General features: G+C 39.9%; 3 protein-coding genes and 1 non-coding gene across 4 annotated transcripts in view; 3 read left to right on the top strand and 1 right to left on the bottom strand.

The window, feature by feature from the left end:
* Positions 1–9,265, bottom strand: part of LOC121872770 (ionotropic receptor 93a-like) — a 12,528-nt gene extending 3,263 nt beyond the window's left edge. Inside the window, exons 1-8 of the mRNA XM_042375825.1 lie at positions 9,220–9,265; positions 5,930–6,035; positions 5,507–5,631; positions 5,122–5,241; positions 4,022–4,254; positions 1,444–1,572; positions 322–496; positions 1–25 (exon numbers count right to left, since the gene is read on the bottom strand). The exon at positions 1–25 is cut by the window's left edge and continues 212 nt beyond it. Coding sequence (XP_042231759.1) covers positions 1–25; positions 322–496; positions 1,444–1,572; positions 4,022–4,254; positions 5,122–5,241; positions 5,507–5,631; positions 5,930–6,032 — 910 coding nt within the window. The 5' untranslated portion in view covers positions 6,033–6,035; positions 9,220–9,265. The remainder of the gene's footprint in view (positions 26–321; positions 497–1,443; positions 1,573–4,021; positions 4,255–5,121; positions 5,242–5,506; positions 5,632–5,929; positions 6,036–9,219) is intronic.
* A 6,249-nt stretch (positions 9,266–15,514) lies between these two features.
* Trnai-uau lies at positions 15,515–15,604 on the top strand. Its single transcript is given in 2 exon segments — positions 15,515–15,552; positions 15,569–15,604. It is a non-coding gene; the product is annotated as a tRNA-Ile (tRNA).
* A 28,904-nt stretch (positions 15,605–44,508) lies between these two features.
* LOC121872521 (ionotropic receptor 21a-like) lies at positions 44,509–59,772 on the top strand. Its single transcript, XM_042375304.1, has 11 exons — positions 44,509–44,605; positions 46,057–46,181; positions 47,527–47,646; positions 48,805–49,037; positions 49,435–49,563; positions 49,882–50,068; positions 50,821–51,057; positions 52,216–52,481; positions 54,169–54,306; positions 56,015–56,201; positions 59,009–59,772. Exons 1-11 carry the CDS (start codon positions 44,536–44,538, stop codon positions 59,249–59,251), a joined length of 1,935 nt encoding a protein of 644 aa, XP_042231238.1. The 5' UTR covers positions 44,509–44,535; the 3' UTR covers positions 59,252–59,772.
* A 10,819-nt stretch (positions 59,773–70,591) lies between these two features.
* LOC121872769 overlaps positions 70,592–72,089 on the top strand; it is a 7,956-nt gene continuing 6,458 nt past the window's right edge. Inside the window, exon 1 of the mRNA XM_042375824.1 lies at positions 70,592–70,646. Within this exon, the coding sequence (XP_042231758.1) occupies positions 70,592–70,646 (55 nt within the window). The remainder of the gene's footprint in view (positions 70,647–72,089) is intronic.

The raw sequence follows: 72,089 nt of genomic DNA, 5'->3' as shown, positions 1-72,089 counted from the left end.
CCCGCTCCTCTACACGCTTCGCAACCTTCAATCACAGTCCGTATTACTGACATTGTAAAGGAGTTATTGATAATGAGATCATCTCATCTTCTAATGCTCATTATATAATCTATGGATGAAAAGTAACTAGGGGTGTGCTGTGAGTGTGGGTGTGTATCTTAGGTTCGATGTATGATTTCGTTTTGAGTGTTGTGTGTTAATTGTATTTGGTGTCGAGTGTACATTGATGTGGTGTGGTGTGGTGCTTTTGAAGCGTGGTATATTTAGGGGTTTAGATATAGTATGATGGTGTGCTGGAATAGTGACCCTTAACTAACTCACTTCTACCCAGGAATTAGTTGGTACGACGTGAATGGTAAAATTGAGAGCCGCCGCAATTGCCTCCAGCATGTAGTAGTCAGTGCCAGAGTATCGTGTTGTGTTGTCAGGTCCCTTCAGAACATCCCAGTAAGGCGGGAATGGCAGAGCGGTTATGTTCACCGTGGCACCGTGGAAGCTGAAGGTAACAAGGTAATCATTTATATGTATAGAACTAGGGAATATATATCACTACTATAACAACATATTAATTTTACTGTAGCGAATAAATCATAAGTTATTAGTTAAGGAAAATGTTAGTCATAAGTCCTGGCTGCATCAGTATACATAATATTCAACAGCGGTTCTTGGGCTCTTTACCATCTGTCTGATGTTTGGGATGGAGTCAGCAATCCGTTCGTGATAAAATAAACTTAAAGGAGTAAGTAGGATTCATTTGGACATAATTTTGATTAGGAGGTGGCAAAAGAAACAGACTCAGAGAGACAACACGCTGAGAGTTAAATGCTCGTGAGACTGAAACTTTCTTATCTATGTGTCTCTTGTGCTGTAAATGATAAGACAGGAACATAAGACATCAGGTTGGTCCAATAGTCCTAGAATGCTTTGACAATGTTCAAACGCAAGAACATTAAATATTTTCTTGAAATTGCAATACACATTTTTCGTATAAAAAAGTTGTGATTACGTAAGATAAAAATTATCATTACCAAGTTTTTGTCTTCGGAGTTTAGTGAATTTTCGACATTAGTAAAATAATTTACTTGTACACAAAAAAAATAATTGTCAATGCTACTAATGTCATACTGCCATAATTTTTAAATAATAGGAAGAGAATTATAACTTACAATTCTATTTCGTTGTGATTAAGTAGTATGGTTGAGACAAGGAATGCTTTATGGTGGTGGCATGCGTGTGTATAAAAAAAAAAAATAAATAAATAAAAAAAAAAAAAAAAAAATATATATATATAAATATATATATATATATAAATATATATATATATATATATATATATATATATATATATATATATATATATATATATATATATATATATATATATATATATATATATATATATATATATATGTGCAGATAATAGATATTATTTAAAAAAATTACTTTGAGAACTTTGGTGGGAAGAGTAAACGACCTGCCGTTAGTGCGAAGCCTCGGTTTGGTGTCCAGGAAGCAGCTCTCACCACCTGAGCTCCCTCTGGGGTGTATGGCAGGTGGGTGTACACGCTGACCCTGTCCATGGTGGAGGTAAACATGTCATTAATAATCAGTATATGTATGTATTTTACAATTTGTTATAAAATTCCCAAATACAAAAGAAGGAAATTATTGACTGATTTAGTAATTTTTTATACTATTTACACCATTTATACTTCAGAATTGCATTTAACTTTATAGAAATACAGTTTCGACAACAGTCTATTTTGTGGAATAATTTCATATGTACTGTGATACTGTTCATTTATTGTATACTCCTACTTATGATAATTACTGTCCTTTGCTTGCCTTGAAATGAACCAGAAATAGTCTAAGTGACATCCATTTAGAATTATTTTATTTATTTTCACCCATGGATATAAGGTGTGCAGTTAGCAACTAATGCAATTTAGTGCCTAACTATTGTAGTTTAGTACCTAACTACAGGAAAACTCCCACTGTATTCCTAAAACAAATGAAATCAGTTAACAAACACAAAAAACCTTCCTAACTACTGTAAATTAGGACATAACTACTGTAATTTAGCACTTATCACAAATCACATTAAGAAATGAATGAAGTATAAAGTTAGTTCATTACCTTTAGGTACCATGATTTTGTATAGTGAGAAAGTGGCATAGGAATAGAATACCTGTATATTTATTTGTGAATATTGGCAGAGTGAACGCTGGTGTAACGTCAGATACCTGTATGTACAATATTAAGAATTAACATAAAATTGGCAGTACAGAACAATACTGTTGAATTAATATGCCTGCCCCTTGCTTTATGAAATTATCAGGAATATTGCCAGTTAATTATATTACAGTATGTTATTTTAGTTTGCAAAATAATCAAAATTATTTTGAATTAAGACAAATTTTCCAATACTGTACAGTTTAATAATTTATTTATTGTTCAGTGTTTTACTATATGATCTGCTATCAATTTAGTTTTATCCTAGTAAGGCCGGGCTTAGAACTACTAATTCTTCCTATCAAAATTGTGATTCTTGGACTGGGCCTTCATATACAGTATATTGGTAATTTTTCATGGTTTCTCATTTGTATTTAAATTTTGTGTGGTTTTATAAATTAATGATATTTGTGGCATGATTTAATATACAGTACAGGTAGTAGCTTATCATTATTCAATTATTACACATTTTTCCAACCCTGATTATAGGTTAGGTTTGAACATTTCCTCTAAAATATATTTTATGTAACCTAACCTAACCTAACATAACCTAACCTAACCTAACCTAACCTAACAAAACCTAACAAACACTGCTAGTACGTACTGTAAGCACCACCAGAACAACAACCCAAACAGTGAAATATTGCATGGAAAAAATTTCTAAGGTAATTATTAGCGTCAGTCTCACAGGTGACACTTGTATACTATTACCTGAACAATCTACCAAACTCATTTTGTGTCATCTTGGATCGTTCCTATATAATATTTTGGCGAACTGGAAATGAATTTACATCTATTTATCACCAAAAAGTGTGTTCATTATTGTACTTGAGGCTACGAGAGGATGTTTGCCGGAATGCAATGGATGATCATTTGTGAGAAGCGCGATGGGGAGACGAAAAATCTTAGGAGTTGAAGGTAAACATCACGGTGGTACACAACGGTGACTTAAAAGTATGTACATTTCCATCGGAATTGGTTAAGATATTTAAATATTGGATTTCTTTAGTTTCTCATTTTAATTTACATATATTGTATTTCAGAGACTTTATCTATTCATAAATAACAAGTTGGAACTTTCAGGATAAGTCTTCAGGTGTCTACCCACGCACAGAGACTTATCCTGAAATGCTCCAATAACAATTCAGATTACTAAATAGTAACCCGAACCAAATCACGTATATATTTGGTTTAAAAAAAATGAATTATGGCTCGAAGGGCACTTTCGGGATAATAATAAGTAACCCGAATGTTAAAAAAAAATGCCGACTGTCTAAGTGAGTAATGAAAACTTAGTATTTAGTGTACTGCATCCACAGTGTCTATAAGACCCACTGACACTTAAACAAGGCTGATGGCCATAAATGAAAATCAACAATAAGGTGGGTGGTGTGTCCTCCAGGTTGAACAAGATGGTGTTCATTGTGTATATTACCTGAGGTTGGGTGGTGTGTCCTCCAGGTTGAACAAGATGGTGTTCATTGTGTATATTACCTGAGGTTGGGTGGTGTGTCCTCCAGGTTGAACAAGATGGTGTTCATTGTGTATATTACCTGAGGTTGGGTGGTGTGTCCTCCAGGTTGAACAAGACGGTGTTCATTGTGTATATTACCTGAGGTTGGGTGTCGTGTCCTCCAGGTTGAACAAGATGGTGTTCATTGTGTATATTACCTGAGGTTGGGTGGTGTGTCCTCCAGGTTGAACAAGACGGTGTTCATTGTGTATATTACCTGAGGTTGGGTGGTGTGTCCTCCAGGTTGAACAAGATGGTGTTCATTGTGTATATTACCTGAGGTTGGGTTGTGTGTCCTCCAGGTTGAGCAAGATGGTGTTCATCATGGAGAATGTCCAGTGGGAGGACAGGAGGGCGTGGAGCTGTGGGAGTGGGAGGCTGGTGACCACCAGCAGCTTGGTGGCCCACACCAGGAGGCGGCCCTTGAGGGACCACTCGGCGAAGGTGGCGAGGAAGACCAGGTCGTGACTCGTCACCACCACCCGCACACACCGAGACTCCATCCTCACCTGTGATAAAAACAGGTCATTGCCCACCATCTTCATCTGTGATAAGACCGTGTCATGATTCAACCGGAACTGACAGTCACACAAATAAAGAGTGTCGAAAACAGCTAAGACTGTGAGGTGTGAAACATAGTCTGGTCTTCCAGTGAACAGAGCTATTACTGACATATATAAGTCTTCAAATTAGGGAGCGCATCCTGTCAGTGGTAACCTTCCTGACCTCCAGGAGGCAGTCAATGGCATCAACTATAGACCTCGATGTAAGCAACTGGCCTGCCCTCTGACCTGTAAAAGGAAATCAATGGTACCGTAATACATCCCCCAGAGGACAGGTAACATGCTAGATTACGAGTCTGTATGTGTGAATCTTATACATTTAAACTGAAATAATAGAAATCTGAAATATATATGGGATGAACATGTTTTTATAGTGCTTGTGGTTAGATGAGAGTGAGTGAATTGTGGATGCATGTATTTAAGTATTTCAAACTTTTTGATCATGAATACTTACTTGCAGTAAATAACTGATATGATAGTAATTAGAGGCGCAACATTACCTGCTCGTCAGTTTGAACCTTAGTGGCCAGAGACTTTCATGCTGTCAGGAATCAGCTAAATAAATCTGGCTCATTCCACAGACTGATCTACCCGATTCCTGGCAGAACGAGCGCCAGTTAAAGATCAAGTTGGAGGTCAGATCGTGTTGAGGGGAGAACCAGTTGGTAACCGTATCAACAAATACAGGAAAGATGGAACTTGTGGAGCCTGGTGAAGCAGGTGGGAGAGTGACCTACCTCTCGAGCCTGGTGGAGCAGGTGGGAGAGTGACCTACATCTCGAGCCTGGTGGAGCAGGTGGGAGAGTGACCTACCTGTCGAGCCTGGTGGAGCAGGTGGGAGAGCAGCACCAGGGTCTCGTTAGCGTCCTGGCCGTCCACCACCACCTCGAACACCCCCACACCCCAGGGGCTCCCTCGTACGACACTCTCCTCCTGAGACATGAAATAAAAAAAATTCTTATGTCAGATCTCATAATCGTAATTGGAGACCTTGAACAGTTTTTTATATTTATATCTGCGACGTGCATTAATTCTTCCACTGAGCCAACTCAACCAAGGCTGCCAAGTCATAGCATCGTCTGACTGCAGTTCCCTTTGCAAGAACATACAGCAGGTGGAGGCGACATAAGATCACACAGCAGGTGGAGACTATATAAGAACATACAGCAGGTGGAGGCTACATAATAACAAACATCACCTTGAGGATGGTGGAGGGTGAGGTGGTGCCATCTGTGAGGAGGATGAGGGAGCAGGTGGGCTGAGACACCGCCTCCAGCACGGCGCCCACACCACCACCAGCGACTGACAACAACTCTCCCACACCTGATCCAATCGTGTAGAGAAGAATAATGGAAATTGTTAGAGAAATCTTTTTAAATGGATCTATAATCTATCGTTATGTGTACTGAATTTGCTATCTTCGTTGGACTGGGACCCCAACCCTCTAAGGCCTGCAGTGGGGTACAGTGAACTACAATTTAGTAGTTAAGGTACACATTGTGGTCCAGTGGATAAGCTACTGGACTTAATTACCTTGGAGTAAAAATTGTTTCCAATGGTGACCTGACATGGATATTTTGACTTATCAAGAGAGTGATGACCTAGCTTGAGAGGGTCATACCTGATGTCTGGGGCAGGCAGAGGACAACAGAAGCATCGAGGGTCATCATCATCACCAATAACATCTTCCGTTTTCTGTTGTTGCCATAGATATCTCTGTACATTATCTGCAAATGATAAACGATACACCGATGTGGTAAATTCGATTGTATAGTTGGGGTGTCGTCGATGAAGACAGAAACTCATGAAAAGTCTAGCTTTGGCAGATAGTAACTCAGTTTTGAAGAGATAGAGAGAGCATTTCAGAAGACATGAGCAAACTTTAGGTACAAATAACGCACAGTGTGAATATTAATCACTTGATGATTAAACACCCTACCGTAACCTAACCTAACCTAACCTAACCTAACCCCATTAGCGTTTTTTATTGTAGGGTGAAGTATAAGCTGGGATGCCTAATCTTCACGTGATCTGATGAAACTAGAGATTAGGAGAGAACGGATGAGATATATTTGTGAAGGGAAGTGGAAAATGTAATAGATGTTTGGAAAAGTGTGCGGGTATGGGGGGGGGGGACTGGGGAGACCTTTTCAGTGTTCGTTTGTATAAAAGTAAAACAGATAGAAGTTGTAGTAGGACTTCAAACACATCCAACGAAGCCCGTGTTGACGTCAGTGCACCAGGATTCTGGACGCGGGGACAGCGAGCCTTCTTCGACATCAGGATTTTTTATCCCATGGCCGCATGTCACCGTAACTTAGCTCTCGATTCTGCACACAGGAGGAACGAGAACGACAAGATAAGGGCATACGGGGAGACAATTCAAAACGTTGATCAAGGCAGCTTCACTCCTCTGGTGGGATGGGACCAAGTGCAAGATGCTTCTATGCCAGACTCGCGGAGGTGATATCCGAACAGAAGCAGCAGCCCAGAAGTTATGTTACAGCCTGGATGAGATGTCGACTGTCCTTCTCTCTCCTTAGGTCGGCTTTGCTCTGCCTCAGGGGAATGAGAGCATCGGCCCCAAAACCGACAACAGTTGCAGATATTGACTTTTAGGCAACAGTCACTGAATGTCACATAGATCTGCGGCTCAACTAACTCAACACAGCTAGGATAGCTACTTATGTATTAGGATATTTAATATTAAGGTAATAAAATGGTGGTGAACGTATGGCTATTGGGGGAGGCTGGAGGCCATTAAAAAAAGTAGTAGTAGGAGTAGTAGTAGTAGCTGTGGCTATTGGCGTAGGCTGGATGTAACGTAAAAAGTAGTAGAGGTAGTAGTAGTAGTAGTAGCAGAGGTAAGAGTAGTAATGGTAATAGTAGTGGATGTATTATTATAATTATTATTATTGTTATTATTATTATTAGTAGTAGTAGTAGTGTTCACCAGTGGTACCGAGAGTGTGGAGAAGTCGAGGTTAGTATTTGGATTATTTTTTCTTTTTGCTGAATTTCTTTGTTACTTCTAAATTTGTGTCCTGGGGATATATACTGTATGTATGTCCAACGAGCTACAATAACATTACTGTAGCTTTGTTTTTTATTTTTATACAGTTAATGGTGAGGTAAATCCATTTTCAGGCTATTATGTTTATTCATTAGTTATTTACACGTTTTAACTGGTTTGTTCTTTCCTAACTTAATTCTTAGTTTCCTTCTCACTAATGGATATTATTTTGTTACTTTATATAAGTGATCTTTGCCCTCATTGTATGATATTTGTGCAGCTACAGTACGAACGATAAATCACCTTAATCACAGACGTTATGTGGCTCCTCTTGGCCTATTACATAAGTTATCTCTCGCGTTACACAATTCACCTTCAGCGACGTAGAGTAATCTTACCTCCAATACATGACGCATCGGGATCTATGTAATGTAGGTCATTTGCTCTGATAGGACTCACCTTTATGGTTACAAGATCAGCCAATGAAATGCGTGACCTGATTCAATCGAAATCAAAGTGCCACTTGTATGTCTGGGGGTTGGCGACCACCGTCCTACACTCCAAACGTTTTTGGTTTAAACGAAAGATCAGGAAATAACGTCGAAAGATAACACCTGACTTAACTTAGTTCCAGTTGAGAGAAAAAATAAAGACGAAAAGATTCCCAATCTTAATTTTGTCGCCAAACCGATGCTCAGTGAGTGTATCTAGTTAATGTAAATGCTCAGTGTTGTATTAAAGTTATTTTGGATGTTTAATTTGGACTTTAGTTTACATCAACCAATTAGGTGCAGTCTTTAATTATCAATTAAGAGGAATATTCAACGCGTGAACCTTTGAGACTCCTTCAGCCAGAACAGTCTGATGGATAATCAGTAATTCTGCTAATGTATACACTTTACAAACTTGACTCGGGATTTTTTTTTCTAATGAAGAATATACAAACGAGAATATCAAAGACAAATTAAGGTTCGGTGATATAAAGTACAGGTCTTCAAGCGCTGTTTGTGCATATTATAGAGGCATGAGAATTATCACTCTGAGTTAGTTGCAGGATATGCAACAGGAGTGTAGGTCTGGGGTGTGGAACCATTATTAGTTCGTGAATCCTCAAGCCAAATTTATCCTAACCCGTGTATCCCCATGGGTATATACTGTATATATACCAATCAATGGCTTACGTGCTCTGCGAATATGCAGTCCGGAATTTATTGATAAACAATTTGATTATACCTTTAATATTGGATTGAACTTAAAGTACCCTAAATCTTTTATTGATAAATGTTTTAATATAGCTAAGGAATCCTTTTGTAGAACTGATCCTACACCTCCTCTCAAATTCCTCTGCAACTGAAAACCTGGAACGTAAATGTAACGTTTACTAATTCTAGCACTGTAAAGCAAATGCTAATTAAGAATTCTCCAAGCAATGCAGGTGGCTGCATTTACAAGGTTTCATGCAAAGAATGTAATATGTTCTATTAGGGCAAACGGGCAAGAATCTTGAAACTAGACTCAAACAACATAAATATAGTGTTAGGACAGGCCAGGGATCCAATCTTCGTTAGTTCATATGAGATAATAATCATTGTATTGAATGGGTTAATGCCTCCTGAGTCTTACCTTGTAATTCAATTATCAGCAGGAACATTGAGAATCTAGCTCATTAAACATACTGAATTAACCACGGTGCTACGGTGCAAGCAATCAGTCAGGTGTGCAGCAATCAGGACAGGTGTCCCACTAAGGGCTGACCCACGGGATACACACCACCTCCAACAACCACTTTTACTCTCACTCAACACTAACACTAAACCAACACTCACAACCACTGTAAACACCACTGAAAAACACTCGTCGCTAAATACACAACCTCTACGGCGAGGAGGAGCACTTACACTTGTGGAGTTGTTGAGTGAGTTGTGTGTTGTGTCACCACCACGACCCGCTCCTTACTGTCTCACACACGCAACCAACACTTATATTTAAGTGACTTTGTCAAACACACACACGGTTGCCGTGCTCATTGATTGGACGTCGCTGTAAAGCCTTTTAGAAGACGGAGATGTCATTGGTCGATGTCTTCTGAAAGTTTTGTCATAGATGCGTCAGTCGTTGCTCACCCCATGTTGTCTCTCCAGGCGCTTCGGGGAGTTACTGGCATAAGTGTATTTTACGGTTTTGCTAAGGTAAAATACTCAGTAAAAATGTTTGTTTTTAAATTTGATAGGAATTTCACTCTAAGAAAGAATAGTAGTTTAATAATTTATAATTCTTTGGGAAATTCGTAAACGAAATCATTCTTCTCGGGAGGTACTGAATGTGATGTCGGTACAAAGTTTCAGAGGGTTGACATCACCTGTACAGTGAGGTAACGGATGTCAGATTTTCGACGTTTACAAATTCGGATATATGTGGTTGTGTGGATGTGGGAGATGGCACTGGCCCCATGGTTATGTGTGGGTGTGGGAGGATGGTACTGGACCCGTGGTTATACGTTGCTTTGATAAGTTATGGTAGTTGTTAAGTAGTTGATGTGTGGATTTTAAATAGTGGGTGTAGAACTGAAGTAGTTGTTGTGGGTAGTAACTTCGATGTGGATATTAAGTATGGTGTAGATAATAAGAATGGTTTGGGTGTTCAATAGCGGGTGGTGGGTTGGTACTGTAGGGTTTAACTCAGAAGAAGAAGAAGAAGAAGAAGAAGAAGAAGAAGAAGAAGAAATGTTTGAGATAATGATGTTGAAAATATTATCTAAAAGTACACTGACATATTTTGTTAAGATTATATTATGGTATATTAAATTAGTCTCCCATATACTTAACTAAATCAAATACCTGTTCATGATTGGTGTCACGTAAGCCTGAAGTCGATTCCATTTTTACTGCATCTCTGGCATATTTGTGGGAGAATTTGCCTTTTTTTTAATTACTGTAATAACCTCTACATTCTGTGTTCTCTCGAAAAATTTAATCTAGTTTTGTTTAGACTTTATTCAAGTTTACATAAATCGTAGATAAGTAACTGGTCTATATTTTCTTAAGTCTTCATTGTATTTTTGAACAATAATATGAATATAGTATTGATATAATGTTTGCCATGTTTCCATGTTTGATTCAGTCGTAGATACTTGTGTAAAATCCTTCTTCCTCCCCGTCTTGTGTGATATCAGTCATTATGCCATCTGGAGGTGCCGTCTCGTGCGCTTGAAGGGATGAGCTGCCTCACCTTGAAGGGCCTCAGTCACCTCCTAAGAGACAGCCTTAGGTGCAGAAAATGTCTCTCCTGAGTGGGATTTTTGTTTCGTGAACTGTTTCCATGTTTCTGCGTTACAATAATTACATTTCTGATATATTCTCACAAGGTAAAAAATAAACAAGCTTGAGCTAGTGTTTACACCTTCAGACATCTTCCCTTGTAACACTAGATGCCGAGACGATCACTTCGTCTTTGTCACACGTCATTACTTTGAGTCTGTTACTTTTCTATATTCTCATTACATGTCACCACAACACACTCGACAAATTAACGAGGGAGAGTAAGAACTGACCATAATCTGTGTCAGGACGAAGCAGCAGCCGCGGACTAAACAAAATACAGGTATGTCTCAGACAGTAAATAAGTGAGTGAGTGAGTGAGTGACTATTGACGGTCTTAGGAAAGGCTGGCGCACCTGATGCATGACATAAAAATGTTAATATCTCGTGCTGTCATTTACCTGAATTATGGGAACAATTACTACACATTATCGCTAATCTTAGTTACCTAAAACCTTCACTCTTTCTTCCCAAAACGCTATTATAGTGCATGTAGATCCATGCTTGAATAAAGACGAAAGCTAAGGTTTCCATTGTTTCCCTTTTTCCTGTGTGATTTTATCAAGTATTATATAGATAATGCTGTTTGTTCTAAAGTTATTAGTCTCACAGGAAGATATCTAGTAAGCTATATATTTGAGAAATAATTACCCAGTAAATATTGTATCTATTTACCGCTAGAATCTCGAGCGTTATTGCGAATGTCAACATCGTTCACCCCGGCCTCCTCCTTGTGGTGTAGTGTTGATTGAGATGACGGGATTGGAATTAGCTGTTATATACTACTACTACTACTACTTTTTTTTTTATAAACATGGCCTCCAGCTTCCCCAATAGCCACACCTACGCCTCCATTTTATTGCCTTAAAATTAAATATCCTCATACAAAAAGTAGCTATGCTAATTGTGTTGAGTTAGTTAAGCCGCAGATCTATGCGGCATTCGGCATTCAGTGACTGTTGCTTCGTAGCCAATATCTGAGACCGTTGTTGGCTTTGGGGCCGACGATCTCGTTCCCTTGAGGCAAAGCAATGCAGACCTAAAGAGAGTGAAGGACAGTCGACATCCCAACCAGGCTGCAACGTAGCTTCTGGGCTGCTGCTTCTGCTCACACAACACCTCCACCAGTTTGCGTAGAAGCGTCTTGCACTTGGTCCCATCCCTACAGAGATTGTGAACACCGGAGTGAAACTGCCCTGATCCACGTTCTGAATTCTCTGGGCATACGCCCTAATCTTGTCGTTCTCGTTCCTCTTGTGTGCAGCCTCAAGAGACAAGTTACGGTGACATGCGGCCATGGGGTCGAATATCCTAACATCAAAGAAGGCTCGCTGTCCCCGCGTCCAGAATCCTCGAGCGCTGACGTCCACACGGGCTTCGTTAGATATGTTGGAAGTCCTATGATGGAGATTCTCACCGTCCAATGAAAGGAGGGTCGGTTCCACCGTGACGTCGTGGCAGATTTCCTTCAGTAGATTTGCTGTGAGATCCCTTACTTCGTCATGCCTCATGCATACGAAGCCCCCTTCCTTACACACCATGGCGTGGTCAATGTCATAAGATGAGCCACACACGCATTAGAAGGGCAAAAACCGCCTACTGGCCGACCGTACCTTAGAGCAATGACATCTGTGAATTCTTGTTTATTAAGGGTGAAACCTTTTGCCCTTATCGGTAACGTTGTTAGCCAGTTCTAGGCGCCGACCTCCTGTGCTATAGCTACTTTCTTTTCAAGTTCTCTGGCTCTTGTTACATCAGTTGTTGCAGTTTATCATTTTGGGTGTGCTGCCGTTCTGTCGTAATGGACCGTCGAATCTTATTTAATTCGTTGGTATCCACCTGACTTGCTGCATTCTGAGCTATTATGTGCTGAGTGAGGACTGCCGTGAGCTTAACAGAGTTCTGATGTTTTGTAACAGGAAGCTCCACCGGATTAGTCAATTCCATTCCTCCCAGTCTCGGCGGTAGTGCAAGGAGTGATCTTTCTGCTGGGGTAAAATAAGGATTTTTCACTACTACTACTACTACTACTGATAATAATAATAATAATAATAATAGTATTTTTGTATTTCAAGCTGCTGCTGAAATCCTCCCACCCCGACACTTAACAATATAGGGTAAATGTTGATATTCATTATAAGTTATACTGTATGTCAGATTTACAACAACAACAAAAGACAGTATAATACAAATAAAAATCTGAGTAAACAGATGTTATAATGTCTTCCCTACAGGACCCTCACGTTGATATCAGGTAATGTCAAAAGTTTCAAGGGACTTTAGTCCATAACATTTTAAAGGACTGATGACTCGATGGTTGGGTGGAAGGAGGAGCGTTGGAAGCGTTTTGTGTGAAGTGGAGGTTGTTGACATGACTGAAATGAAGGGGAAGCCTTAGTTCACTAGTGGATTGATAAAGCCTGGTAGTGATGATGGTGCTACTACTGCTGCTGCTGCTGATGATGATGATGATGATGATGATGATGATGTTGGTGATGATGTTGGTGGTGATGACGATCATGATAACGGCGGTAATGATGATGATGCTATTGGTAATGTTGATGATAATTTGTGGTGATAACTCGACAAATATTTTGAAACTAAAAAAAATGGTTTTATTTTCTGAGTGTATTTTGTGAAGGAGTTAATTAGTTGAGAAGAAGGAGGAAGTGTGGATAAAGACAATGAGTGATAATACAGAACAGCTCAAACGTATAGGCCATTACTTGCATAATTGATATGTCCATCAGCAAAGAAGAGTGGCATCATGTTTTATACTACATTGCTGTTTTAATTCACGCTAATTTCAACACTAGGTCTGGGACATGAGGCTGTATGGATCTTCATTTGTATCAAAATATACATTTATACACATAGTCTATTAGTGCCCAAGGGTGAGACCTCCACACCCACCTGGAACTGTTCACTGAGACCCTATAGAAGAATAATCAAACGAGAACAAAATTATATCAGACACTTTGAGGTTGGCCCCTCCCACTGCCGGACTAGTAATTATTATGTAAGCCAATGCGGAACTGTATGGTGTCATCCGGGAGAAATGACGAGGAATACTGACTAGAGTTGTGCTCTTGGTTTATGACACCCACTCGGCCACAAATCCCATGTTACTGAAATGTCTCTTCACGACCCTCCCTACAGCCCAACCCTGACCCAAGGTTACTCTTATCCTGATCTGCAACCTGAATTCTCACCTCCATCAGCACCTTCAGGATGATGAGCTGAAAGAGGCTACTGAGGTGTGGTTTGAGGAGGAGGTGGGAGATTTCTATAATAATGGCATAGTGAGTTTGAAGGACAAATGGAATAAGTGTACTGATGTCAGGGGAGACTATATTGAAAAATAAAATAGAAGTTGTGGTTCGTCATTTTAATTATACATTGATTTTATAAAACTTGTTGACTTCCATCCTATAACTAACTGATTTACTTATTACATTATTTATGAATTTTAAAACGTTCATCTAAATATAGACCCTTTACAAGACACTTAGAAATATTGTAGAATAACATATGATACTTCTAGTTATAAGTAGGTATTTATAACACGTTTAGACATGATATATTAAGATAAGATATAGCCATTTGTACTAAGTTTAGTTACAAGATATGATAACTATTTTCTGAAGACATTTATAAAGCTCAGATACATAGGGTGATTCATAGCACGTTCAGGTATAATACAGAGCCATTTATAATACTTAGGGATAATTTAATAATTTAGAACACACTTAAGGATAATAGAGAAACATCAATAAAACGTCCATAAACACCATAAAGTGCATAAAGTGCTAACACCAACAATAGTAATGAAGTCTGTAACACCATCCACCGAGGTACTGACACCGTGACAACATTTTGACATCATCCACCGAGGTATTGACACCGTGGCAACATCTTTGACATCATCCACCGAGGTATTGACACCGTGGCAACATCTTTGACATCATCCACCGAGGTATTGACACCGTGACAACATCTTTGACATCATCCACCGAGGTATTGACACCGTGGCAACATTTTGACATCATCCACCGAGGTACTGACACCGTGACAACATTTTGACATCATCCACCGAGGTATTGACACCGTGACAACATCTTTGACATCCTCCACCGAGGTATTGACACCGTGACAACATCTTTGACATCATCCACCGAGGTCTTACCACAGGATGTTTTACCACCTAGTCATTCGTGTCAGCAGCTGTGATGTGAACGTCAGCAATGGTATCAGATGGGGCTGTGATGTCATATGCAGAAAGGACGTCACGTGTAACAGTGTGTTGATACTTAATAAGGGTGTTAGATGTAATAATGACGTCGTTTGTAGGTGTAAGGTATAAGTGATAAGTGTTGGATATGTACAGGAATGACTTTATCCATGTCCAATACAAGGATAGGAGATGACATCATTTGCAACAGTGACATCAGACGAAGCAGTACCTCAGCAGTTAGGGTTTGACAATGATAAAAGGTGGAACTGCGAACTTCACTGACGTATAACTGTAACCAGATTATTACGATGATTTAAGCTCGTTGTTAAGGTTATGAAGACTTCAATTAATGCCATGCAAATGAACATGTTTTTATTCCCATCAAAGATTTCAGCAGTTTATAATGGTTGAGGATGGACATTCCTTGCATCGCCTAGCGCCTAATGTGTTCCAAGTGATTTCCTTTTCAGTGTACAGATTATTCTTTAAATGCTTCTTAGTAATTCGTCCATCAACATAGATTTTTATTAACAAGTCAGATGTTAGGTGACGTTAGAGTTATGTTAGTTATTTTCACTCTTGCTCTTCAGATCCTGGTCTTGGTGTTCCATCAAAACATCCTCCCTGTCCTTTTATCTTATCGCTCCAGTGGCGCAATCGGTTAGCGCACGGTACTTATACGACAGTGTCTGAGCCATGCCGGGGTTGTGAGTTCGAGCCTCACCTGGAGCAGTGGTTTTCTTGTTTGTTTGTTTGTCTGTCTGTCGTCTGTTCAGGCGTGTTCAAGAATAATTGGAAGGCCTTATTGAAGCCATTGCTGTCTGTGATGGCTGTCAGGTAAACAATGTAAAGATAAACTTGCTTGTTTCGGGTATCCCGCAGGAACATATCCAAGAACCAGATGTTATGGATGTCTATTGAGAACTGATGTCCCCCTTCTATACCGAAATCTTGTCATGCTTTACACCCACTAAAAAATTATTCGGTCCCCTTACGGCGTCATACAATATGACACGGGTGCCGAATAATTTTTTAGTAGGTGTACAGTACATGCGTACTGCACGCGCAAGCGTCCAAATCATACCGTGACAGCCTCATTTTTACACCACGTGGTGGCAATACTTCTGTTATGTCAACACAGTCTCGGGAACTACTGACGAAATGAAACGTCCTGAAAATCAACCATTGACTACCCGCACCCATTTTCATGCTACCTCCTCGACCAATTATAATTGTCTTTGAAAAATCGGAGTATATTAACCCCCTTTAGATGTTTGAATGTGTAGTTGATGCCATGCTGGTGGCCATTACAGTATACGCCTGTGTTTTCTGTGGGTGTAATATGCTTTAAGTAGTCATGGCGTCATTAAACACGTCTGATAGTGAAGATCAATTTTTTTAAATTACTCAGAAAGTGATAATAATCTTTCAAATGACTCTTTAGAGGAATATGGCAGTGATTATGATCCTGAAAAAGAGATACATATTAATGAAGACAGTAGTAGTGGCTAAGCTATTGACCGGCAGTGGTTCATCATCATCACCTCCGTCCCTGGTCCCTACACCTCCACTCATCATTTCTCGCTCATATGAGACCCATATGAGCGAACTCGACAGAACTCTCAAGGTAAATAAACAGAACATTAATTTGTGCCTGCTATAATTTGCACATATATATGTTTGTCCAATTCCCAAGTACAGTATAGCATAGATGAAAGCATACAACAAATTACAATATTTATATTTTTATCGTTGGAACTACATTTTGCTGGGTTTATGTGATCATATATCTATAAACAATAAACAGTGTGGTGAAGGTATAATTATAACACCCCTCTTGTACTGTTCAGTTTGGTTACATTGGGAGGAGTGCGTGGCAACGAAGAAGTTAACGCTAGACGCATACAACTTTAAAGTCTTTTCATTATAAATAATTATATTCGAACTCTTTTGGTGCATGATCCTTCATCAACATGAGGATGTAACCCTGAACAACAGGTCAACATCCCTTTTGGCTTTGTGCCCATAACATGGTGAGAAGCTTGGGAGGTGTAAATATTCGCAAGAACTCTGCGCTTCTCAATCAGGAGCTCTTCTCTTAACTATTGTTGGCAAAGACTGAAACAGCTCCCGTTTTATGTTTCTTTGTAGTCTTTATTGGCAGTACTCGATCCTCAACCAACGGCGTGGCGCTGAATAGCGACAGTTGACTTGCAACATGTCATTCAACTCCTTGTATGATTTTTCAAGTACTGGGTATAAGTAATTTGCATAATAACTGAATAAGCTCTGTTAGAAAATGTACAGCTACAATTTATGTTCACCAAGTTACGAACTGGTTTTACAGTTCATACTTAACTGCTATATCGCCCCCCCCCCCCTCTTCGACTCGTGTCAGACACATTCCTCTTCCATTCATAAATGTTTCAATAACTAATTATTTTCCTTCAGAACTTGAGACTCTGTTACCTCTAACTGGACACTTTCTGTCTTCACTGCAGTAAGAGTTACATGTCTATGTTTAACTTGAGTAATTTTCTCGTTATTTTCAATTTTCAGATTTGTCAACAACTCTTAAGATTCACCTGCTAGCTCTTATCTTTTAAACTCAGGATAACACCTTTAGTTACAAAAGAGTCGTTGCATGGGATTGTTTTTGACGCCATAACCAATTTCGGCTCTTTGTTAAAAACTGTGGTCGTGCACAGGGGGGTCCAAGTCTAGGTGGGAGTCAGCTCCTGAAGGGCCGGCACCTCCAATTTAGGCATTCGAAGGCTTTCTCGGGGGCTACTTACATAAGCATACCAAATTTCAGCTTTCTGATAAACCGTGGCCGTTCATTGCAATGAAACAAAACATATACATTTGAAATGTTTATTGAGGGGGTTTCACCTTTGGGAGTGAGTGGTCGGCCGCTGGGGCCATTCCTTCAAAATTTTACATTTGTAACACTTCTGAGGTGAATAGACTGCCTACTCTTCCTCGTGCCAAATATCAATTCTCTATCTTCAATATTCCACGCAAGCACACAAACACTGCTTTATATATATATATATATATATATATATATATATATATTTATATATATATATATATATATATATATATATATATATATATATATATATATATATATATATATATATATATATATATATATATATATATGTGTGTGTGCAAGTAAATCACTATAGGTGCGCGTGATCTAGGTATATGCTGATAACCACAAGGAAAGAAGAAAACACGAAGTTCCCAACCGTACTTCTAAACAGAAAACCCTCTTTAAATTGAATACAGCTTCATGGTGACTTACGAGTAAACTGTTATGACGCCAGATGTACAGTACGTCTGTATATACAAATCTACCAGTCAAGACCCTGCTGGCATATGGCATTACGAAAATTGTGACCAATTCCAGGTTGCTGATCTGACTTCCTGCCAATTTTACACATAATTGCAGGGTCTCAATTGATTCTATTACTTTGACAACACAACATACATATATTGTTTCTAACTTAATTGTTTTTTTATTTATTTATTATTATTATATTACATTACAGTATAGTATATATTTATTTAATATTTATTATAATTTTTATTAATTTTTATTAATTTTTATTAATTATTATTATTATTATTATTATTAATATTATTATTATTATTATTATTATTATTATTATTATTATTATTATTATTATTATTATTATTATTATTATTATTATTATTATTATTATTATTATTATTATTATTATTATTATTATTATTATATTTTCGCCCCCATTCCCTGATGTGGGTCATTGACCTGTGTTCTGGTGGGCTAATCTAGTAAAAAAAATAAAAAATAAAATCCTTTTGAATATAGAACGTGTAACCTTCTATATAAACAGCTGTGTTATACGGATTAACACGGGGACTGTTGAAGCCATTCATCCTGCTGAGATATTCACAGAACTACAGGCGAATGTTCGTTTTATTGAGTGAACTAAGATGCTAAGACTATCTCACTTAAATGAGGATTTAAGATTATTCATCTTAAATGTTTACACTTTCTTTATAACACAATAAATGAGAAATATTCCTTGTATAATTAATCGGGCTCGGAGTAATTTATTGATCGTTAAGAAAATATATCTGGTTATTCTTCCACATAATTATTTAATTATTTAATCAATGCAAGAGTCAACACCACCAGACTGAGTTTTGGCACGAACGGTCGATCAGTGACTGGTCAAACAGTCCCTAGGTCTAAGAAGTACCAACCTAATCTAGCTATTAAGGTTGTATTAGTCATAAGAAAACATAAGAAACATAAGAAAATAAGGAGTCTGCATTAGGCCGGTTGGCCTGTGCATGGCAGCTCCTGTCGAAAGTTACTACCACTCTCTATCATCCATGAATCTATCCAGTCTCCTTTTGAAGCTTTCCAGCGTTCCAGCACTTAATACAAAGTTGCTAAGCTTGTTCCACTCGTCCACCACCCTATTTGTGAACCAGTTCCTTCCTGTCTCCCTCCTAAACCCAAACTTATCCAACTTAAATCCGTTGCTTCGAGTCCTATCCTGCTCGGATATTATAAGAACTTTATCTATATCGCCTTTATTGATTCCTTTCACCCATTTAAATACTTCTATCATATCTCCCCGCACTCTTCGTCTTTCTAGGGAATGCAAGTATAGTTTCTTTAACCTATCCTGATATGGAAGGTTTCTAAGTCCCGGAATCATTTTCGTCATTCTTCGCTGCACCGACTCTAGTGAATTGATATCCATTCTATAATAAGGGCACCAGAACTGAACCGCATAATCGAGGTGCGGCCTGACTAGCGCAAGATATAGTTGCAATAAGACCTCTGCACTCTTATTACTTACACTTCTAGATATAGAACCCAATACTCTGTTTGCCTTATTTCGAACATTAAAGCACTGTTTTCTAGGCGGTAGGTCCGGGCTTACAAGTACCCCTAGGTCTCTTTCACAAGTCGACTTCTCTAGGTTGATGTTGTTAAGGCTGTATACATTGTCAGTATTTGTTCTTCCAATATTAAGTACGCTGCACTTGCTGGTGTTGAATTTCATTTGCCATTTTTCAGACCACCCCTGCAGTTTATTTAGGTCCTCCTGTAATGCATTGGCATCCTGCCCTGAATTAATCTGCCGCCCTATTTTGGTGTCATACGCAAACTTGCTTATGTCACTGCTGATCCCAGTCCTCATGAGCTGCAATGAGCATTAGTCATAATGGGAAAAAATCGTAATATAACGCAATATTAATGAGGTTCAGTCTTAATGGTTAGGCAATACCATAGGTGAGAGCTTTGTAGCTTTGACTCTTTCCAAGACTAATGTTTAGAGTAGATTAGCAGGGATGTGTTGGGTCTTGGGAAAAATAAATAGCTGGGGAAGTCGGGGAAACACCTACCCGGGAAGTTTTTACCACATTTAACTGAATTTCTCACATTGTTAATCATTTCGTGAGCGCCTAATAATTGAAATACACAGTACCCAGAATCAAGCATGAATGTTTATTGCAACAATACTTTTCATGCGCAAAGTCTTAATAATTCCTTTACAAATTTTAGTTGTTAGTAACTTGAATTTGTTTAATATTTTTAATTGTCTCCATTATTATGGGAAGATAAACTAAAAGGTAGGCTTTTTTTTGCACTGTATTGTGTGAGAATTCAAAACTTAATACTTACTAAAGGGATTTATCTCTAATGCACCAGCAACTGGGATTTCAATAGCATGTATAGTACTCAAATAAGAAAAATAAGCTGTTCCATGATATATACAAACAAAATATTTAGTTTTCTTTCCCGTGTAATATTCACTCATTTGGGTGTTTTTTTTTATTCTTAGTTTTAATTGCTGGAAGGCCTCTCTGCTCTCCGTTGATTTTTGAGCTATTTCCTTACACTCTGTTTTCCTTGATTCTAACTGTTTCTTTAACAAAAAAATTCCTCCTATTTTCTTCCTGCTACAATCTCTTCTGCTCTAACATGCTTCTGTATCTACTGCTGGAGAGTTTTATGTTCGTACACATCATAGGGGTCCCCTCCTGGGGGAAGGGGACACACATGCCCTACAGCCCTGACCTCCTGGAGGATACACACAAACATGCCTTACAGCCCTGACCTTCTGGGGGCACACACACACACACATGCCCTACAGCCCTGACCTCCTGGGGACACACACATGCCCTGCCCTGACCTCCTTGGGGACACATGCCCTACAGCCCTGAACCTCCTGGGGGACACACACACATGCCCTACAGCCCTGACCTCCTGGGGGCACACACAGGACACACACATGCCCGACAGCCCTGACTCCTGGGGACACACACACCCATGCCCGACAGCCCTGACTTCCTGGGGGACACACACACCCATGCCCGACAGCCCTGACTTCCTGGGGCACACACACACCCATGCCCTATAGCCCTAACTTCCTGGGGGACACACACACACACCCACGCCCGACAGCCCTGACCTCCTGGGGACACAAACACGCCCTACTGAGTTCCCGATACAACTTTGAAATATGGCATGGGTTATACAGGGAGAGTCAAAAGTCTCCATACATAGGAAAAATTATCACTTTATTGTACATTCACTTGTAAGTCACAAAATATGCTCTGTGTGGGCACCATTACACTGAATGCACATACGGATGCGTTCCTCCCACTCAAGGCGAACGCGCGTTATCAAGTCTGGTGTTATAAGCGCACACGCATCACGAATGCGTTCATCTAGGTGGCCCGTGTTTTGTATCTTCACCTGGTACACCATGGCCTTCAGGTGCCCCCTCAAGTAAAAATAAAGGGGGGTAAGGTCTGGGGACCTTGGAGGCCACTCTACGGGACCACGGTGGCCAATCCAGTGAGCCGGAAACTGCTATCCAGCCACTGGCGCACGCGGATACCGTAATTGTGTGGCGCCCCATCTTGCTGAAGTGTAATGATGCCCACATAGAGCATATTTTGTGACTTACAAGTGATTGTACAATAAAGTGATAACTTTTCCTATGTATGGAGACTTTTGACTCACCCTGTAGATTAAATTTTGAACAGCAGAAAGTGTAAAATGATTACAGAAACTTAGTTATATTGGAAAATGCTTAGTCCCTCCCCCGCCAGTGGCGGCGGGGTAGGGTGGATCAAGGGGACAGGGTGAACGGGCATATTATAATGCTTCTAATAATGATGTTGTATGACGTAATTGATCTTTGGTCAATGAAATACTAAAGAATCGAAGAATCGAATGCAAAACAAACAATACTCAGCCAATGGGATATAGAGTATATGATGTAATAAATGAACATGTAGAGTAAGGCCACTATACTCAGTATACTGGCTCATTGTCCTCGCGCGGCAGACCCACCGACTCTAGAGGGTCAATTATTGTTATTTATTGTTAAATATTTTTTTCGCCATGGTTATACCCCCCCAACCGCTCCCCCCAAGTTTTTTCTCAACGGATCTACGCGAATCACCAGGATCTCGCTTAGAACGATGAGAAAAAAAAATAACGGAAAACCGGACAACCGAAAAAACCCGGAGAAATCACATCCCTGGTTTTTAATTTAGATTAGATTAGATTGGGACTATAAGGTCTGAGCCTCAACTGACTTGTAACTGCTCCAACAGGGGTTTAGAGAAGTGTGTGTCACCCTCCACACAGTACACACAACGCTATTTACTCCTTATGACGTTCCACCCTCTTAAACAATTCCTTCCTCAATGTCAGATTTCTTTCCTTACCCTGAGGGGTATCCTCCCCTTTGAGGGTGTCCTCCCCCCATTATGTGATTCCTCTCCTCCCCCTAAAGAGGTTCCTCCTCCTTTGAGAGCCTTCTACATCTGTTGAGAAATTCTTCCCCCTTTTTAATGTTTCCTCCTCCTTTGAAAGATTCTTATCACCTTAAGTGATTCATCTTTTCCCCCTTTAGAGGTTCCTCCCCCTTGAGAGATTCCTCCTACCTCTCAAAGTTTTTTTCACCCTTCGTAAAAAATGCTCCCCTAAGTGTTCTCCTCAAATTAGGGATGGAAGGCGCCCGACGCCACAAAATACAACGCTACGTCATTTACGTGTCAGGACTTCTTGGCTTCTCTACGATAATTTGTAGTTTGGTTCGTTCCCGAAATATCACGGGTGGGGGCACCGTGGCTGACTGACGGTAATTAACGACATCTTCTCAAACTCCGAAACGTTTACCAAAAATTCGAGTACCATGTGTGTGTGTGTGTGTGTGTGTGTGTGTGTGTGTGTGTGTGTGTGTGTGTGTGTGTGTGTGTGTGTGTGTTTCTCTTTCTCTGCCTGTGTTTCTTTTATGTACAATATATTTTACTTGCGTGTCTCGATGACTTTTAGGTATAAATTAAAGCGATAAGACAGAAGTTTCCGGACCAACCAAATATGAAGAAAGATATGACAGACTCTACCGCCGGCCCCAGAGGGAGTAACTAGGGGAGGGAGTCTAGGACAGGGTGGACACATAAGCATCAGACACTCCCCAAGCACTCTCAGGAGCAGCTAGGAGTACGTATTACCTTATTGCTGAAACTTATTTGATCTTTTGATTCTAACTAATGTATTTAATTACCACATTTAATAGTAATAATAATAATAATAATAATAATAATAATAATAATAATAATAATAATGATAATAAAGACTGTGATTCAAGATGGCTAAAATAAGTAACAGGTTCTATATTAAAAAAAAGGGGAATATTATATAGATAATTATTATTGTTTTTATTATGTAACATATTTCATCAACATTATAGGTTCCTATACTATGTTTGTTTTTTCAAGTAACAATGATAAAAACTCACATAGTGATATACATGTATAGTTGTACCAGCACTTAATTGTAAAACTGTTATTGTTTCACTTCGTTTGCTTTTGATTAATTATTTATGTGGCTGTATGTGATGAAATTGTAATATATTCCGACCTAGGTACAGTTGCATTTCTGAAGTGATATTTGTGATCTTATGTTACGTACTAAAATTTTTAAATATTTTCTTATTACTACAAAAATATATTTGTATTTATTTTTTCGTCAGATATGACTATAGGATCGCCTTCGTTTTTAGCTGCGTTAATAACCTCTACAGATATTGCTCCTTCACTCACTAAGAGAACATTTTACCTGGTCTACACTGATCACTGCCCTAACACAGTTCATGACCAGTTTTCACCAGCCCGCTTATTACTTCTAACAGGATACAGTATATTACTAGACCGCAGCTACTGAGTCAGGTCGTTGATTCATCATCGTGTTTTTTGTTGTAATCACTCCAGGTTCCTGATATCATGTCACCACATGAGACGATACTCAGAACCGTGTATCGAATCCATATATCAGTCGAAGTCCAAAAATCCTACCTGATCGTAGCTAACCTAAAAGGGCACAAGGAGTTAAAGAAACTTGTGCTGTTGACAGTCTGACCTGCGTTAGGATAGCGCCCGGTTAGTTACTTGAAATTACCCAGCTTCGATTCCTTACATGGCCTGAAGGACAAAATCCCACGTAACCTAATCCAAAATGACATTTATAATTAGAGACAAACCAGACGAATTTTGACCATAAAGAAATAATCTGATGGGATTAGAGGATATGCCTATAGGGGAACCAGGATATTTATCACCCCTGCTGGTGAATACTGAACTATATAGTGTACGCTGTTACATATGTCTGCGTATTTACATGTATGGTGTATATTAATGTTGTTTCAGTACACGATCATAACGTTACTCTTCTCGTTATCTTTAATCAGATAATTATGTGATTTGTAAAAGGAAATAAGCCAAGATTAATTTTTTTTAGTACAATTTGTTCAAGAAGAGTTAATTACTGTATCAAGAAGTGCTTACATACATACATACATACATACATACATACATACATACATACATACATACATACATACATACTGTACATTTAACTAAGAAAGAATACTATGTTGAGAACGGTGTGTTGTGTGTGTGGGCGTGTATAAGTGCGTTGTCATTTTACCAGCTGACACAATATCCCTGACACCATCATATCACCTGCTGACACAAGATCCCTGACACCATCATATCAGATCCCTGACAGCATTATATCACCTGCTGACACAGGATTCCTGACACCATCATATTACCAGCTGACACAAGATCCCTGACACCATCATATCACCAGTTGACACAATATCCCTGACATCATCATATCACCCGCTGACACAATATCCCTGACAGCATTATATCATCAGTTGGCACAAGCAAGATCCCTGACACCATCATATCACCAGCTGACACAATATCCCTGACACCATCATATCTCCTGCTGACACAAGATCCCTGACACTATCATATCACCTGCTGACACAAGATTCACTGCTGACACAAGATTCCTGACAGCATCATATCACCAGCTGACACAATATCCCTGACAGCATTATATCACCAGCTGACACAAGATTCCTGACACCATCATATCACCTGCTGACACAATATCCCTGACACTATCATATCACCAGCTGACACAAGATCCCTGACACCATCATATCTCCTGCTGACACAATATCCCTGACACCATCATATCACCTGCTGACACAAGATCCCTGACACCATCATATCACCAGTTGACACAATATCCCTGACACTATCATATCACCAGCTGACACAAGAATGTAAAGTACAATTAAATTTATAGTTGATGGAGAAGAAGGATGATTCTAACAAAGTGAGGCAATCTAAGAGAGAGAGAGAAAGAGTGTGTGTGTGTGTAAATAGTAATTAAAGAGTGTATCTACTCTCATTCTCAAACTGTCTTTAAGCCAACTCCATGTATCTATGTAATGTACGTAACGTTTCCTATTGAATTAAGAACAAGGTTGTCATAGGTGATACATAAGTTTGTTCTATGTTTGATTAAATTTGTATTGACCATTTTTTACCGTTGGTTTTTGTATCTATGAGCAGTTTGTTTAATATTATTATTTGATATCGTTAATTCGTGAATTGTTTATATTTCCTGACAATAATCTTCATCGGTAGAAAGATAATCATGTTATTTAGATTTGTTATTATACTGTTCATGATTGCTGTGTACCATTGTTGTTATCTTAATCAAAAGTTTTTCTTATTCACTTAAATAACTTCCCGCGTTATGGTGTTTCTGCCTAAAACTATAATAATTAAGATTTCTATTGACAAGTTACCATTTTTTCTTTCGTTAGTTGTTTTTTTAATGAACTTAGACAAAAGTTAGAGATCAGACGGGCATTCTTAAGACATAACTCTTACAACAGACAGTAGAATGTCAGTTTTGTGAGTGTAAAATGAGATATTTATTGCACTGATGGCCGCCAGATGTCACCACCCCGGGTGCTTTCAGGAACACAACACCGCGACAGTTATGAAAAATCTCTATATTCTTTCTGCAAATTTGATTAATAATGATGCAATTAATTTATCCACCTTGTTACTTCATTTTACAAAATATTTTTACAATTATACATTATCAAAGTTAGTGTAGATGAACATATTTGATAAAGTATACGAAAAAGTGTTCATGTACCTTGACTTTTCTCGACTATTAGCGTTTAAAGCACAAACCCCGTCAGTCAGTGTCTCAACTTGTGCCAAGTTTTTCGTTGCTTCCAGGTTAATGACAGGGTAAGTATGGGTGCCGCCTGTTGTGTAAAGATCAGGGGGAGGAGGACAGTCTTCCCGGGACCATCATGCATTACCCACACTGTTACCTTCACAACTTCTTACTCTCGGGTCAAGGGATGATTCATGGGTCTTTCCTCAACCCATGAAGACAAAGGGAAGGGGGGAAGACAAAGGGTGCTAACTGAGTCCCAAAAGTTACACTACTGCTGTAACTTTCCCTCGTAGCCACACTCCTCTATTGTTTTTGTTTTTTTCTATTCATTAGTGTCATAATTTGTTTTATTTAAGTATCTCACCGTTTTCTTTATATTTAATTTCGTTATTCCTTTCACAGTTTTCACACGTTCTTTCTTTTTTATTTATTTTGTTGTTCTTGTTAATTATTATTATTATTATTATTATTATTATTATTATTATTATTATTATTATTATTATTATTATTATTATTATTATTATTATTATTATTATTATTATTATTATTATTATTATTATTATTATTATCCGGGCTTATCTGGGATCTGTCTCTTGGTCATGTTGAGAGCTCTGAGTTTGCTACTTTGACTTCATGTATGTTTTGTCTGGTTCACGTACAGTCGTCTAGTGTTTCTCCTTCAGGCGGTGTCTTCTCTTCCCGCCATCCCATACAACGTTACTCGTGACTGATATTGATCGGAAGAACAAAACCAGACATATTAACAATTAATAAGTATTGCAGAAACCAAAAATAGGTCTTGAAATATTTCCTTGATCTCTTTACCCCCAGAAAGTTTAGAAAGAATCGTTTTTTTAAGTTTGATAGTTTTTGGTAACAAGATAAAACTTTAGGCAGTCGATAAGCAACCATATTGTTACCTGCCTGTATTTCTGTCATCTAATTACTAAGGTTTTCAGCACATACTCTTAAGTAAATCAACGCACTGGGTAACGAGTATAAAATATCATAGAGAATTATCGCTATGAATTAATATTACAGAATACTCAGAAAATTTAGAATCTCATGTCCTTGAATTTTCTATTTAGAGTTTTAAGAGCTGTCAGAGCTGTCAGGGGAAGCTTCTCTCATTTAGTCGAGAAAGATGATAGATGAGTCAGAGCATTAAAGATCACTCGGACTAATACCCCGCATGCAAGCTGTCATGTTACACTGGGGACCGGAAAAAGATTAAAAGAAAATAAGTCACAAAAAGTCACAATTTTGGCTAGGTTAGGTTAGGAAGTTGGGTGATTTTTCCGTGAGTTTTGTTCTATAGATTCGTTACGCTGTGGTCCTCACCCGCCACCTTCACCAGGGAGAACCGTAGCCGTCTCCGCCATAACCTTTCCTCAGACGTTATATTTTTTTCTTGTTTTTTATATAAATATTTTTTTTTATTATTCTTTTTATTATTTATTTCTTACCTTTTCTCGTTCTTGAGATTATTTGTTGAGGTTGACAATTGGTTTAATTAAGATTTGCATGGCATAAAATAATCTTGTTTGGCGAGGCAGCTGGGGCTATCCGAGGGTTGGGTAAACTGTGGTTGAGGCAATCGGGTTCTACTACTGGTGTCATTAGAGGGGATTTTTTTGTTTTGTATGACTGAATATTTTTTGAGATGAAAAATGCTCTCTTTTGAATGGGAAATAACATCTAAAGATAGCAAACAATTCTGTGTAGAAAATAAACCAATAAATTTTAAGGAATAATAAATATAATCATATATAAACTTTAACTTAATAAAAATCATATAGCATCAGATAATGTAAACAAAAGATTCATAATATATATAGGCATTCTGAAATTTATAATTATAATAAAAATTAAAATTGTGTGTAGTGCGACGGCCGGACACACAATTCGCCTCTTATCCAAAGGTCGCTGGTTCGTGCTGAATCTGCACTGCCCCTAACGTGCTGTCAGGCCTATACAGTAGATCGCACTTCTGCCACGATTTGCCATAAACAGATTAATTGTATCGGGAACTTTCACCCCACACACTCATTATTCTGCCATTATGTATGTAACTTGCTTACAAAACCCATCGCCCTTCAGGCACTTACGCCCTTAATGTATGAGTCACAAAAGCAAACATGAGCTTCGCATGTTTCCCTGTCAGCGCTGTAAACACTTCTGCGCTTCGCCTTGCACAGGATGCAAAGGGGTGCCCAGTAAACTAGTTACCTGGCGGGGCAAATTGTACAAAAAAAAATCAATGTAAAGAGATGACGAACTGCCGTCTGTTAGCTTATTCTTCTAAGGACATCTGAGTGATAATTTATTTAGCTCAGGTTGACTGAAGGGGCCATGTGTGTGTGTGTGTGTGTGTGTGTGCGTATGTTTAAACCCCTGACTTGACCCTTAAATATATACACATCATACACAAGCAGCTTTACCATCGTTTTGGTCAGTAAAGTAAGTTATTGCCGCGAACAATAAAGGTATTTATTTATATTCGCTGGGAATAAGCAGTCCACAACAAGGGTATTAGTCACGCTGGCAGTGTAATAATTTATTAATAATAGTACTGTTCCTTAATGCAGTACCAACCTTTCCTGCTGTACGGATAAATTATAAACGTAAAAATTACCTTCAGTGTAGTAGACTTTGACTTGAATTGTCATAAATATATCAACACTTTATACCGTATAACAACAAACTAATCTTACCCACTTATAGTTGACCAATTGAGTACATTTACGGTATATATTTCTATACATAAAATGTTATTATTACATTTACAGTCAATTGGTATGAAATTTAGGGTTATATCACCTTTAAGATCTGCGTTACATTTAAGGAACTAGATAAATGGAAGACCACACAGCGCGCGTTAACCACCAACACCATCTTCCCTTACCTGGTGACGTAACCCAACTCAGTCTGTTGGAGATGGCTTATGGGGGAAATAATTCACCCATTTCACCATTCTCAGAAAGCCTGCTTGAACCACCATTACCTTGACGTCGATACTGAGTCGCTGACGTAAACTCGCTACAGAAAGTATCTTCAAGGTGGGATCCGATGAATATCAAAATGAACATCGCGACTTCTGTTGTCTCGGTAGGATTGTCAAAATCCTTCGTCCAATGTCATAATTGGCTCACAAAATCGTTTTAAGAAAATTTATGAGAAATATAGCTGCCTGATTAAGACTTACCACACAAGAATAACGAATGATATGTATGGATTTTGTAGTGATGGCGCTACCCTATGCCTTCTCTTGTGTATTTTCTTCCCTGTAATGTTATATCGTAGTAGAAGGCGATGCTGGGGAGGTTACAACATCAACAGAGGGATTGTGTATGACAAGAGGAACTAGTGGTTTTTTTTTATTCTTCGTGGAAAATGAAGACGGAGGAGAAGAGAAATTGAGAAGAGGAAGTACACGTGGAAGTGAAAAAAGAATAAATGAAAAACACGAGTTAGTAAAAGAAAAGAAAAGAAAACAAAAGAAAATGGAGAAGAAAGCAAAGATAAAGAAGAAGGAGAAGAAGAAGAAGAAGAAGCCTCTAGGAGAGAGCTTCACGGTACAGAAAAAAAGTTTGTTGCTGGCAAAAGGTGAAGCCTACAAGATTCACGGGGCAAGCGTCGCAGTCTCGGGTCCAACCCCACCTGATATTTTGGTAATTGACGCAGGTGTTGATCACATCCACACACACCTGCAACTTAGTCCTGGACGCTCTGTGACCTTTTCCTTGTTAATCACTATTTGGAAAGTTTTCTTCTCTTTCTCTCCCTCTAAATCTGTATTTTATTTATTTATTTTTTTATTTTTTTACGGGATTAGCCAACCAGGGCACAGGTCAATGACCCACACCAGGGCCTGGGGGAGAAATAATAATAATAATAATAATAATAGTAATAATAATAGTATTAATAATAATAATAATAATAATAATAATAATAATAATAATACTAATAATAATAGTAAAGGACCATAAGTAATGAAACAAAATAAATATATATTAATAGTGAGAAACGATTTATATATGTTGCGTTGTCAAAGTAAAAGACACAAGTGAAACCCTGCAATTGTTTGTAAATAAGGCAGGTTTGATACGAGTAATTTGTCTTTCGAATGCATAATTGAATAAATATTTAGCAAAATACAATACAGAAAGTATATAATGAATTCAAAATACAGGACAACCCAGAAAAATACAGGTACTTCACTCCTGAGCAGTTGCTTCAAGTTTATAAAGGATTCATTCGTCCTAACTTGGAGTACTGCTCTCATATCTGGGGTGGCTCTTCTTCTGTCCAGCTGTTAGATAGGGTGGAATCAAAGGCATTTCGTCTTATTAACTCTCCTCCTTTAGTTGATAATCTCTCTTCCCTTTCTCTTCGCCGCAATTTTGTTTCACTCTGTCTCTTTTACAGGTACTTTGACGGGCAATGTTCAGTGGATTTGGTATCCTGTGTACCGCCGGCAAGGCCGTGGGCTCGTAACACTCGTCTTGACCGCGGTGCCCACCGTTTCTGTGTGGATGTTGGTCACACTAGAATAACCCGTTATAGTATATCCTTCTTTCCTCGCATTCCAAACTGTGGAATGCTATGCCTTCTGTGTTTCCATATTCATGCGATCTGTCTCATTTCTAAAAGTTGGTTTTTCGGCATCTTCGTGGTGCTAATCCCAAAAAAAAAAAAAAAAAAAAAAATATATATATATATATATATATATATATATATATATATATATATATATATATATATATATATATATATATATATATATATATATATATATATATATATATATATATATAAATTTAACGTTTGGCGACTTGTGAACATGTGGCGGGGAGACATGCACACCCCCAATTAACTGTTGATGAACCATCCGAAATATGAGCACAGGAGAATACACAGCAAGTCAGACATTACACCCTGACCGTGTGTGTGTGTGCGCGTGTGTGTGTGTGTGTGCGTGTGTGTGTGTGTGTGGGCGTGTGTGTGTGTGTGTGTGTGTGTGTGTGTGTGTGTGTGTGTGTGTGTGTGTGTGTGTGGCGTGTGCGTGATAATTATAATAATAATCATAATTAACGGTTCAGTGATAAGCATAGCAGACAGAGGCTGAAAATATACAATGGACAAAATTGAATGACAGTAATAAGTATAGTGGTCATTGGGTAGGAAGTAGACTGTGTAACAAAAGCTTTCATTACAAAAGGAGACATGGAGTTAACACACTGGTGATCTTTTATTGTAGAGGAAACACGTGATTGTAGGCCTGCCTCGCTGGTGTTATAGAGGAAACACGTGGTTGTAGGCCTGCCTCGCTGGTGTTATAGAGGAAACACGTGAATGTAGGCCTGCCTTGCTGGTGTTATAGAGGAAACACGTGATTGTAAGCCTGCCTCGCTGTTATAGGGAAACACGTGATTGTAGGCCTGCCTCGCTGGTGTTATAGAGGAAACACGTGAATGTAGGCCTGCCTTGCTGGTGTTATAGAGAAAACACGTGATTGTAAGCCTGCCTCGCTGGTGTTATAGAGGAAACACGTGATTGTAAGCCTGCCTCGCTCGTGTTATAGAGGAAACACGTGATTGTAGGCCTGCCTTGCTGGTGTTATAGAGGAAACACGTGATTGTAGGCCGGCCTCGCTTGTGTTAAGAGGAAACACGTGATTGTAAGCCTGCCTTGCTGGTGTTATAGAGGAAACACGTGATTGTAGGCCTGCCTCGCTTGTGTTTAAGAGGAAACACGTGATTGTAAGCCTGCCTTGCTGGTGTTATAGAGGAAACACGTGATTGTAGGCCTGCCTCGCTTGTGTTAAGAGGAAACACGTGATTGTAAGCCTGCCTTGCTGGTGTTATAGAGGAAACACGTGATTGTAGGCCTGCCTCGCTTGTGTTATAGAGGAAACACGTGATTGTAGGCCTGCCTTGCTGGTGTTATAGAGGAAACACGTGATTGTAGGCCGGCCTCGCTTGTGTTTAAGAGGAAACACGTGATTGTAAGCCTGCCTTGCTGGTGTTATAGAGGAAACACGTGATTGTAGGCCTGCCTCGCTTGTGTTTAAGAGGAAACACGTGATTGTAGGCCTGCCTCGCTGGTGTTATAGAGGAAACACGTGATTGTAGGCCTACCTCGCTGGTGTTGCAGAGGAAACACGTGATTGTGGGCCTACCTCACTGGTGGTGTAGAGGAACACGTGATTGTAGGCCTACCTCACTGGTGTTGTAAAGCAAACACGTGATTGTAGGCCTGCCTCACTGGTGTTGCAAAGCAAACACGTGATTGTAGGCCTGCCTAGCTGGTGGTGTGGTATGGGGGAAACATGTGATTGTAGGCCTGCCTCACTGGTGTTGTAAAGCAAACACGTGATTGTAGGCCTACCTCGCTGCTGGTGTGGTGTGGAGGGTCCAAGCTGGTTCCCACGTTATCGCCACTTTAAGGCCTACATTGTAAACACTGACTGCTGGGCGTGGTAACAGGCAGAATTTCCATGAACTACTTCACTGTTTCTGCACCATATTTTTTCATTGTTAATGTTTTTTTTTTCTTTTTCGAATTGAAATTGACACTTTTGTAACAATAATGAATTGATCAACAATCCTTGTACTGGTTTCTTGGTGAGGAGGAGTTAGGGAGGAAGAAGGAGAGTCGCATCTTGACTCCCTAGCAGATCCAGTACTGCCAGACAGTCAAGTGTATGTGTGTGCCTGGAGGCAAAAAAAAAAAAAAAGAAGAGTAAAAAGAAATTAAAAATAGAAGAGAAAAATATTATATTAATCTACACCACGAAGATGCCGGAAAACCAGCTTTTTTAAAGTGAGACAGATTGTTAGAGTATGGAAACACAGAAGACAGAGCATTCCACACTTTGGCTGTGTGAGGAAAGAAGGATGTATTATAACGGGTTGTTCTAGTGTGACTGACATGCACACAAAAACGGTGGGCACCGCGGGCAAGGTGAGTGTTACCAGCCCACGGCCTTGCCGGCGGTACACAGGATGCCAAATCCACTGGACATTGCCCTTTAAAGTACCTGTAAAAGAGAGAGAGTGAAGCAACATTGCGGCGAAGAGAAAGGGAAGACAGATTATCAACTAAAGGAGAAGAGTTAATATCACGAAATGTCTTTGATTCTACCCTATCTAACAGTTGGGCAGAAGAAGAGCCACCCCAGATAGAGCAGTAGTCCAAGTTAGGACGAATAAATCCCTTATAAACTTGAAGCAACTGCTCAGGAGCGAAGTAGCTACGCCATCTGTACAGCATTCCCAGCTTTCGGGAGGCAGGTTTAGCAATGTTGTGGATGTGTGGCTTCCATGACATATTAGAGAAAATGTTGAGGCCTAGCATAATATTTATTTATTGTAGAATTTGGCAGAATGATTGCATCCTGAAATGTGATTGGTGGGAGATCTTCTATTTTGGAAAGGTTAATTGGTAAATACTGTGTTTTATTACTATTGAATTTAACCAAGTTTCTACCTCCCCATTCGGAGATGCTGCACAGATCCGCATTGATAGATGAAATGATTTCAGCTCTAGAAACAGATCTTGTTTGAGAATTAGGGGAAGGGAAAAATGTGAAGAAAAGTGAAGAGTAGAATCATCAGCGTAAGAATGGATAGAATTAGTCGTAGTGTGTAGTAAATCATTGATAAAAATAAGGAAGATAGTAGGTGAAATAACAGAACCCTGTGGGACACCACAGTTGGCAGAGAAAGAGCGAGAGATCGATCCCTCGACAACAACTGCCATGGATCGGTTCTTAAGGAAGCTAGAAATTAGAGAACAAAGTGGGGGAGAGAAACCATAAGAGGGAAGTTTAGAAAGCAAAGACTTGTGCCATACCCTGTTAAATGCTTTGGAGATGTCGAGGGCCACGACGAAAATTTCCCCATAATCCCCAAGAGAGGATGACCAAAGATGGGTGCTGTAGGAGAGCAGATCACCAGTAGATCTAGCTTGGCGAAAGCCATACTGGTGATCCGGCAAAAGAGAAAGGCGTTCAAGGTGATGGAGAAAATGAGAGGTTAGGATAGTTTCGAAAATCTTAGAGAGGTATGAAGTTTGGGAAATGGGGCGATAGCTAGAGGGATTAGAATGGTCACCCTTGTTCGGGATGGGCTGAACTGAGGCATGCTTCCAAGAAAAAAGAAAAGTTTGGGGTTTGAGGCAAAGGCGAAAGAGGCGAGCAAGCACAGGGGCCGTAATTTCAGCACACTCCCTTAGAATACGAGGGGGAATTCCGTCCGGTCCGTGCGCCGTACTCACATGCAACCTTGGTAATACACCCAGCAACCCTACGAGTGGAGTTAGAGGAGAATAAGGTGCCAAAGACATTGACTTTTTCAAGGGGAGAGTTGGCTATAGAGTTATCAGGTCGGAAGAGAGGAGGAAAAGAGGGAGTGCGGTAGTTATTACAGATGTTTTTGGTTAAGGACCAGAAGGATTTACTTGAAGAAGAGTTAGTCAGGTCAGCGGTCTTTCTTTCAATAAATTTCCGCTTGGTCCTACGAAGAATAGCCTTACAACGATTCCTAGAAGTAATGAAAGAGGAGTGGGTAACAGGAGAAGGAGATAGTTTCATAACTTGATACACCCTGTCTCTTTCCCTACATGCAAGAGAACATGTGCAATTAAACCATGATTGTAAATTGGAAGTTTTGGTGGAAGACGGGATAAATGCACTCATACCACCCTGTATAACCCCAGCAATGCTTTCAGCACATACCGAGGCGTCCCGAGTGGAAAAGCAACATTCGTCCCAGGGAAAGTCGGAGAAGAATTCTCGCAAAGATCGCCAGTTTGCCCTCCGATAGTGCCATAGTTGGCGCTTAGAGGGGGTGGGGGAGGTGGTCGTGCCCAGTTTGATTTAATAGAAATAAGATTGTGATGAGAAGACCCTAAGGGGGCAGAAATTGGATATGAATAGTGTGAGGGGTTAGAGGTAAAACAAAGATCAAGAATGTTAGTAAGTTGATCGTATCGATCAAGAACACGTGTAGGGTGTTTAAAAATTGGTTCCAGATCATTAAGTAAGGTAAAAGAGAGTGCCTCCCCTCCGAGAAGGCCCCGCTTTAATATTATTGTCAACTGGAGAATAAAAGAATAGAAAGAATAAAACAGATCAAGAGTGAGAAAAGTTATATATGTTGTGTTGTCAACAGTAAGAGAGACAAGTGGGACCGTGCAATTGTGTGTAAATGAGGTAGAACTACAGATCAGCAACCTGGGACTCGGTTACAGTTTTGTGATGCCATATGGCAGCAGGGTTTGCCATTAGACAAAACATTATGCTTCCAATATCTTCCCAGGCAGTAGTACCCCCCTGTTTGGCACGTTCCACATTTCTTGATCTTGTTACTCTGGTTCTTGTTCTTCTGAATCTTGTTGTTCTAGTTCTTGTTTCTTCATTTCTTGTTCTTCTGGTTCTTGTTTCCTCGTGTCTTCTTTTTTCTGTCCTTCTTCCTTGACTACAAGGAGAGCCTCCTTGAAGCTAAGTTGTTTTTGTTTCGCACCTCAGCTACCCTACACTCCTCCCTCCACTTGGGACACTCCCGGTCGGAGGAGTGAGGGCCGCCACAAGCTGCACATACATATCTTGTGTCGCCGAACGCGTGGTGTACTGGTGCCCGGTTGTCCCAAGCCCGGCACTTCTTCGCAGGATGTCCATATCGCTATCACTAGGAACATCTTGTGGGTCTGGCAACGTAGGTCTTAACTGGGATGGTCTTTCAATTTCTGCGTGACAGATCACTCCCATCACCAAGTGATTGATGACTTTGGCGTCCCCCACCTGCCTGGACTGTCCCCATTTGGAGAAGGTGACCATAAGGCCACCATTAACCGGTCTGCGGACGACGTTCGTAACCCCCTTGATCCCTGAGGAGTCGAAAACAATGTTGGATATTTCGCTTATCACACAGTGGTGGACAATTCTCTTATCTGACCCCTCCTCATGAGAGGCCTCCAAATGACTTGTGTTTGTATCAGGGTTGAATGACTCAACTTGAGTGGCATCACTGAAACCACCAGCAGCTACAACTGGCGTCTGCAGTATGGGCTGCTGGGACAAGAATCTGGCAAGATCAGCTTTGTTGTCAGGATGAGACAAGAAGTTTTCCCATTTGGCTGGCTTGGGGATATCTCGACTTTCAATCACTCTTCTGATTGACTGAGAAACTTTGCCTCGCCTCTCCCTGGTTCTACTCTTGCAGATACGCAGAGTATCTGTCACGATGTCGGTGCGCTTGAAAGCACGCTCAGCTTGTAGGAGAGATTTGATAAAAGCGTCGACCAAATCTCTTAAATGTTGTTGTATTCTGAGGCTTCCCAATGGCAAAAACAAGTGCTTGTCCATCAACCAAAAAGTGTTTCACTGTCGCCAAGATCAGTAACGTCAAGGTTCTGTGGACAGACAGGGAAATTCATGTGTAAGGACTTGAAACAAAATTGCCTTTGACCCTGAACGCAGGCTGTCGTTTGTTTCTGCAAGAGCAGGAGGGACGAGCGTCAATTCATGATTCAAGATTATGGCAAGGTCCACTTTGCGTCCTGCTTCATAGGCGGTGATCAGTCTCTGAAGAATCTTTCTGTCTGCCTTGATTGTTTTCTGTGCTTCACTATACACATAATTTTGGCTCTCCTCGTACAGGTTAGTACTGCAAATGTCAAGGGCTTGTTCTTTGGCAAAGTATCACGAAACCTCACCTTTCTTTCAACATGAAGAAGTAGTCTGTGACCAACAAATGTGTCTAGCTTATCCTTTCTGCTGTGCTGTCAGCAAGTCCTCCTCGAAGTTCTTGTTGGCAAGGTCTTTGGTTGCAATGTTTTACAGGTCCTGGAGCTCATCATTGGAGAACATGGGGGCAGGTGGTAGAAGCGGTATCGCTCTTGCCTCGCAAGCAAGATGTCATGGGTTCGATTCCCGGGCCGGTGGAAGTTGTTTGGACATACTTCCTAGCCCCCATTAGTCCCTGTTCACCTAGCAGTAAAGTAGGTACCTGTTGTAAGTCGAAAGATTCGTATTCAGGGAGTTGTTGGAGCTTTCAATAACTTGATGACATAAACCATTGACTCTTCAGGCTTCTACGCCCTTTACTCATGAGACATAAAGGCAAACATGAACTTAGCATGCTTCCCTGTTGGGCGCTGTAAACGCTTCTGCGCTTCACCTTACACAAGGATGTAGGGGGGTGCCCAATAAAAAAAAATGGAGAACAGTTTAAAGTTCTTCAGAGTGGTCATCAGGCTGCTTTCATCATTCTTGTCCTGCCCTCTCTTTCCTCTGTTGCATTCATTGTGAATGATGACGTCGTTAGGAGCTGTGCCGAACTCTTCTCTTGTTTTACTGGCAATATGGGACCGCATACTGTTGGGAAGGCCCATCTGCACAAAACTGATGGTATTTTCGTTATGCTCACAATGCCACTACCTTTCTTTTCTGTTCTATTGAGCCACTCCTGACTTTGGTCTAGGTCTACTTGGTGGAACTTATGCTTTGAACGCTTCACCACTAAATTTCCAGCTTTAAATTCAACTTTGACCTCTTCAAAGGCTGATGCATTTCACTCACATAGATTGATCCCCAGCGAGCATAGTTAGTGTGGTCATACCTCATGAAGTATGGAACCATGAACGTGAATGCATGCAAGTTTAGTTTCCATTCGCCGTTTCTGTTTTTCGGGTGAACAGCAGAAGGATTTCCCCCATTTTCATGTGAGTCCTCCAGAACTGAAAGTTTGGTCCGTTAGTGGATGCAACAAAAGACTCCAATAGATATCTGAAACTCTTGGTATGTTGAGTTTTTAAGAATGTACTGGTTACATAAGAACATAAGAACCTAAGAAAGTAAGGAGTCTGCAATAGGCCGGTTGGCCTGTGCATGGCAGCTCCTGTCGAGAGTTAGAACCACTCTCTATCATCCATGAATCTATCTAGTCTCATTTTAAAACTTTCCAGCATCCCAGTACTTACTACAAAGTTGCTAAGCTTGTTCCACTCGTCCACCACCCTATTTGTGAACCAGTTCCTTCCTATTTCCCTCCTGAACCTAAAATTATCCACCTTAAATCTGTTGCTACGAATCCTATGCTGCTCGGATATTATGAGAACTTAATTGATTCCTTTCACCCACTTAAATACTTCTATCATATCTCCCCGCACTCTTCGTCTTTCTAAGGAATGCAAGTTTAAGTGGCGTGAGTTTGTGTCCAAATTATTAACTCTCCTAGTAAGTGTGTTCGTCCATAACATAATGGAAAGAGTGAGTATCCATATTTGTCACAAAAAAAAAAATAATAATAATAATGGTTGCCTCTCTCGTCCGAGGTTAGTAGACCTTATGGTCACCTAAACGTAAGTTTGTTTAAGGTTTAGAAGCTGTCGCCAACACAGCAACCACACCCGGATTTAACGAGCTGTATGACAGTGACAAGGAATAACCCAAGAAGACCAACTCTCTTACTGCACGCAAACGCGATCCATAAATCCAGGTCTCACAGTTACTGCTGGGTAGACAAAGGCAAATGGTGTAATGAAAGTGGCTCTGCTTCTAGAGTCGCAAAGTCATGGGTGAAAAGAGCCACCTATGAGTGCCGTCAAGTTGTTTTTATGAAGAATAAATGAATCTCAAGAGCTTTTGCATATATATTACATTTATGGCATCCATTTCAGTGTACATAAATAACGAAGAATATGTTAGATATTTTGAATTTATTGGAGTTGAGTTATGTATTTTATGTAAAATTTACTATATTCTTGCAGTTTCTTTCGCTCTTCCCTTGGTGGAATAACGATGCCACTCTCTCTTGAGATAGTTAGAAAACCCTGTGACCTTTAGTATGACTGTGTATTAAGTGTCGGAGTAGTGAAGAAATTGTAAACACAGTGCATGAGGGGGGGGGGGACCGGTGGTAGAAGCGGTACCGTTCTTGCCTCGCAGGCGAGATGTCACGGGTTCGATTCCCGGGCCGGTGGAAGTTGTTTGGACTTACTTCCTAGCCCCCATTAGTCCCTGTTCACCTAGCAGTAAAGTAGGTACCTGTTGTAAGTCGAAAGTTGCGAATTCGTAATCAGGGAGTTGTTGGAGCTTCCAAAAACTTGATGACATAAACCACTGACTCTTCAGGCTTCTACGCCCTTGACTCTTCAGGCTTCTACGCCCTTAACTCATGAGACATAAAGGCAAGCATGAACTTAGCATGCTTCCCTGTTGGGCGCTGTTAACGCTTCTGCACTTCACCTTACACAAGGATGTAGGATGGTGCCCAATAATAAAAAAAAAATAATAAAAAAAAGTGCATCAGGGTGCGGCCAAGACTGAAAAGATAATTTTGATAAAAGAAGAAGCCATTTTGAAATCAATGGCAAGTTTAGAGTCGGAAATTTAAAATCCTCGAAGATGAAAAAACATTCAAGATGTAGTTTGTCGACAAATTAACTTCATTTATTTTTCTTAACTGCGACACCTTAAAACCAGGGCAGCGATGCGATTTTTTTTTTTACTGTTTCCGACCGATTGTTGGACTCTCAATGACCTTAGGAATTTTCAAGAAAGGTCCTCCAGAATGTGTTGGTTTGTCCGTTGATTTTGAGTTGAGTTTTGTTCTTTATCTTAATATATTTTTCATCCATTTAAATGTTCTCTTTGTCTCGATTTGGATTCGATTTTACTTAACCAGACTTTGACTTGATTTGCTGGAATTTGTACTTTTACTTGGATTTTGTAGACTTAGTTATAACACCGGTATTTAGTATTGATTCTGTAGTATGATGTATTATATGCCTGTATGTTGGAATGTTGTGTAGAGTACATTTGTATTTAGAAGATGTCAGGCAGGATGTGTTAAAATCTAGAAGTATTTAAGAAGGATTATGTATTATGTACTTGTCATGATTTTTCGTTGTAGTGGTTTAGACGTGTTTTATATTATATAAAGATTATAATATATTGTGTTTCTTATATTTCTTACCGTAGAGTTCGATACCTTCACACTGGTTCCTTACAGGAGATTATGGTGTATCTACGGAGAAATTCACTCCACCACCCGACATTCCATGATTTATACTTGATAAATGATGATTTAATGAGTTCCATTAATTTCCAACATCCATCTAAGTTATTGGTTATACTTTGTCATAACCAGTCTGTCATTACCTTTAGTAATAATAAGATAGGATCACAGATACGGGCAGATAATTGCATTTACATTTATTTGTCAAGCTTCCATACAATGATTTACAATTTGCATGGATATATGAGTCACTCACGTTCACGCTGTAATAAAATTAATCTTCTAAAAGAGGGAATTTTCAACTTGGGGACACACGTGATTACTCTACTATGGGTATGACTTAACGGAGCCTTAATTATTCAAGTGATACATTTACTGCCAGCCTGGATTGCTCTTGTTGCAACCAGGCTTCCACACAAGGGCTTCTTTCCACGAGAAATAACAACAAAAAGGTACTCTTGGGTTACCACACGTAGTCTCGCGTAAGCGTGACTTGGACTAATCACTTAGGCGCAATAGGCCAGCCTGGATTGCTTTTGTAGCAACCAGGCTTCTACACGTGATTTTTCCACGGGTAATACAAACCATGGTTAGCACACTTAGTCTCGTGTTAACGACAGGCCACAGGACAGAGTGGCGGTGGAGGACTCTGTGTGGTTTTCCGTTCCCTTCAGGAAGGAGAGGATGGGGACGACGTCTTAACTAACCCATGGCCTAGGGGATACTACTTAAAATGAGGTTTTTTGGGGCGTGAGGCGATGAACAGTACAACACTGTCTCACTGGCCTCCCCCCATAGGCTGGCTAACATACCACTAATGGAAAATATATGTCGCAGTCATGGCTCGCCGGGTGCCTTATCTCTAGTAAAACAACCTTTGGAGTTGGTTGCGTGGGTAAGCCTAACGCAACCCATGACAGTACTGTTTTAATATTGTGAAGTATCCTATAGTATTTGGTAGGCATTGAGTAGTGTGTTCCTATGCTTGTATAGGTCAGAAGTGTGGATACTTTCAGCAGACACCAAGGGGGTTAGAGGCCTTCGAAATGTGGCGTTACAAATCAGTTATACAGAAAGAAAAAGAAACGAAGAACTACTAAGATTAGCTAAAGGGCGAAAGAAAAAACAGAAATATATAGAATATGAATTAGATGATTTAGTCATATATTAAGGAATGAGGTGATAATAGTAGAGATATTAATGAGTAAAATTGAGGGTAGGAGGGCCAAGAAGAGGTAGAGGTTGGATAGATGAATAAAATTAAAAGCTGATTTCCCGAGTCTGTCAGTCTGGAGGTGTGGCTGTGTAGGTAGGAATGAACGTTGTTCCTCCGGTAATTTTTAGACCTTTAGTAAATATATTTATGAAATACACATTGATAATCTAATATTTTTTGGGTAATGTTCGATATTTTTTATTTATTTTTTGTGCAAATGTTACCAAGGTCATGCTTCCGAAGGCTTAGTATAGTGTGCTGTATCCACACTGTCACTAACGGACAGTCATGCCTATGGGACCAACTTTCAGGTAATTAACGTTAACCCCAGACTGATATACAATTGATCGTAGATGAAGACATTAAAATCTCCTAAAATTATAATGTGTGGGTCACTGTAGAGATACATAGAGTGTTAGTTGAGGTGACTATGTTTACTTTGTTCTTCATGGTTCGGGTCAGGAAGGGGGTAGTCAAGCACCCAAAATAATAAGTCTTTTCAAATTACGATTAACTCAATGCAACTTATATTCATGACGACTCTAACTCGCTAGGAACAGCAAAATATAATAGTGTAACATTAAAGAGATTAGTTATATATGTGGCCACACCTGCTCATCACTCCACACGACCTGTGGTTAAACAGCTGGTGGGTGGCAGTACAAGTGTATGTTACTGGGAAGGTTATTAACTAAGTACAAGACTTCACTCATTAAAAAAAGTACAGTACCTGCAAGTGCACATCTCACACGATCTTAAAATTCACTGAAAATATTTATCATTATTTGAGGACTGATAAGGAAGATTACGAGTATTATTTATGTTGCTTTTGTGTCACGAGAGGTTGTATGAGGAATCAATAAACACGTGCGGTGATTACATCTTCGTTTTTGACCACAGCATGAGGGGTGAGGGCAGGGCTGGGGGAGTGACACTGGGCGCTGGGTGTTTGGAGGGTGGTGGGGGTGGGGGTGGCACTGTTATCGTTCACTCTTGATCACTCTGATTATATGTATGATTCATGTTGGCATCATACATACGTCTCCAGCTAATGAATGATTCTGTGACTGTTATTCCACATCTGCATTGGTACTATAGCAGAAATGTGATAGTATTTGGTAATATTTGGATGGTATGAAGTAATATTTTGTAATATTTGGTAGGATAAAGTAGTATTTGATAAGTAATTGATAGTATATAGCAGTTTACTGTAGCCACTAGAAGTTATCAGGTAGCATTTGGTAACATTTTATGTGTATCAGTAATTATGTGAATGTTTGTGGTATTATTTGGTGTTTGTGAGGCAGTATGTTCTAGTATTGAAAAATAATATAATAATAACCACTAGTAGTATTTGGCAGGTATGTGGAGGTAAGCTGCCTCCCGAAAGCTGGGAATGCTGTACAGATGACGTAGCTACTTCACTCCGGAGCAGTTGCTTCAAGTATATAAGGGATTCATTCGTCTTAACTTGGAGTACTGCTCTCATATCTGGGGTGGGTCTTCTTCTGCCCAACTGTTAGATAGGGTGGAATCAAAGGCATTTCGTCTTATTAACTCTCCTCCTTTAGTTGATAATCTTTCTTCTCTTTTTCTTCGCCGCAATGTTGTTTCACTCTCTCTCTTTTACAGGTACTTTGACGGGCAATGTTCGGTGGATTTGACATCCTATGTACCGCCGGTAAGGCCGTGGTTGTGTGTTGTAGTGGCAAGGTGAAAGTGAGTACAGTACAGAATGCTCGTATGGAAACATCATAATATTCACCAAGCCTTCGGTACACGAGCAGGCAACATGGGCTGCAGGCACTACATTGATCCTTCTGGCATCTCACCTTCATATCTGACATCAAATGACAAGTGACGCCCTCAGCTACAGCAACCAATCAACGTTGGTCTAGCCAGCCCAGTGACCAATCAGTTTTTGCATTGCGGTGATTGTGCGTTAACTCCAGCCACATATATAGTAAGCACCTTCGCTCTGACCACCCATTACTACTCCCTGACTCTCCGTGCTCAGAGGTAAGTTAAATGTTTGGGGCAATGTGTGTGCTTGTACTTCTCCAGTGTAATACTTCGCTGTGTAAACATTGCAAAGAAACGCCAGGATCGTTGATTCAATTGACCAAAATGCGATAACCCTTAAAGCTATCGTTACATTTTATGATATCTGTGTGTTTGATGTATGTATGGCGTGTTTGTGTGTATGTTATTTCTTGTATTTGCGCTTATATGATGTGTGTGTGTGTGTGTGTGTGTGTGTGATCAAAATTTACAGTCATATACAAGTGTGTATCATCGTGTATGATTGATCAGTGTACAATCATAATTATGTATATGTGATCGTGTTTGTGTATGATCATGGGTGGACCAGTGATTTAGCTTAAGGTCCACGTAGGTAACATTCCTACGAATCTTTAAAAAAAAAAGTGTTTGATTACATGTGTATGATATTTGTGTAAACGATAATAATTATGTGTGTTTAAGGTCATACAATGTTCGTGTGTGTATATTCTCGTGTGTATGATAGATTGCGTATATTGGTTTGTGTGAACATAACCATGAGTCTGTTTGACATGCATGTATGATAATGTCGTGTATGTATAATCACGTATTTATATTATAATCGTGTGCATGTACAGTTGTGCATGTGTGTGTGATCATAATATGTGCATGATTTTGTGTATGCATGTATACTTTTGTATGTATATTCTTGTATATGTATGAGCATGTATAAAATGTGTGTATGATCTTGTAGGTATGTGTCACTCTGCTAATATGAATGTTTCAACTTGTAGTGGGGCTGTAGGTGAGTTAGCTGACGACGACAATGACGATGAGAACGAGTGTGGTCCTCCTGACGTGTCTCATGGTTGATGTTACTTCCTACACGTCACACGGTGAGTAAACATTGGGTTACTTGTCACTAAAGCAAACATTACACAGGTGCACACAGGTATACCCGTAGCTGATTTTTTGTTAGAAATCAATAAGGACATACAGGCAACCCAGAGCTAATAATCTGCAATAATAAAACAGGAAACACAGGTATACTCCTAGCCAATGCTCTCATACAGGTAGACCCAACCATTTTTTTTGTACGGGGAATAGCCCACCTGGGCACAAATCATCGACCCACAGTGGGGCCTGGGAGGCGAAAAAATAAGAGTAAAAGGAAATTAAAAATAGAAGAGAAAAATTTATATTAATCTACACCAAGAAGATGCCGGAAAACCAGCTTTTTGAAGTGAAACAGATTGTATGGAAACACAGTAAAAGGCAGAGCATTCTACAGTTTGGATGTGTGAGGAAAGAAGGCTGTATTATAACGGGTTATTATGTGACAGACATCCACAGAAACGGTGGGCACCGCGGGCAGGACGAGTGTTACGAGCCCATGGCCTTGCCGGCGGTACACAGAATGCCAAATCCACCGAACATTGCCCGTTAAAGTACCTGTAAAAGAGAGAGAGTGAAGCAACATTGCGGCGAAGAGATAGGGAAGACAGATTATCAACTAAAGGAGGAGAGTTAATAAGACGAAATTAGTTCTATTCTTACTTACTAGGGATTTCCTAGTCTGGTGTACTGGGGAAGACGTATATGATAATGATAATGAAGTAAAGTGACGTATAACCTTTACTTAGCACTTTATATGACCTCTATATGAATTAGATGTTACTCGTTTTGGCCAATAAGGTATGCTGATTCATATTTTGTCAACTGTGCTACATTCTTAATGGTTAATTATAAGCTACTGAGTGCACACAGAAACGTAACTCACACTCTTATTGCTCAGTATGAATTAATACACGAGTCACAAGAAGAAGAGGTAAATTTGACCTTTGGGTAAATGATGGCTACCATTAACTTAGGTTATTAAAAACAGTATAAGTGAAAAAAGTAAATAATAAGTTTATTTCTACAAATTAGGAGTATAAGGTAGATTTTATATACAGTAGAGTCTGGAGAAGGTTGTTGGTCGGCTATGAGATGAGAATTAGTTGAAGTTTTACTGATGTCCTTCCTTCTTTCCTTCCTTTCAAAGCTTTAATGTCTTTTTCGGAGATACCTAACATAATTGAAGTGGTCTTAAAGATCGGTGGCCGCCTTATCACCACCTTTTATATTACCCTTCATCAATAAATATACCTACTGAGTTGTCTTTACATTCATCAACTGAGGGAGTATTCTCATGTAACCTCTATTCACCTCTCCCTATAAACACATCCTTTATCTGGTGATAATTATCGTGTCTATATATTTATCTAATTCTTCTCTAAAGGAATGCAGAAACACACACACACACACAGACATTAATTACAGTAGTTTGTGATATATTCTTTATCAGGTGTGGGAGGGTTGTTGTCAGTCGATGGTGGTGGTGTGGGCGCCGTGCTGGAGGCGGTGTCTCAGCCCACCTGCTCCCTCATCCTCCTCACAGATGGCACCACCTCACCCTCCACCATCCTCAAGGTGATGTTTGTTATAATGTAGCCTCCACCTGCTGTATATTCTTATGTAGCCTCCACCTACTGTATGTTCTTATGTAGCCTCCACCTGTTGTATATTCTTATGCAGCCTCCACCTGTTGTATGTTCTTATGTAGCCTCCACCTGCTGTATATTCTTATGTAGCCTCCACCTGCTGTATATTCTTATGTAGCCTCCACCTGCTGTATATTCTTATGTAGCCTCAACCTGCTGTATGTTCTTATGTAGCCTCCACTTGCTGTATGTTCTTATGTAGCCTCCACCTGTTGTATGTTCTTATGTAGCCCACCTGCTGCATGTTCTTATGTAGCCTCCACCTGCTGTATGTTCTTAGCCTCCACCTGTTGTATGTTCTTATGTAGCCTCCACCTGCTGTATGTTCTTATGTAGCCTCCACCTGTTGTATGTTCTCGTGTAGCTCCCACCTGTTGTATGTTCTTATGTAGCCACCACCTGCTGTATGCTCTTATGTAGCCTCCACCTGTTGTATGTTCTCGTGTAGCTCCCACCTGTTGTATGTTCTTATGTAGCCTCCACCTGCTGTATGTTCTTATGTAGCCTCCACCTGTTGTATGTTCTCGTGTAGCTCCCACCTGTTGTATGTTCTTATGTAGTCACCACCTGCTGTATGCTCTTATGTAGCCTCCACCTGTTGTATGTTCTCTTGTAGCTCCCACCTGTTGTATGTTCTTATGTAGCCACCACCTGCTGTATGTTCTTATGTAGCCTCCACCTGTTGTATGTTCTCGTGTAGCTCCCACCTGTTGTATGTTCTTATGTAGCCTCCACCTGTTGTATGTTCTCGTGTATCTCCCACCTGTTGTATGTTCTCGTGTAGCCACCACCTGCTGTATGCTCTTATGTAGCCTCCACCTGCTGTATGTTCTTATGTAGCCTCCACCTGCTGTATGTTGGCAAACGACATTACAACATGGCAGCCTTGATTTGATAGGTATACTGGGAGAATCAATCTGGTTACCTTACTATTGTGTGTTATAATTTAGTTCCAGATAGTAATGTAAATATATCTTGACAGTTTTTCTTTTCTTTGTAAAATTTGTCAAAAGGTAATAATTGCATGCAGCGCGTGTGTTCTATTTTCAGTGCACTTCCTGTTCACCCAGTTGTAAATGGTTACCTATGTTTACAACTTGGGGAAGTGAAGACGGTCGAGTGCAGTACCGGCCATGCTGCCTCCTTGTGTACCGAAGGCTTATTTTACAGTGTGCTGTATCCACACTGTCCTTAACGGGTAGTCATTTGTATGGGGCCCACTTTCCCCTTCAATAATTAGATTATCTTACTTAAAATAGCCTTTCATGTCTCAGGAGGAGAGTGTAGTACGAGGGAGCCCCTGGGGTGTGGGGGTGTTCGAGGTGGTGGTGGACGGCCAGGACGCTAACGAGACCCTGGTGCTGCTCTCCCACCTGCTCCACCAAGCTCGACAGGTAGGTCACTCTCTTATCTGTTCCACCAGGCTCGACAGGTAGGTCACTCTCCCACCTGCTCCACCAGGCTTGACAGGTAGGTCACTCTCCCACCTGCTCCACCAGGCTCGACAGGTAGGTCACTCTTCTACTTGTTCTACCAAACCCAACAGGTAGGTCACATTCATTGTCAAAAAATGTATAAATGGGTACAAGTCAAACTGTACTGCTCGTCTTCAATGAACTCATTAATCGCTAATTTTTAATAGCCTCTCCTCTTCAAGAATTGTGTTTATGGTCGAAACATTTTAAAGTCATGTAACAGTTACTGTAAACTTCAGCTCACTGAATTTCAGGTGTGTTTTTACCCTCTACCCTCCCTTGCTCAGGTGACAATGTTGCACTACTCGTGTGGCGACTGTAAATACAGATATAAATAATTCCCACCTCTTAACACTGTAATATTTCTCTTAAGTTTGCGACTAAAACCTTTCCATAAATTTTTACTGCCCAAGCTTAACTATTTAACAATTTCTGCCAACCTTATAATGTCTGTGTCTAATTCTCAGGCACCTAAATCAACTCCTGGGCATTTAAGTTACTCATCCGTTTGATGATCTGAAGATGCTAGAGATTTTGAAGTCACCTTGACTAATGGTGAATATCTGTAAAGTTACCCGGATCCCACCAGCGAGCGACATGTATACAGTTGTCTCCGGTGTACGGTCTGTTGTAGAGACCATTACAACAGGACAATTATATATAATTAGACTTCTCAATCTCTAAATCCAAGCCTAATCACACCCAATTCAATAAATTACACTTATGTTACTTGTGTTTCTTTTGAAAAATAACAAAACGGCCTAATCTCAAGAGACTTCAAAGCCCACAGCGCCTCATTCACAAGTCTCACTTAATCACACAGAGATTCAGGCAATTTCTATATTATTTCAAAGTGCAAAACTCTCGCTGACTCGTATTCTGACGCGACACTCAGTAACAAAGTACTTCCCCTCCATGTCAAAAAACAAAGGAACGTTGTTCTATTGTAATCCGGTCGAAAGGAGAAGAAACAAAATAAACGAGAAGAGAAACATGTTTCCTCCACCCAAAAGAATACTTTTCTCACAGGTGTGGATGGAGTTGGTGTTGGTGACTCAAAGTTCAGTCTTTCCATAGGTGCGGATGGCTTCGTGGTGTGTGCGGGTGGTGGTGGTGAGTCACGACCCGGTCTTCCTCGCCACCTTCGCCGAGTGGTCCCTCAAGGGCCGCCTCCTGGTGTGGGCCACCAAGCTGCTGGTGGTCACCAGCCTCCCACTCCCTCAGCTTCACGCCCTCCTGTCCTCCCACTGGACCTTCTCCATGATGAACACCATCTTGCTCAACCTGGAGGACACACCACCCAACCTCAGGTAATATACACAATGAACACCATCTTGTTCAACCTGGAATCTAAGAAATCTATAGGTAGTCTCTACCACAATAATACAAGCAAAATTGCCACTTACATCCATTCCACTCCGCTTGATTGACCCTGTTCTTATACCGCCATACAAACGATTCATTTTCTCCTGTTTCTTCCTACCATTATTTCTAAACTGCCTCTCCTTTACTGTGATTTTAATTTTTTTTTAAAGTAATCATACTGGTTTATCAGTCTAAATGAGCTTTTAAAGGACAATTAGTTTTACATTACACCGCTTCATCTATTCAACTGCTTTGATGAAAGCTCTGCGGTGTTAGGAATCAACATAAACCACACGACTTTCTCTCACTCAGTCCATAATATGATATTATTTCTACATGTAGGTGTGGTGTGTACACTCACCTGCCGTACAATCCCTTGGAAAACCGGGTGCTTAGAGTTGCCACTTGGACGCCTCGGGGCGGCCTCTTCCTCTTCTCCAACATTCCTCTGTTTCCTGAGAAGTTTTCCAAGTGAGTATGATAAAGATGTGTTCATGAGTGTGTTTAGCGTGTTCTAAAAGTAAAGATTTTATATAAACTAGAACCATTGAAGCAAAATCTCTCGTTAAGTGTATATGAGGACATCGTAAAATAAATCACGAGTCAATTGATTTAATTATAAGGCAGGAAATAAAGGTACAAAACACAAGGTATGAACTGGTCATTTTCTGTCTTCCTTTACTCAAATATTTCATCCTCTTCTCGGCTGTTCTTTACATCACACACCCCTGCTCCTTTATCTCCCACTGAGACCGATGATCTCTTAGTAATAACTGTACTTAATATTAGCTTCCACGGAGCCAGGGTGAACGCAACAGCCCTGCCGTTCCTACCATTCTGGGATGAAACTGAGGGCGTGGCTCCTGACGGTTCCCGGACGAAGAAGTATCGAGGGTCAGACTACCACCTGCTGGACACTGTGGCCGACGCCCTTAACTTTACTGTACACATCCTTCCCAGCATCTCCTGGGCTCAGGTGGGCAATGCTTATGGTTGTTCGAAATAAAATTAAAATATTCAATTAATAATGTATGCTTGACGTGTTCTTGTCTGGAAATTGGTACATATGACAAGAATAGCGGGGAGCTAGATGTATCTAGACACTTACCCATAATTTTAGCAAACCAATTCTGCGCCCCGTCCGTGCAACACTTTATGCCTGTACCTATTATACTACGTCAATAGATCTCAGGGACCATTGTTTTTGGTGTGTGTGTGTGTGTGTGTGTGTGTGTGTGTGTGTGTGTGTATGTGTGTGTGTGTGTGTGTGTGTGTGTGTCAAATATCTCGGACACACTTCTAAAAAGCAGTTACTATAATTAGAAATAAGACCCTTAAGCATAGCCTATGTCCATGACAAAAATTGCAATTTATTTAATGTGTCATTTATCGCGTTATCTTACAACAAGTATTTCTAAGACTTTAGATTGCTGTATTCTCTATAGACGAATCCATCAAGGTTCAAATGAACTGTAGTTAAACTTTGCATTGATCAATAAAACATTGACACAAATATTCACATTGGGTTCATTCCTAACTCGAGTAACAACACAGTTTTATTATGTAATGACACAAGTGTGACGCTTGACTGTTGTATATCCAAACTCTACTGGCAAATATTGATTATAAAGACACTTGCTGATACATTTTTCTTCCTATCTGTGTTACTAATTGGGGACTACTGTACATGCAATCCTGAATAAGTAACCTGCAATAATACTTTAACAGGTGGTGAGCCAGGTGGTGGAGCGAGTGTCGTTGGTGGCCCCTGTGTATCACATACTGCTGCCTCAGCGACAACAGCAGTATGACTTCACCTTCACCTATGAGTACGCCTTCTTCTCTTTCGCTATGGCCAAGCCGTCACTGCAGCCTCAATGGCAGAAACTCTACTACCCGCTGACCGGGGAGGTGTGGGCGACGGTTTTGGCTATGTTGCTCCTCGTCCCGCCTATAATGTTCATTGTATGTCAACGTTGTATACTTAAGTTCCCTTAAATGATTTGCTAGCATATATATAAATAAATATATGACTGTGACCGGGGAACGCTAACCGCTGGACCACCAGGATACTAAAAGCAGTCCTAAACTTTGTTATATTTCACACAAAGCCTGTTCAACGAGCTTATGGCGCCGTGAACCTCTAATGGGGACTACCCTTATCACGTAGGTGGTCAGAGTAACGTTTTACTAAATCCGGCTTCGAAACACGAGGATCCATATATATTTCATTAGCCCAAGCTCGTTGAACAGGCTTTGTGTGAAATATAACAAAGTCTAGGACTGCTTTTAGTATCCTGGTTGTCCAGCGGTTAGCGTTCCCCGGTCATAGTCATGGGCTAGTGGGCCGTGGGTTCGAATCTTGGCGGGTTGAGGTGTTGATTGTATGTAGAAGTCCGCGTGCTATTGGGCTAATGAAATATATATATGGATCCTCGTGTTTCGAAGCCGGATTTGGTAAAACGTTACTCTGACCACCTACGTGATACGGGTAGTCCCCAGTAGAGGTTCACGGCGCCATAAGCTGGTTGAACAGGCTTTGTGTGAAATATAACAAAGTCTAGGACTGCTTTTAGTATCCTGGTGGTCTAGCGGTTAGCGTTCCCCTGTCACAGTCATGGGCTAGTGGGCCGTGGGTTCGAATCCTGGCGGGTTGAGATGTTGATTGTTTGTAGAAGTCCGCATGCTATTGGGCTAATGAAATATATATATATATATATATATATATATATATATATATATATATATCATTAGCCGGATTTGGTAAAATGTTGCTCTTATCACCTAAGCGGGACGGGTGGTCCCCATTAGAGGTTCATGGCGCCATAAGCTCGTTGATCAGGCTTTGTGTGAAATATAACAGAGTCAAGGACTGCTTTTAGTGTCCTGGTGGCCCAGAGGTAGCGTTCCCTGGTCACAATTATAAGATCGTGGGTTTGAATCCTGGTGGGGTGAGGTGTTGATTATATATATATATATATATATATATATATATATATATATATATATATATATATATATATATATATATATATATATATATATATATATTCTTTAAAGTGTATCAGAAGAAAACGAACTTCACAATTTTAATGATAAAATGTGGTTTGTGACATGTTCCAGCTCAGTTGTGTGATGGTACAGGAGAGTCGAAGAAATGCCAGAGGTGTGGGCATGATGGTGCAGGACGTGGCAGGGATGTTAGTGGGCCAGAATCTTCCACGACGACTGCCCAGGACCGGCTCAAGCCGTGTACTTGTAGCAACCTGGCTGGTGTTTTCTCTTGTCATCGGGACTGCCTACCGTGGCAACCTCACCGCCTTCCTGACGCTGCCCAAGTACCCACCCCGAGCTGAGACACTTGAACAACTCGTCGCTTTTGCTGACAGGTGATGGAACTTTACTGTTATGTTTCCTGTAACTGACAAACCAGGGTATAGTGTACACACAGTAAAAAAAAGTACCGCACGGATTATGTGTGAAACAATATATCACCAGGGACGAGGGATAGCAGACTACTGTATGCGTGTTGGTCCTGTATTATGGTAGTAGTCCCGCTGTCCTTGCCTGAGGGTGTCCTCACATATCTGTTGCTAACGACATGTCCTGCCGTATACACAGTTGATGGTATAACAATATAATAATAATAATAATAATAATAATAATAATAATAATAATAATAATAATAATAATAATAATAATAATAATAATAATTAACGGTTTATTGAAAAAGTCGGCAGCCCAAAGGCTGCAAAATATACATTGGACAAAAAGGACTTATTACATACAAAGACATGGGGTGGTGGGTCGTTTAACAAAAGCTTTCACTACTGAAAGAAGAAGGAACAATGATTGAACATACAAATTATTATAGTTTACGGTTGATGGCCCGGGCCTGGGCTGGTCATGGAGACACCAGGTGGTGTGGTGTTCACGTGGTGTAGTAACTCGTCCTCGGGTGTTGATATGAAGGACCTCACGTGGTGATGGAGATACCAGGTAGTGTGGTGTTCACGTGGTGTAGTAACTCGTCCTCGGGTGTTGGAATGATGGACCTAACGTGGTCATGGAGACACTGGGTGGTGTGGCGTTCACGTGGTGCAGTAACTCGTCCTCGGGTGTTGATATGAAGGACCTCACGTTGTCATGGGGACACCGGGTGGTGTGGGGTGGTGTCATAGTACCTCGCCCTGCTAGGTGGTGTTGTGTTATCACGTAGTCAGGTGCATAGCCGGCCGGCCCTCTGTTGTTCCCATGGTGGACTGATTAGCACCTCCTGGTCAGAAGATGGCGGCCAGCTCCCTGGGGTGATTATCCCACTGGTGGGTCACAGTTCTCACTGGTACTGTCTAGTGCTTAAATCACTGGCTTAAACACTGTTCATCAATGTTCAACACTGGTCCCACTTCTTTGCGAAACGAAATTGTCACTTTTGATTATGTTGATATCCCGGTGGTGAGGATGGGTCGGGGAGAGGGACTTGGGGAATGGGCCGAACTTTGGCCAAGAGGGGCCACTGAGGAGCAGCGCCTGAATAGGTCTCGACCCTACGGTGGTCAAGGATGAGCACATCAGGTGCTGTATGGATCATTACGGAAGTCAGCAGACCTCCAGTGCGCGATACTTTTTGTTATTGTGTGTACACGTCACGTCTTAAAGGAATAATAACTTTTTGACAATGGTTTATTTTTGCTTGTAATATTCTCATTTTTTTTAAACTAGTGTATCTATAGTGAACATACTGTTTCACTTATTACATTGTTCATTCTCTTATCATGGCCATACAGTACTTTACTATAATTAGGTAAATTTAAGCTAGGTGGTATTCGCTTAGGTTAGGTTAGGTTAGGTTAGGTAAGTTACAGTAGGTTAGGTTAGGTTAGTGCTGATGCTGTTCATTTGTAGATCATATTAGTGGTATCTAACTGATTTTCCTAATATAGGGACCAATTCAAAAATTCGAAAACAAATTCGAAATTGGTGAAATCATGATTATATTATAACGATCCCTAAGACGCCTAACACAAACATGTTTCTCGCCAACAAAAGAACCAAAACTAATTAGTTTTTCCAAAGGGTAACAATGCCGAAGTACGGAGAAGAGTTCCGCAAGTTCTTCAAGCAGTCCAACTCCCCGGTGTTCAAGACTTTGGCTGAGATCATGACCATCGGCCCCACAGTGAAGGAAGGACTACACCAGGCATTGAACAATAAGTAAGTTCCTTTTATTTTGAATATTTCCTTTCGATTGATGTCATCAATGTCTATACATACACAAAAGTATACACACAATTATAAGTATTGACTATGAGGCTACAGTCACTGAATGCCGCATAGATCTGTGGGTCAACTAATTCAACACAGCAAGGATAGCTACTTATGTATAGGATATTTAATATTAAGGTAATAAAATGGCGGCGAAGGTGTGGCTATTGGGGGAGGCTGGAGGCCACGGCTTTAAAAAAAAAATAAGTAGTAGTAGTAGTAGTAGTAGTAGTGGATGACGGACATGATTATGATATGGTATGCCTCGACTTTAACAAAGCCTTCGACAGAGTCCCCCACGAAAGACTAATACAAAAAGTGGAGGTTCGTGGAATTGGAAGAGATATTCTAAAATGGATTAGGGCGTGGTTACAGGACAGGACACCGTGAGTAAACATTAACGGCACTAAAAGAAATCCGATTGAGGTAACGTCATTAGTGGAGTACCCCAAAGTTCAGTACTTGGACTATTACTATTTATTATATACATAAACGACATAGATATCAGCGTAGACAGCAACATAAGTAAATTTGCTGATGACACTAAAATAGGGTGTGGAGTTAAATGTGACGAGGACTCCGCAAAACTGCAGGAAGATCTAAACAAATTCTTCTCATGGTCTAAAAAATAGCAGATGAAATTTAATGTGGACAAATATATAGTACTTAGTCTAGGAGATGTAATCAGAGAAACCAGATACCAGATGAACAGCGTTGTTATGGAGTAATCCGACTGTGGGAAAGATTTAGGAGTGATAATAAGTAGGGATCTTAAACCAAGTAAACAATGTGTATTTACTAAACAAGGCTAATAAAGTAATGGAGTTCATACATGGAGTGCTAGTTACAAGACTAGCGATGTTATACGAAAACTCTATCGTGCGCTTATGAGACATCACTTGGATTATGCAGTTCAGTTCTTCACTGTACTACAGAATGGATATAGAATCCCTAGAAAGAATTCAGAGGAGAATGACAAGACTAATCCCTGGCATTAGGTACCTGAGTACAGAGACAGATTAAAGCATCTTAATTTGCACTCCCTCGAGAGACGTAGAGTGAGGGGCGATATAATCGAGGCGTAGAAATGGAAGTCAGGGCTAAACAAAGGTGCTATAACAAAGGTAATCAAACTATCCAACCAGGAGCGAACTTGTAGCTATGGTTTTAAATTAGACAAATTTAGATTTTGGCGCGAGATAGCTAAACATTGGTTTGGAAATAGAGTAGAACAAGTTTCCAAACTTGAATATGCTGAATAGCTTCAAACATAGGTTGGATGGATATATGAGCGATAGGGGTTCGGTGTAAACAGGACTGACCAGTATGGACCAATAGACCTGCTGCAGTTTCCTCCATTCTTATGTTCTTATGTTGTTGTTGTAGTAGTAAACCGTAAAAGGATGAGTTAAGAGCTAAATGTGATAAACTTCCCGGCAAATTTTGTCATTCTCTGTGGCACCTGAAGTATGTCCGTAAAGGTAATAGTAAGTACTGTTTTAGTTCTTCGTCTTTACAGGGTTCCTCTACATTCGCATCATTGGCTCCTAACTGCACCACCCATTCCCCTTTTTATGTTTTCCGTAACAAAGCTTCTAATCTATTCTTAACCTCTATTGTTGATTTCATAACTACTATGTATATTTCCGTGAGACAGGCAGGCACACATGGGCGGTAAAAGATCCCTGCAGCAGAAGATTGCTGAACAGTTCACGCTCCAGGACGGCAGTTCGTCTCTCTATCTGGGACAAGAGTCTGTTTTCCCGGGCCCCTCTGGCTGGCCCATTCCCCACGATGCCCCATACAAGACTCAGCTTGACCGCTGCATCATGGCCGCTGTCGAAGTGAGTGACTCACGAAAGCTCCCACCTTCTAAGTTATCTTTTTATATTTGCATGTATGAAAACTAGGAGAAGGTGAATAACAAATAAAGAAAATATTATCAGAGATATCACAGTAGGGGAAGAACTAGGTAACAGTGATCACAGAGAAATCAGGTTCACCTTAAATTGGGAAACGAAAAACAATGACAATATGGTCAGAGTCCCAAACTTTCGGTTGGCGGATTATCAGGGGTTAAGAAGGTACCTAGGTGAGGTCACCTGGGAACAGTCACGTCAGTCACCAGTAGGAAGGGGTGAGGTCATAGATGACACAACAATTGATCATGACTAAAATATATTCACTAGTATACTACATAAAGCACAAGAACAAAATATACCATACAGAAAAATTTGGTCAAATAAGAATGAGCCAAGGTGGATGACCAGAAAACTTAAACATGACATAGGAATAAAGAAAGGAATATATAAGAAATTAAAGGGAGGGGAGGAGCAGCTCAGAAATAGATATAATGAACTATCTAGGAATGTTAAGAAAAATGTAAGGAAAGCAAAGAAAGACTATGAAATCAAAATAGCAAGAGAATCCAAGGCGAATCCCAAGGGAATTTTCCAGGTATATAGAACAAAGATCAAGGACAAAGTTGGGCCTTTAAAGTCAGGGAGGGGAGAAGTGATAAATGACAGTGAAGAAATAAGCAAAGTATTGAACAGCTACTTCTTATCAGTTTTCACAGAGGAAATTCGCGATGAAATTCCAGAGGTGGAACTGATATTTAAGGGAAAAGAAGAAGAGAAATTAAAGAATATCACTATCAGAAAAGAGGATGTTCTTAAGAAGATAAATAAACTAAAGAAGACAAAATCCCCAGGGCCGGATGAAATTTTCCCTCGAGTCTTGAAAGAGTGTAGGGAACAGATTAGCGGACCCCTTTAAACTTATTTACAAAATCATTAGACACCGGAGTTGTGCCAGACTTGTGGAAACAGGCAAATGTAGTATCCATATTCAAAAAGGGAGACAGAGCATCAGCGTCAAATTACAGGCCGATCAGTTTGACGTCAGAAGTGGGGAAATTTCTTGAATCAATTATAGCTGATAACATCCGATTGCATTTAGAGAAAAGCAAATTAATCTACGACTCTCAACATGGGTTTACAAAGGGAAAATCTTGTCTAACAAATCGGCTGACATTTTTTAGGAAAGTCTTCGAGGTAGTAGATAATGACGAAAATTACGATGTTATTTACTTAGACTTTAACAAAGCATTTGACAGAGTACCACATCAGAGGCTTCTGAGAAAAATTAAGGCTCATGGTATCAAGGGGAAAGTTTTAAATTGGATAAAATCATGGCTCACCGATAGAACGCAGAGGGTCAGCATAGATGGTGTTAAATCTGAGCGGGGTCGTGTAACCAGTGGGGTTCCCCAGGGGTCAGTACTAGGCCCACTCTTGTTCATAATCAACATAAACGATCTAGATACTGGGATCAGCAGTGACATAAGCAAGTTTGCGGATGACACCAAAATAGGGCGGCAGATTAATTCAGGGCAGGATGCAAATGCATTACAGGAGGATCTAAATAAACTGCAGGGGTGGTCTGAAAAATGGCAAATGAAATTCAACACCAGTAAGTGCAGCGTACTTAATATTGGAAGAACAAATACTGTCAATGTATACAGCCTTAACAACATCAACCTAGAGAAGTCGACTTGTGAAAGAGACCTAGGGGGTACTTAAGCCCGGACCTACGGCCTAGAAAACAGTGCGTTAATGTTCGAAATAAGGCAAACAGAGTATTGGGTTTTATATCTAGAAGTGTAAGTAACAAGAGTGCAGAGGTCTTATTGCAACTATATCTTGCGTTAGTCAGGCCGCACCTCGATTATGCGGTTCAGTTCTGGTGCCCTTATTATAGAATGGATATCAATTCACTAGAGTCGGTGCAGCGAAGAATGACGAAAATGATTCCGGGACTTAGAAACCTTCTATATCAGGATAGGTTAAAGAAACTAAACTTGCATTTCCTAGAAAGACGAAGAGTGCGGGGGATATGATAGAAGTCTTCACGTGGGTGAAAGGAATCAATAAAGGTGATAAAGATAAAGTTCTTATAACATCCGAGCAGGATAGGACTCGGAACAACGGATTCAAGTTAAATAAGTTTAGGTTTAGGAGGGAGATAGGAAGGAACTGGTTTACAAATAGGGTGGTGGACGAGTGGAAGAAGCTTAGCAACCTTGTAGTTAGTGCTGGAACGCTGGAAAGTTTCAAAGAGAGGCTGGATAGATTCATGGATGATAGAGAGTGGTAGTAACTCTCGACAGGAGCTGCCATGCACAGGCCAACCGGCCTATTGCAGACTCCTTATTTTCTTATGTTCTTTCTTATGTTCTTAAGAAATTTTAATTATTTATCTTTCATAGTAAGCTAAAGATAGTTAATTTATCTTAGATGATACTACTACTACTACTACTACTACTACTACTAATAATAATAATAATAATAATAATAATAATAATAATAATAATAATAATAATAATAATAATAATAATACTAATAATAATAATACTAATAATAATAATAATAATTATAATTATACTAATATTAATCTCCATGACCCTACAGCTGCTATCATTAAATAAGTTATACTATTATATTACGGCTTGTCTTACTTAAATGTTACACCAACTGTGAGATGATGCCAAATGGACGATGTCATTAAAAATATTCGTGCAAGTTACACATGACTTAAGTCCTCGTCCTTCATGATTTATCTCTCTTGTCCTGCCAACATCCGGCCTCAGGCTGGATTATACGAGAAATGGAGCGACGATATGATCATCCACACCCGCCGTGAGAGCCAGAGGCAGCAGCGGGAACTCCTGGCAGAGAGGAAGTTAGAGGAAGAAAGGGCAGACTCGGCCAGGGACAGGTCCCTCACCATCATACATCTACAGGGGCCCTTCATTCTACTCTTTCTGGGCCTCGGCCTGGCTGGACTCTCCTTCGTCGTGGAACTCATCATCATATCGTTCCTACCACAGTAATCGATAATCTTTAATTTAGATGTTAACGTTACAGCCTCTCCGCTAAGAAAAATAGATCTTGAATAGGAACAAACACGAGACGGTTGATAAGCAAAAGAAGCCGGATATAATCATATGAACAATACGTATCATTATTTACATTTACTGTACCTGCCGTATATGGCTCTGACCGCACTGTTGTAACGTAATAAATTGGCTCCTGACGGACGATCTTCTCTATACGTATATTTAACTTACATACATTGTCCATGAAAAAGAGAATTGTTCTTAAAGTACTGTGAATGATTTTTGTTGGTGTTACAGTGTTGATTTTCTGAGTTCTGGTGATGTACGTAGACAGGACACAGCAGAGATCGTTTGTTTAGTACTGTACACTGGACTAATCCTTCACTAAACTATTTGATGATTTTTTTAAGTTTAAACGCGTCTAATAGTTTTCTTCAAAAAAATATTAATTTTCTGAAAGATCCCACAGTAACATGTCTCTTTCTCCTGTGATTATTGTACACACACACACACACACACACACACACACACACACACACACATTATCAGTTTGTATTAATCTACTGTTGAGTGAGAACCTCTATTATGCTGCAACAGTCATCTGCCTGGAACCTTCCCAATCAATTCTTCTCTCACCTCTCCACTAGTACCACCACACAGCCACCACCTCCACCTACCACCACTAACCAACCTCCTTCACCAACCCATTACCACCACCAGCTACCCGACACATCTACCTACTCACTACCACCATCCAACCTCTACCACTATTCATCTACTACCATTATCCAACCATACCACTATTCATCTACTACCACCACCCAACCACTACCATTATCCAACTACTATCACCATCCAACCACTACCACTATTCATCCTCTACCACCACCCATCCACTACCACTATTCATCTACTACCATCATCCAACCACTACCATGACCTAACCATTTATAATGAGACAAACTCACCGAGCCGCTGCCACCATTATAATGAGACAAAACTCACAAGAGAAGAGATTACTTATAGTAGGAAGTATAGAGAGTAGGAATGTAAAGATAGGAAAAGCTTGGTAGCGTGGCCGCTTGTTATTTACACTGTGTCAACACACTTATCTTCTACGTCAATACACATATCTATTCTTCTCAAGGGACAACTTGTTAAACACCTCTTCGATACAACTATTTATTAATTCACTCAATGACATGGACACATTAATATCACTATTATATCGGGGTACTAACACATTATGTTTTACGTTACTCGACACTGACTCTCGGACACACCTGAATGAATACACTTCGCACAGTAGGTAACTCACCCTTGGAATAGTTCTGACAAGACTCACGTGTACCCTGACGTAGTCCCAGTGGGTGCTTGACTGGGATCTCGTGAGGTCTCCCGCCCCCCCGACCTGGGGGGGAGGGGACAAGCATGACTGTGAGTGACCAGAATGACCTTTCAATGACCAACTTCTCTGAATGATAGTCGTATGAGAATCACGAATGGAATGAGAATCAGCGTGGACGGGACTGTAGGGCCTTTATATGGGGTCGGCCCAGCCGGCTTTTGACCTCTAACCAATTATCACTAAACTGGTTAGATCTGGACGGCGTGTTCAGGTGTGGTCATGCCCAGGTGTGTCTTAGGTGTGATTAGGTCACCCGCTATTTCAGGTAATTAACCGGCGAGGTCAAGTCCCTAGGGTCTTGGGGTGTGTCAACCTGGTATGTGGTGGTACCACGAGGTCTGTAGTGTACTTGCTGTTATATGTGATGTAATTCTGGGCTGTAAGCTTTGGTCTGATATTCAATCATTGCACATTCATGACCTGCCCATTACCACTATGCATCCACTATCACCACCCCATCACCCTATACCAGGGGTCGCCAAACTTTTTTCACAGTGGGCCGGATAACTGAAAGAATGACGAGCGCGGGCCGCATAATCATTCTGTTCAATACTTGCAAGCCAGAACGAAAGCTCTGGTAACGTCAGAGCGTAGGCTGAGCTACCACGAGCCGGGGAAGGACTTGGGATCCGGCTCGCGGGCCGTAGTTTGGTGACCCCGGCCCTATACCATCACCATCACGCAATGACTCAGAACTTACATGACAAGTCAATTATGTAATAACTGGTTACATGAATCAAATATGTTCTCTTAAAGTAACGAAGACTGAGACAAAACAGGACTGGAGTGTGTAAAATATTCATAGGTAAAAAAGATGCATATTAAACGCTAATTTATGTAACCCTTATGTATACTGAATCACATAAGACACCGAATCTTTCCTCACAAATGGATCTGTAGAAGAATGTAGTAGTAAACTGGTAAGAGTCGGCAGCCCTCAGAGGGTTGTATAAGACGTTGAGTGTTATTATGTACTTACGTGAACAATAAAACATAGCGGGCTGGGTGAAGTAATGCTGTGGGTATAAATAATGTTGGGTCATGATTTATAGATATCTGACTGCTACACCTGATACCTTTGATAAGTATATTGGGTATTATTGTTGTTTGTCTTTACACTGGTGATGGGTAAATGATCCAATGATAATAAACTCGAGCTCCAATTATTGTTTTTATTCTTGAAGATATTCTTGAAAATTTAGTTTATTTTTTTCTTATGGAGTTCCTTTACTTTGGCTAATAAGTCCTTTGGTATTCGTCTTTCATCTGTAGTTACTTGTAGTTAGTATACAGTGAATATCAAGCAGTTCATGCCAACAGCCAACCACTTCCATTATCCACCCATCATAACCATCCACCACTACCGAGCTGTGGCCCATCTACTAGTACCCGTCCTAGTCTACTACCAGTCATTCATTACCAACATCCACCCACCGCCACTATTTATTACCATGCACCCATTACCGCCACTTAATACCGGTACACGGACAAAAAGGTTAGGTTTGGTGAGATTTTGTCCGGTGAGTTTTGTCCTAACCTTCCTATCCACATGATCTTCACACTTGTACAGTGACTAACACGTTCTCACACTCACAGTTTTATATCCATCAACACGCTTTTCACACTCACTTGCACAACCACCAACCAACATACCACGAACCACCACCACGCTACCACGAACCACTACCACGAACCACCACCACGCTTACATACGACACCTTGCACAATCAACATACTCTGACAATAACACTTTACACATCCAACCACCAACACAATACTGGAGATATTATTGTTATGTTGACGAATATGTAATACCGAATTAATTCTGTTATTAAGCCTTGGTACTGAATGCAAAATTTGTTTCATGCGAGTAATAAAACTACCATTCTCTCCACTCGCTACTCTCAACAACCATTACTAACACTACCCATCACTACCAACAACCACTACAACCAACACCACCCAACTCCTCCATTGGCCAGTGCTTGATCCTAGGACACACCGGGCGGGTTCCTGTAACAATTCTGGTCTTTGTGAATTCATGTAACCCAATAGGAGCCTCTATGACCCTATGTGGTTCTATGTGACCCCATGCGACTTCATGTATTTCTGATTGACCCTTTATGACTCCATGTAGACCTATGTGATATATTTTTCAACGTGGCCCTAAACCTAGTTTACCTATTACCACCACCATCCTCAACTACAACCATCTACCACAACCACCACTCATCCATTACACTGGTCAACATAAAAAAAAATTCTCATGGTTCTGGATCAAAACAGTCTGATTCTAGTGTAATTGTATGTGCTGAACTCAATATGACATTCGTATAGCTGTATCAGGCTCAGTTTTCCAGAACCAGCATATCTATATATTTAGTGTACCATGCTATTCATACAGTAATTTATATGCTCATTGGCTCCACTTATGCAATTATTTTGTCCTGATTTGTGCTCTTTTGTTTGTTTCAGTTTGCTGATTCATGATATTGCATATCTACACCTGCATGATTTGTAATTACTCTGAAATTAACAAAACATGGAACGTCGCAAGTGTGTGAACGGTGCTGACAGTTTTTGCTACATATGTGGTGCCTTCACTCCTGGTAGCCTCAAGAAACCAATCACAAAAGCTGTTCGACTGAACTACAAAAGTTACTTCAAATGTCATTTGGGTGACCAAGACAAGAAATGGGCACCTCATGTAGCCTGTAAGTCTTGTGTTAACCACCTGAGCGAGTGGATGTGTGGTAAACGAAGTTCAGGAATGCCGTTTGCTGTACCAATGATATGGCGTGAACCTAAAGACCACAGTAGTGACTGCTACTTCTGTCTCACAAATATTAAGGGAATAAAAATCAAGACACGAGGCAAGGTACAGTACCCCAATATTGCTTCTGCAATCCGACCAGTACCGCACAGTGCTGAACTTCCAGTCCCAAATCCACCGACTGAACAAGAATTGAGTGATTCCGATTCTACCTCTACCTCAATGGAAAACGACTACCAGGATGACTCTGAAAATACCAGGCCTAAACTATTTACTCAAGAAGCGCTTCATGATCTCATCAGGGACCTAAACTTGTCAAAAGAAAAGGCTGAAGTTTTGGGATCCAGACTAAAGCAGCGTAACCTGCTAGAAGATGGAGTGCATATCACTACAGCGCGTTACCGACATAGACAGCTGTCTGCATTTTTCAAGATGGCAAACAACCTTTGTTATTGCAAGGACGCAGTATCCCTCATGCAACAACTCTGCAAGTCTGAAACATACAAGACAGAGGATTGGAGGCTGTTTATAGACTCAGGAAAAGACTCTCTGAAAGCTGTTCTTTTACACAATGGCAATTGGCTTCCATCTGTCCCAATAGCACACGCAACAAAAATGACTGAGAGCTATGAAACAATGAAAATTCTGTTGGCCGCTATAGAGTATGAGAAACACCAGTGGAAGATATGTGGCGATCTCAAAGTCATCAGTTTACTACTGGGCCTTCAAAGTGGCTACACAAAGCACATGTGCTTTTTGTGCTTGTGGAACAGCAGAGCTGATGCAGAGCACTATGTGAGAAAGGATTGGCCGACAAGACCAAGAGATGCGCCTGGAAGGTTTAACTGTGCTCACAATCCGCTTGTAGATCCAGAAAAGATATTTTTGCCTCCACTGCATCTAAAGCTCAGTTTGGCTAAAAATTTCATCAAAGCTATGGATCAATTCGGTGCTGGGACTCTATACTTATCTCAGAAACTAGGTGGTGTGGTTTCCGAAGCCAAGTTGAAAGCAGGTGTCTTGAATGGACCATAAATTCGTATACTAGTTAATGATAGCGAATTCACCAAAACATTGAACCCACTGGAGAAAAAAGCATGGGAATCATTTGTCAATGTGTCAAAGAATTTTCTTGGAAACTATCGTGCTGACAACTACAAAGAAATCGTAACAACCATGCTTCAGAATTGTCATGCATTGGGAGCAAGGATGTCCTTGAAATTTTATTTTTTCCACTCTCATATTGAATTTTTCCCAGGTAACCTTGGAGACGTTAGTGATGAACACGGCAAAAGATTTCATCAAGATATCGCCATAATGGGGAGCAGATATCAGGGACAATTCAGTCCTAACATGATGGGCGACTATTGCTGGACACTGCAACGAGAAGAGAGCAAGCTGTACAAGAGAAAGAGTAAAGTTCAGAAGCACTTTTAGAACTTCATATTTTGTCATTATAAAGGATTTGAACTTATGTTTTTTGGTAAAAATTTTTATGAGCTTATCTGTGATAGGTTTAAAATTGTATCTTGCATGACGCGATAATGTTACTATATTTATTATTTGTTTTATTCTTTAAGAAAGTAGGTCTGATGGTAGAATGAAACATCCAATTAATATTCATTAATATGAAATTAGTCATGAAAGCACAGTCACATGAGATAATCTCATCTTTTGCACGACACGTGATGGAATATTAAATATTTGTACCTATTGATTTTTCTATAAAACCTGGTCTGATAGAACAAAACAAATATCAGATTCGAATTCAGCAATATGAAATTAGTTGTGTGAGCATGATCTCATATGTGAACCATTTTGGCTGTTGACCAGTGTTATCATTTACTACTTTCACCACTTACACACTACTAGCACTCACTACCCACCTACTATTATAACTGTTTACCTACTATAACAACCCATCACTACCACCAAACACCTACTACCAGGACCCTTCCTTCACCACCACCTAACACACCAGCACGACAACTTTTACTGTCATCATTAATTATTACTAACACGAGTCACCATTTACACGCACTATACTACTGTCATCCACCGCAGTATATAATTGTCATAGTTCTTAGGTTAGTTGTGTATCTTTCAGTATTGGACTTAGTAAACTGTTGACCATAAAATATAAGTGACTTATTTCAATCAAAATCCCTCCAACATGTTCCATTCTGCAGCCACTGACTTTGAGGATGACGTGTTAACGTATGCAGCTATACCTGAACACAAAAACTCAAAAGTACAGTCGGCAAGACAACTTCTCGAACAGCTGGGCACGACAAATTTCAGAATGAGTACTATGGCTCGCGTCATCTCAGAATGGTTGATCTGCCTGATTGCGAAGTGACTCAATATTTCGCAATAACTCTTCCCCAGAGAGCTATGTTCAGAATTCTCGTTCGTTTTGTCATATTGCATGACGCTTAGAGCGTTCGATAATTTTTTTTAGCCAACTACCCTGTACATAGTGTACTTGTACACACTAATATGTGCGTGAGCACGAATGCATATAAATAATGTCGAGTTAATTCCCGTGTCAGCGTCCAATCACCAAGGAGGTCTTCCGTGTGTGTTGTTGGTGAGGCCATAAATATAATGGTGTTGGTTGCCTGTGTGAGACAGTAAGCAGCGGGTCGTGGTGGTGACACAACACACAACCCACTCAACAACTCCACAAGTGTAAGTGCTGCTCCTCGCCTTAGAGGTTGTGTATTTAGCGACGAGTGTTTTCCAGTGGTGTTTACAGTGGTTGTGAGTGTTGGTTTAGTGTTGGTGTTGAGTGAGAGTAAATGTGGTTGTTGGAGGTGGTGTGTATCCCGTGGGTCAGCCCTTAGTGGGACACCTGTGCCGTATTGTACTGTCAGACCATAAATTACTTTTACCTCTCCGGCGAAATTTTCAGTATATAGCTCTTGCATCTAGATTCACATTGGTAGCCCTGCTTCCTTATATGACACTTTTCTGTCACTTGTTATAATGCAATTTCTTTTTCTGTATAATGTTAAAATGGTTAAATGTATTATAAATCAATGAATACAAATCGAATGTAAACAAGTCATAAAATATCCTGAGAATATTGTGGACTTGTTCAATTATTAGTTTGAGGACCTCGTAAGCCAGTGCTTGTTTATTACTATATCGTCAGTTTTTTTTTTCGCTTTGCTTGTTGGTCACATTATCAAACAAATGAAAAACATTTGTGATTATTTAAATCGAAAAAACAAACATCAAATACTGGTATGATTATACTGACTTGAAATGAAGTGAAAATAGTCGAAATGAAATACCAGGAGCTGACGACATTATTGTGCATCGTCTGTTGACTGGCAGTTTTTCAAATCTTATTTAAAGTTCATTTAAACGTGTAAAATCAAATAAGCAATCTATATAATTTATTGTTTCTTTTAATATATTTTCAATAATTTCTCGGATAAGAAGACAATACTCAAACATAAATTATATTTAAATAATATTTGGTATAAGCTTCTCCAGCCTTCATCAAGTTGGCTGGTCATTAGTGGCGCCAGTGTCTTCATAATACAGAGCTACCGTCAGCTGAGACACTCCTACCGTCTAACGTGACCATATATCTTGGAGCTATAAGCGAGACATACCAAAAATCATGAAGGAAAATCCCTACAGCAACACCGATTATACAGTTATACTTGAACCAAAACCCAAACAATTGTACCTAACAATGGTATTTGCCTACTTTCCTTCTAATGCTCTTACTTTTCACTGGATAGATTTGTTTTAACATTTCTGGAGTTATTTTAGTACATTGTGGAAATCCAGACATGTTTGCTTAAGTTAACTTTCGTGACTAGTAAGGCTTTGAGGGTTGGTTCTTTTAATTGTGATTTTTCAAATGTCTACAGTTGGTCTATTTGAGAGAAAACACGTTCGGTAGATGAATTTGTTCCAGGAAGACACAGAATGAATTGAACCAATCTTAATATGTGCTGGTGGGTAATATCTCTGTCCTTAAAGTGAGTGAACATTTCTACCCAGCACTGGTCTGTAGGTAATTTAGCTGTATGTCACTCTGGCACTTTTTCCTCACAGCAAAACTCGTGAAATAACTCTGAATCAAACTTTGTATTATATAATTTCTTTTCTGCAGCAAAATCCACTGTTTTCTCAACGTCTTTAATGAGGCCCACTGCATATGTGCAAGGTCTTGCAAGTAACCTGACCACTGGCCTAAATACTGAACACATGTCATAAAAATCTGTAACTATTTTCTTCAATGCAGATGATTCAATTAATCCATCTTCTTCAAGTTTGTTTGCTAGAACCCTCACTAAATGTGGTAAAAATACATTGTCTTTCTTGGATTACATATTTTGCTTCAAATCATTGAATGCGATCATAACTTCTACCGCTGTGGTATCTTCCCCTTCAATCTTTGAGATGACCTGATGAAAAGTGGCTGACTGACTATGCACAAAGTTCAGCCAGACTTCTGCACAATGGTTCTCAAAAAAAGAAAAAAAATCTTTAGCACAATAGGACACTTCCTTTGACTGAGAAAATACGACTTTAAGCCAGGAAACATTTTAAGAATTCTCTCAACAGCAGTCATTAGTGCTAACCATCTTATTTAACTGTACACCAGTAGCTGTTTGTATTCAATTTACACAAAATCGCACACAAGTAGAAATATGAATATATCCTAACAACAACTGCTTCCACACCAATAGGCAAACAGTCGCAGGCAGTCTGCACAGCATTAAGTAAAATGTGGGCACAACCAATCGATTATCTGCCTAAGTAAGTATTTTGTTTCCTGAAAATGTTATAACTCCGTTTCTTTTCGCTCCACTAAAATTACTGTTTGTATTATTATCGTGGCAAGCAACTACTGTAATTATAATGTAATATATGATGTACAAAAGCCACTGTGACATTGCAATGCACTTTTTATATCGGTAAACCCTTTATAAACGGCAACACAGAATTTGACACTCGTGTGAACGAAAAATATTATATGTATCGCGTAACATATGGCATCTATGCACGCAGCCGAAACGTTTCGAATTTCTTGTGTTAAGATTTATTCTTTCGTTAATGAAGCGGGATATTTCGGGACAAATTCTGAAAATGCGGGACATTATTAGAACGTCTGGTCACCTTCCTAAAAAAAGAAAAAAAAAATCTACCGAGGCCAAGACTGTGGAGAGTAAATCACAGGTGCTCTGGTTGTTTCAGAATTCTTCACAGTGAGTGTCAAGGTCATGACGGGAGTTTACAAGTGCGCTCTATAACAAAATTTATTACAACCACAAACTTCACTCCGGATAATATTGCAATAATTCGAATTTTTTATATATTTTTTGTTTAAAAAAAATTAATTTGCCTTATTTGGAGTTGAGTTTGTGACATGTTTCGAAATATGATTCGAATATTTCGAAACACAAGGATAAGGGTACTGACGCCTCAGTCACGCTTACTAACCCCTATCAAGATGACAAGGAAAGGTAGAGTTCATTTTGAAATCCATCGAACCCAAGGATAAAATTAATTTATGGCCTGACTGTACATTACACCTGATTGACTGTTGCATCGCGCTGTATACACGACCGTTTGTTGTGTTATCTCGTTCACAGGTAGTCACTTGCATCTACCATGCAAGTATATATATATATATATATATATATATATATATATATATATATATATATATATATATATATATATATATATATATATATATATATAATTACACACATGTGTGTATGTTTACTTCTGTTGTTTTGGTGAAAGTCTCGCATGATATAGCACCTAAACGAAGGTATATTTCTCCTTCGACGTCCGTTCTAGTATAACAGGGTAGAGTACAAACAGGCTGCTGGGTTAATTAAATAGTTTAATGGTAAGGATTTTCTTTTGGCGGAGTAAAATCGTCCACCGTTAGAATGAAATACCGGTGGTATTGCTCAAAGGTTAATGGCAGTACCAGGGGTGGAGAACACCTGGGTCTTGGCAGTATTGGCGCTGGTTTGGTGGTTCAGGACCATACAAGGATTACCCCGAGTCTTTTGTTATTATTCCTTGACGACATCGAAGATAAATTTGGATCATGTGTCAGCTTGCCTGTCTGTTCCTAATACAAAGTCCATAATTCTGATCTGAGGTTTGCCAACATTTCACAGTTGGTCAGCCTTAGTATTAGCTCGAATTTGTGCGATTTATTTTTCAACCTGGGGCAAAGGTCAAGATCACCCTTACACTTTGAGGCATCAATAGTTATCAACAGATTGATTCGGTATTTTCAGCGATGAGAAATATGACTGCAATAACCTCCCTGAGGCATAGTGAAGTTTCATTCGGTGAGAGACGTTCATTAGTATTTGCTTATTTTTGATAAGTTATGTACAGGTCTCGTGAAATTACAGGAAAGTGAAAATTGAGAGGACTTAAGTTGGTGTACAATAGCAAGTAGGCACAGTAGGCACAGTGCACCAGTGTTAAAAAGAGTACAGTACGTGTCAGTTTTTTCCACTCCTCTCCAAATGACCAGAACTAGTAGCCTGTTTCGTGGTACTGATAACTGAGGTGTGAATAAAGTGACTAAACGCCTTCTATGAATTTCTGTTATCACAATACTGTGTGAGATTGCTAACGTTTAGGAGCAGGAAAGGAAGAGGATAGTGAGGTGTGTTATTAGTGATGTTGACGGATACAATTTTACTGTAGAAAATAAATGGTGGCTGAACAATGCATAATAAGTGTATAATGAATAAATGTACCTGGTACAGCTCGACCTGCTGATGGAAAAATGTCTAATTCAACTTTATAATCAATAATGAACTAAATTATCGTCGTTACACCCATTTCAACAGTGTAGCAACTCGCAAATACTTTATTAGTTGTCAGGTTCAGTTACAACATAATGTACTCGTTCATTTGATGCATTTTATACATCGCTCCTCACAGATAATACACAGAGACCTGAGAATTGATAAGTTTACACATGATGACAAAATCTTAACCAGAGAATAAATTGACGCTAAAATCAGACCCCTTCTGTAGTGTGTCTGCTGGTATACATCTTTATTCGCATAAATTCTTGAATATTTTTAGAGACTGCTTGGTAACTACTTGATCTGCAGTGACAAAGAAAATGTTGATGCTGATGATGACGCTGACCCTCAACGTGGCGACCGTCCTCCCGCTATCCCCGGGAATCTCAGGTATGTTCAGGGAGACTGTTATTTGCGTCAGGTAGATGGCAGGCTGTTGTGTAGACAAGACGAAATTAATTGATTTTGTTTAGGTCCATAATATTACGAATGAAGCCTAAGAGCAATGTAAAAAATATATATAAACATATATACATGCAAGAACACAGAAGGAAAAATGGGACACTGATTAAGATAAGTGAAGTAAAGTACAGAAGAGGAATTAATATCATAAAAATGATCCTATTTTTTACAATGGAAGTGAAAACACTCTTGCGTGACGTGTGAAGTTCTTTTTTTTTCACTGCTGACTTAGAAATACCATCCTAGAATTAGTAAGTCCTCCGCAGTAAATAATAAGACCAGTGCTTAAAGTTTCTGGCAGGTATGAGCTCCACATTAGTCAGTTTTATACCGCGAGATGAAACTTTTCTTAAACCAAGTAGAGGATGAACTTCAATACGAAAAAACCTCCATGAAAAGGATAACAACATTAAAGAAAATATAACAGAAACCAAATTTGAAATGTCATAATACGGTTATTATTTGATTCATTTATTACAACCCAGGGGGCGACAAGCCTAGTCACAAGGCCATGCGGTCAGAGACTATTACAGCGGTACTCATAATACGGTAAAATATATGTGTAAATTATTGGTATGAATGACCAAGTTGGAAGGAAGATGAGTAAACTGAGTAGATATCCGGTCACTCATCTTTGTGTCGAAACCGCGAACAGCCGCACGGAACCTACACTAGTGACTTCTGGCAATTCTTTTTTGGAAACTGCAATAGGGTAGTTAACCACATATAAATTGTAAAGTAGTTTTTTTTTTACTAGATTATCTCCCTTAACGAGAACTTCCACACTAGATGGCTTCCACGTGGAGACTTATGCGGGACTACGAGTATGTCAAGGATTTTGCTTCTCAACCCCTGTTTCTGACCTTTGATGCTCTTCACGTGAGGATAACTTACCGCAGCAATAAATATGACGACGGACGTTTTGACCAACAACTGGACTGAAGTAGAATATCGCCGAGATGTGTTGTGTGCCACTATACTGTAGGTGCACTTATTGAGCTCTACTTAAGAACACAATAAATTTCAGAATTATGTGACAACGCAAAAGCAAAAAATCTTTGTACCGCGTTTGAATTGGCCGTAATAAATTTTAAAACCTGAACGAGCCTTTGCTGACATCTTGTACAGTAGTTTACAATCGATATAATGAAAGTAACTTGTATTCATATCATTTATTATTAAATCGATGACCTACCAACATGTAGATAAACAATAAGGATCCCAGTTAATACAGTAAATTGCTTTACACTTGTCATGGTGTCAGTTGTAGAAGTAACACTATACGGGTCTAGATACTTGAGCAGAAACTAGTCATAGTGTCACCTCACACGGGCTGTTGTTTTATTGTTGTTGTGTGATAGTTTACAGAAC

This window comes from Homarus americanus, unplaced genomic scaffold (genome assembly GCF_018991925.1).
Source record: "Homarus americanus isolate GMGI-L3 unplaced genomic scaffold, GMGI_Hamer_2.0 scaffold39155, whole genome shotgun sequence".
Lineage (NCBI taxonomy): Eukaryota > Metazoa > Arthropoda > Malacostraca > Decapoda > Nephropidae > Homarus > Homarus americanus.
This window is presented reverse-complemented; position numbering and strand designations above follow the sequence as displayed.

Excerpts from the sequence above, each read along its gene's own strand:
- LOC121872521 (XM_042375304.1), top strand. The coding sequence starts at position 44,536 with ATGACGATGAGAACGAGTGTGGTCCTCCTGACGTGTCTCATGGTTGAT. Across the intron at positions 46,182-47,526 it reads CACCCTCCACCATCCTCAAG|GAGGAGAGTGTAGTACGAGG; the intron begins GTGATGTTTGTT and ends TTCATGTCTCAG. Across the intron at positions 52,482-54,168 it reads CTCGTCGCTTTTGCTGACAG|GGTAACAATGCCGAAGTACG; the intron begins GTGATGGAACTT and ends GTTTTTCCAAAG.